Raw genomic sequence first — 70,646 nt, 5'->3', positions numbered from 1 at the left:
GACGGCAATAACGACAAGAGCCAGCTTGTGCACTGCGGGAGAGCAGAAGCAGTGAGACAGCTGGTGCCGATTGCAGTTTTAAAGAAGCGGCGGGCGGAGTTGAGAGCTCTGCCCACCCGGGGTAAGTCTTTGACTTATCCCTTTTTATAAAGTAAAACTGTCGAAAGGAATAGTGACTGCCGCTCCCTCTCTTCCTTCAGTGCACCGGGACGTGGAATGCGGGGAGGAAGGCGAGGACTCCACTGGGTTTCCCTCTTTTACTACTACGCTGGATTTCTTAGTTTTTTGTGACTTTTATGCCGTGGTGGATCCCACTGGACTTTTAATGTTGTGTTTTATTGATTTTTATTGTGTTATCCCTTGGCCAAGGTTGTTTTAATTCATTTTACATTTTTAACTATTTAAATATAATAAATTATATTTTTAATCTTACAGTTTAAATTATGTGCTTTCCCTTGGCGGCTCCACTGCTCTGCCCGTTTTGAGAAAGGTTTCCTTCCTTTTAAAAACACAAAACATCTTGGAAATAAAATCAGCCTTTCCGCTCCGTTACAAACACATTTGCCTTTTCCTTTTCAAACAATTTTACATGAGTTACACATTATGTCTCTTCAAAGAGAGTCAGAACAGCATGGAGACCCTTAACCTCGTGTACCTTACAATCAAATTCTTCTCTGCATTTAAAACCATGATCTGCAGTTAGCAGCCACACTGCTCCACACATCCAACATCAGCATCCGACTAGAGACTTGCAACATGTGGAAAACTGGGCTTCTCCATAAGAGCTAGAAGGTTGAAAAAATAAAAGAAGAAGAAAAATATATTAGTTACTTCAACTGTAAACTAAGAAATTTAACTAAAGACAAACTTTTGAACTTGCTGTAACATTTGCAAATGAGGCAGATGAAGGCATCCTTTACAGAATGTGTGTGCGGTCTTTGCAGTTTCAGATTTACGGTCAAAGTGATGTCTTGGAGGTAGGGCTGGGCGATATGGCCTAAAATCCATATCATGGTATACTTTGAAGCATGTGCGGTAACAATATATATCGCGATATATTATTTTCTTCACTGCAGCATTACCGAGAGTTGAAAAACTGTCTAAATTCTTTCATCTGTAATAAAATGATCAGTGTGGTTGCTCTACCAGATGTAACAATTACATTTAATATCCAGGCATCCATGAAAACAGAATTTACGAAATTTAACAGAGTTAGAAGTTAGCAGCAAGTAAGCTCGCTAGTTTCCACCTAAACATAATATAGCATGTTCTGACTGAGGGATTTCTGAAACAAATTAAGACGTACAGCTTTGCTATTACTTCCCAAATAAATGAAGACAGGAAAGTAAACAGCAGTGAAGTTTGTAGGGTTACTGAAGTTTGGCTAGCTGGTATATAATGACGCGCTACGCGACACAGCTATGTTAGCATAATATAAACAGTGAAGCTGGAGGACAAAGTCGCTAGATGACGTCATTGCCTAATTTGCATAATTGGTCATGTAATTATAAAGGACCCTGTAGGAGAGAGAAATAACATCGTGAAAGAGACATAAAGTCAATAGAAACACCCTGAAAGCATTTAGTATATATTTAGAACCACAAATTTGATTTCTTTTAGCAATTATTGTTTTTGTTAATGTCACAATCCCAACCCTCCTCCTTTATCCGGACTTGTGACCTGGAAAACTGACCCGAAATAGGCACTCTGGCAGAGTTACTTTTTTGTTTATGTGTCTGTGTGTGTCTTTTACAGAGTTTTAAACCTTGGGATCCACAAAAAAGCAAGAGTAAAAGACGAACATTTTTATCCATAATGTTGTTAACAAACTACATTAATCAAAAATGGACATAGCAAGCATCACCAGACAGCTTCAGTCGAAATTGGATGTAGAAGATAGAGTTAAGGCTCTGCAAGGACATCTGATTTCTAAGTTAGCAATGTTTGGAATGGTGTATTTTAGTGCATTGATTTATTTTAAACAAAGAACAATATACTTCTACCGCTTCTCCCGACCTGCGTTATAGTCAGAGCGGGAGCAGCGGTTTCGCTCATGCGCAATTCATTTGCAGTTTGGACCCGTAGGTGTAAAAAGCTCCTGCTCTGACAGCAGCTGGGGGCAACTGCTCCATTAGGACGGCCGCCTGTGAGTGCTTTGGCTTCGGCAAGCGCGTACGCTAAATTGGATACGATACAGAGAAGATTAGCATGGCCCCTGCGCAAGGATGACACGCAAATTTGTGAGTGCTTTGGCACGGGCGAGGTGCCCACGGCAGCTCCCGCTGCTTGTAAGAGCGATACGTGCTTCCACGTCAAAAACTCGTAATAACACCAGAAAAAAGTCACCAGATTTGTCGCTAGTCGCTTTTTAGAAAAAAAAAAAAGTCAATTAAGGCGTCTGAAAACTCGCTAGATATAGCGACAAAATCACTGCCGTTAAGTCCTCCGTTATTTATTTAGCTAAACAAGTCAATTAACACTGGCTTACAGCACCATAGAAATATATACAAAAATACAAGCCTCCGTTATTTATTTAGCTAATATGCTAGTAGCCAATGTGCTTTAAGCTAACTCGGCTTCCCACAATCTTACATTTCTGAATAAAAACACTAAGAAGTTACCTTTAATACCTCCGACCAGTATAATTTCATTCCACGTTAACAGAGCTTTCTACGTGAGAGCAAGCCGTAAAACTTGAACACAAAAAGTAAATAATTAAAAAAGGGGAGTGTGTTGTTTGTTAATCGACGGTGAGACAGCGGGGGCGTAATCCCAAGGGCGGAAGCACCCCGGGTTTTTTCCTGTCTGGGTTGCCATTCCTCGAGAACAGCAGGTTAATATTAAGGTTAGCTTAATGGTTAATACTAACGTTCAGGGAGGTGAAGGTTCAAGACGTTTTGTGACCGAATGAATTTCAAAGAGTAAGCCCTTTTGTAGCGGCGGATGTGTAAAGCTGGCCCACATTCACGTAATGTAACGTTTGTGCTTTTATTCTGGTAACTTCCTGTGTGACCGGAAGTGAATGATGTAACGGTAAAAATTGGATGTACAAAAAAGACGGAAGAAAACGGAAAACTAATACTAACGGAGAAAAGGGAGAGAAGATTATGGTTAAATTGTACGAAGACAAATGGTTCTAGCTACAGTCGACAGGGGAACAAGGTTTGTAATGTATAAGATTTAATTTGAGCAATCTGAAATGTATAATATGTATTATATAGTTTAATAGATAACGGTTAGACCAGCGTAATGAGCGGTTAAGATGCTGTACATGAATAATATGGTAATTGTTTCATTTGTTTGTCTAGCTCTTACGTTGGTTCGTTGTCTGATTCACGGCAAGGAATAATAAAGGTCATTCAACAACCATCAGTTCTGGCCTTCTCAGTTCGACTGGATGCTACAGTAAGAGCTTGACCGCCGCCATTTTGCTACACCACGAGGGCTCAAGGTTTAACGGCAATTCCCACAACGTCCAGCAGATGGCAGAAGCAGGTCAGAGAATAAAACGGTGAAAGGCTTAAGGAAAATAAAGTTAAAATGGAGGATTTAGAAGAAGACATTAATGAACAGTTTGCAAACAAAGAACAAATATTAAATGAGCCACAAGATAAAGCTCAAAGTGACTCCGCGATTCCAAGACGTTCAGAAAGAGCCAAGGTGCCAACCGAAAAAATGCTAACTTATCAGAAAGAAGAGAGAAGTAAAAAAGAAAAAAGACTATTAACTCTTTATGAACAATGGAAAATACGAGTGCGAGAAACAAGAGAAAGATTAAAGTTGGACATTTCAGAGAAAGAAATGGCAGATCTTGCAGATGATGTAGAGCAAAGAAAAGATGAACTGCTAAAGCTGTACACTGAAATGAGAAGTCACATTGCACCTTCATCGGACATACGAAGAAAAACCGATGCATGTGAAGCAGTTACTCATGACATCGTGAAAGTCATCCTGGAAAGAATAAGCGGTGTAGATGGAGATTTTGATGGAGAATATGAAAGAAAACGTCTACGCAGACTATTAGAACATGATTATGCCCAATCCATCTATGGTTCAACTGCAGCATCGAAACGTAGCCAACTGTCTTCAGCCTCACATCTTGCTTCAAAACGAGCAGAGGCAGCAGCAGAACTAGCAGCAAAGGAGGCAGAGTACAAGATTGTACAAGAGGAACAAAGACAGAAGGAAAAGATAAAGGCTCTAGAAGAGGAGCATAAGAAACAAATGGCAGTTCAAACATCAGAGTTGGAACGCCTGAAAGCCGAAAGGGAGGTGGAAGCCGCTCGCGCCAGGTTGGACGCCTACAACAGAGAGTTGTCGCAACTTGATGATGCATATTCAGTTAAGATGGAAAAGGTGAACCCAGAGCACACACCCAAACACACTGTACCATCATACTCCATACCGGCGCCAACAACCCCTCCTAGTGTCAGCCAGCTTGCACAGGCGGTACAAGACAGCATAAGAATAAATAGACTCCCCACGCCAGAACCAACGATGTTTAGTGGTGAGCCAATAAAATTTATTGAATGGAAATCCACTTTCATGTCACTTATTGAACAAACTGGCATGTCAGCAGCAGATAAACTGTACTATCTGAAAAGGTATGTAACTGGCTCAGCTCGCAAGTGCCTTGAAGGGACTTTCTTCAGAAATGATGAAGAAGCGTATAACGATGCTTGGGCAAAGTTAAACCAAAGGTATGGCCAGCCTTTCGTGCTACAAAGGGCATTTAGAGAGAAGTTATCTAGTTGGCCTAAAATACAGTCGAGAGATGCTGATGGGCTAAGGAACTTTGCTGATTTTGTGAATGCATGCACACTTGCTATGCCTCACGTGAAAGGACTGCAAATACTCAATGACTGTGAAGAAAATCAGAAACTGTTGCATAAATTGCCAGACTGGATAAACACAAGATGGAACAGGCATGTAACAAAGACACTCATGGACGGTGGTGAATTCCCCAGCGTCAGTGAATTTGCCTCCTTTCTCTCACTTGAAGCAGAAGTAGCATGCAACCCAGTCACTTCCATACATGCACTTCGCTCCACGGAAATAAATGATGACAAAAGAAACACAAGAGAAGTCAAAAGAAACAAGGCAAGTGTATTCAACATTAACACAACTGAACGAGATGCAAAGACTAAAATATACAACAGTTCTTCATGCACACTGTGCCAAGAGTCGCATCCACTTATAAAGTGCCCAAACTTTCTGCAAATGACCCTGGAAATGAAAAAGAAACATGTAAAGGACAATAAACATTGTTATGGTTGTTTAAAGCAAGGTCATAGTGCTAAGGACTGCAAACGGCGCCTCACTTGTGAAACCTGCTCTAAGAGACACCCGACCTGTCTTCACGATGAGAACTACAGCATTAGTCTGCAAAGAGAAAAGCAAGCTCAAGTGAGTATAGACATCGCAACACAAGGGAACTCACCTGAAAGTGCAACAGCCATGGCGTTAAATGTCGCTAGAGCAGAACACACAGTCAGCACCTCCATGATAGTCCCAGTATGGGTCTCAACGGCTGCTAATCCACAAAGGGAAAAACTAGTCTATGCGCTATTAGACACGCAGAGCGACACTGTTTTTATAGATCAGGATGTAACACAGAAACTGCAAGCAAATGTGTGCCCTGTGAAACTCAGACTTACCACAATGATGGGTAAAAATGCAGTAGTAAGCAGCGGAAAGGTGTGTGATCTTCTAGTGAGAGGTTACAATTCAGCAACTGTGCTAAGGCTCCCAACTGCTTACACAAAGGACTACATACCTGCAAATAGAGAACACATACCAACATGTGACACGGCAAAACTGTGGAGTCATTTGTCGTCCATTGTAGATGAGATCCCACCGCTCCTCAGTTGTGAGGTGAGTCTCCTGATAGGTTATACTTGTCCCCAAGCTCTGGCGCCTAGACAAGTACTCTTAGGTAAAGACAATGAGCCATATGCCATCCAAACTGATTTAGGATGGAGCATAGTTGGCAACTCAGTGCCATGCAGTGCATCAGAGACAACAAGGAGTCTCTGTCACAGAATAACTGTTAAAGAAATGCCTCCATGTACTCCCGCAGATGCAATACGTGCACTAGAAAGGGACTTTAAAGAAAACGAAATAAACGAAAAGACGGTGTCTCAAGACGACCTTAGGTTTCTTGAGAAACTTGAACAAGGCATAACACAAGCAGAAAAGGGACATTATGAAATGCCATTGCCATTTAAAGAAAGGCTACAAATGCCAGATAACAGACAACTCGCCGAGAGCAGACTCAATCAGCTCACATGTAAACCAATGCGTGATGAAAAATACAAAAGAGACTATGTCACATACATGAATGACATTATACAAAGGGGTGATGCCAAAGAGATTGATGATAATGGACCTGAAGGCGAGACACAAAACAATACTACACCACAGCAATGGTTCTATGTACCGACGAGTGAAAACCCCGCTGACATAACATCAAGGAGCACATCAGTAGCGGAACTGCTATCATCAAACTGGCTCACAGGCCCTCAGTTCTTATGGGAAAAGAAGTTAAACCTTCCAACTAAAGAGTCTATTGAACTTTTGGTGGGAGATCCAGAGGTGAGAAACGTGCAAACACTCAACAGCCAAACTACAGAACACAGAAGTCTCTGTGACCGTCTCACAAGGTTCTCATCCTGGTCACGCTGTCAGTGCCATAGCACGTCTCAAACGTTTCCTACTCAGAGACAAATCAAAGTCACTCAGCACTGTAACTGAAAGACAAAACGCTGAAATGGTGATTATCAAAAACCTACAAGGACTAACATTTTCAGATGAGATAAAGACATTAAGCAAAGGAAAGGCACTACATGAGAGCAACAAAATTTACAAGTTGGATCCTTTCTTGGACGAAGACAATGTGCTCAAGGTGGGAGGAAGGCTACAACACTCATCGCTTCCTAACACATTCAAACATCCAACTGTCATTCCAAGAGACCATCATACTACAAAACTCATAATCGCTCACTGTCACGAAAGAATAAATCATCAAGGAAAGAGCTTCACAATGAACGAAATACGGTCCAGCGGTTATTGGATTCCCAAGCTAAGTCAAACAGTATCAGACTACATCCGTCAGTGTGTGACATGTCGGAGACTAAGGAGAGCTGTGGAAGGACAAAAAATGAAAGATCTCCCCACAGAAAGAGTCGAGCATTCTCCGCCTTTCACATACTGTGGTATGGATGTTTTCGGCCCGTTCCTAACCAAACAAGCAAGAAAAGAAAACAAAAGGTACGCTCTCCTTTTCACTTGTTTCTATTTACGAGCAGTACACGTAGAAATGTTAGAAGACCTGACTACGGACGCTTTCATTAATGGACTAAGGTGCTTTATAGCTCTGAGAGGCTCTGTCAGACAAATAAAATGTGATCGAGGTACTAACTTTGTAGGTGCCAAAAATGAACTGTGTGCAGCACTGAATGAAATAGACACTGAAAAACTGACAATCTTTCTATCTGAGAAACAATGTGAATTCGTGTTTAACACACCCCATGCTAGCCACGCAGGTGGAGTATGGGAACGACAAATTCGGACTGTGAGAAACGTCCTCAACGCCACACTCGCTCTCGCAAAGAGACGACTCACCGATTCATCGCTCAGAACCTTTCTCTATGAAGCAGCTGCAATAGTAAACAGCCGCCCATTGACGACAGACAATCTCAATGATCCAAACAGTTTGAAACCAATAACTCCAAATCATCTCCTAACTATGAAGACCACAACAGCCTTGCCTCCTCCAGGACAGTTTGTTAAAGAGGATCTGTACGCCCGGAAGCAATGGCGTCAGGTGCAATACCTAACGGAGCAATTTTGGAGCAGATGGAAGGGAGAATATCTGCACAACATCAGGGTCCGGCAGAGATGGCATGTTGTTAAAAGGAATATGCAAGTAGGTGACATAGTGATGGACAAGGAAGAAATACTGCCACGATCCCAATGGAGACTTGGTAGGGTTGTGGACACCATAACAGACGAAGATGGACTTGTGAGAAAGGTCAAAGTAACCTTTGCAGACAGAAACCTTAGTAAAAAGGGTGAACGTTTGCATAAGATGTCTACAGTGGAACGCCCAGTTCATAAGTTGGTTCTACTGCTGGAAAGTTGTGAAAAACAAGATGCACTAAGCAGTTAAAATGCGATGAGAATTTGTTGTTGCATATACAAAGGTATTATCATTGTTAAGTTACCTGTTTAGAAATTATTTGTGTTTTATTTGTTTGTGACAGCAAATAATTTGGTGGGAGTGTAGCGGCGGATGTGTAAAGCTGGCCCACATTCACGTAATGTAACGTTTGTGCTTTTATTCTGGTAACTTCCTGTGTGACCGGAAGTGAATGATGTAACGGTAAAAATTGGATGTACAAAAAAGACGGAAGAAAACGGAAAACTAATACTAACGGAGAAAAGGGAGAGAAGATTATGGTTAAATTGTACGAAGACAAATGGTTCTAGCTACAGTCGACAGGGGAACAAGGTTTGTAATGTATAAGATTTAATTTGAGCAATCTGAAATGTATAATATGTATTATATAGTTTAATAGATAACGGTTAGACCAGCGTAATGAGCGGTTAAGATGCTGTACATGAATAATATGGTAATTGTTTCATTTGTTTGTCTAGCTCTTACGTTGGTTCGTTGTCTGATACACGGCAAGGAATAATAAAGGTCATTCAACAACCATCAGTTCTGGCCTTCTCAGTTCGACTGGATGCTACACCTTTGGAGGTGGGGTGCCCCCGGCCTCTCGGCCTGGGGCTCGGTCACTCAGGCACAGCTGGGGGCCGGCGGAGCTCACGGGCGCGTCACTGCAACCCCCCCTGACTTCTGCTCCGCGGCTGCTGGGCGAGCCCTCATCTGGGACTCTCCTCAGCTCCTACTGGAACAGTGGCGCGGCTGCCCCTCTGTTGGTCTTCCATGGTCTCTTGTGTTCTGGGGGCCTCTGGATGTCTGGAGTTTTGATCTCCTCCATACCCGCTTCACACCCTGGAGGACGGGGCTGTGGCCCCCCCACACTCCCTAGCAGATCATTACATGGAGAAACCTTTGGAATGCAAGCATGCTGATCCACACAGGTATGCACACATGGGTATTCACAGACGCGGACTAAAGCTTTCTTGGCTGCTGCCTCAAAGCACACTGTGCGCTGTCTATCTTGCGTGCTGCACAATATCGTTTATTATTTAGTAAATATTGATATCTATGACTAGCTAGTTTATTGTGATGGTGCTTTGTTTTCTCTATTATTATGTTACTCTTTGTTGTTTGCTGTCTCCTCTGTTTGTTTTTTTTGTTTGTTTGTTTTTTTTTTCTCCATACAGGTGACCCAGGAGTTCTTTTTTTTTTTTTCTCTCTCTCTTCCCCCCCTTCTCACTGTCTCTTCTCCCCTTTGGTTTTCTTTCTTTCTCTCCCCCTCTTTCTCTCATTCATTCCCCCTGTGCTATTTATTAAAAAAAAAAAAAAAAATGACAAAGGATGAACTGAAGCTCTGCCATCACGTAATGTCGCATACTGCTGTTTCTGATGTCATTTAGAAAAAAAAAAAAAAAAAAAAGAGTAAGCGTACTGTGACGTCACGGCACGTGTGCCTTAACGTCACACTGCTGTGAGGCTATAAATATGAGCTCGCGCCTTAGAACGCGAGCTCATATTTACCCCCAAGGTAAGGCACTCTACTACACCTAGTGTTGAAAACACATTTTAACAAAATTAACGCTGATTCTATAGTCTTCTAGCAATCGTCTAAAGGTTAGAGCATATAGTTTATCTCTACTGAACCCTATCTCCTCTGTTTACAAATATGTGGCGCTCAGTGTTCAGTCGTACAAATTCTTCAGATACTGACGGCTTTGAGGTGCTTGACGAATGTTATTTGGACCCTGATGGGTTCTTACTGATACCTAATTCCAGAGATGAAAATGCACACACCTCTGAAACATCTGAGATTCCTACAACTAGTGTTTCTGTAAACACTGATGAAAATGCACACACCTCTGAAACAGATCAGGCTCCTACAACCAGTCTTTCTACAAACAACTATGAACCTGAAGAGTCTCCCACCACTGAAAGTTACAACAGCACTGACTTATTCAGTGCCGTCCTTCCTGATCCTTCAGATAACGGACCTGAAGATAATGAACAAAATGTTGTCCCAGGCAGTCTTCAAACAGAGGAAGAAGAAACTATTTCTTTTGGAGTTCAAACAAATGTTCCAAATCTTTATTCCTCTTGTAGAGTTCCAGATGTGCCTGTGGGCCTTAGAGAAGCTTTTATCACCAGGCACCTCCTTAATATTGGTCGAGCACCATTTGCCCCATTTCCTTCACCCACTAGAGAAACTGAATGTTTACCCACCTTTAAAACAGATGAGACTCCTACAACCAGTGTTTATATGAACAACACTGAAGATGACGAGTTTCCAGCTAGTGATAGTTATAGCACTAACTTATTCAATGGTGACATTCCTGAATCTTCCGATATTAATGGATCTGAAGATGTTGTACCAGACAGTGTCCAAAGAGAGCAAGAAGAAGCTAGTTTTTCCCAACTTCAAACATCTCTTTCAGCTCTTTTTTCTGTTATTACAGCTCCAGTTGACTCTGTGGGCCAAGCAACATTTTATGTCACCAGGCAACTCGTTAATTTTGGTCAAGCAATATTTGCCTTAATCACTAGTGAAACTGAACGTTCACCCACTTTTGAAACAACTGAGGTTGCTACAACGAATGTTTCTCTAATTAATTTTGAACGTGACGAGTCTTTGAGTAATGAGATTTACAGCATTACTCCAGCTGTGTCTGTGGGCTGAAGAATACATTTTGTCAGCAGGCACGTCCTTAATAATGGTCCAGTGCCTTTTACCTTACCCACCTCTGAAATAACTGAGGTTCCTACAACAAGTGTTTCCATAAACAACTGTGGACATGAAGTGTCTCCCAACAATGAAAGTTACAGCATTGATGTATTCAATGTTGGCCTTCCTGACTCTTCAGATAGCAGATCTGAAGACAATGAACAAAATGTTGCCCAAGGAACTCTTCAAGGACAGGACGAAGAAACTATTGTTTCCAGAGTTTACACAAACCTTTCAGGTTTTTATTCCTTCATTAGAATGCCAATTGTGTCTGTGGCCCGAAGAATATTTTTTGTGAACAGGCACATCTTTAATATTTTTCGAGTGCCTTTTACCTCACCCACCAATGTTGGCCTTCCTGACTCTTCAGATAACAGATCTGAAGAGAATGAACAAAATATTGTCCAAAGAAGTCGTCAAAGAGAGGATGAAGAAACTGTTCTTTCCAGAGTTCACAGAAATCTTTCAGCCTTTTATCCCTTTATTAGAGCTCTAGTTGTGTCTGTGGGCCAAGGAGCAATTTTTCCCATCAGGCACATCCTTAATATTTGTCTAGCACCATTTACCTTATTGAACAATCTGTTAACAGCAATTGTTCAATATGTGTTTTCCCTTGCCCAGACAGGAATTTCAGCCCTGAATCAAACAATCAGAAGACTTTTAAGTCCAATTTGTATAATAGGTACAGTAATATGTGTGATTTTTGTAATTGTAATTTTTACTTTTATACCATTTTTCATACACTACATCGTAAATCACTAACTTAACAAACAAACAGCACATGCTGTTGCATCATTTTTCTCTTAAAATTCAGTTTCCTTAGCATAAAATTACATCACAATTATGCCCCCAGCCAGTCACAGCAGAAGGCTGCCCCTCCCTGAGTCTGGTTCTGCTGAAGGTTTCTTCCTCTTAAAAGGGAGTTTTTCCTTCCCACCGTCGCCTTAGTGCTTGCTCATAGGGGATCGTTTGATTGCTGGGGTTTTCTCTCTAATACTGTGGGGTTTTAAGCTTACAGTACAAAGAGCTTTAAAGTGCCTGTTCTAACACAGCATTATTAAATAGACTTTAAATGGCTTCAACTGAAAAAACATTACTTAATAAAAAAAATAAATCAATAAATAATGGTGTGTGTTTGTTTCATTTTCTATACCAGGGTAACTGCTAAAACTTAGTGGGTTATAATTTATGTAGCTTTTAACAGATTATTGTTGTTTCAAATGTGACTGTGCTGAGTGGCCGTGGCACTGTGCGCACTTAAGTAATATTGGTGATTGGAAGCCAGTGTTTTAGTCTTCTCCTTTTTTTCCTGATTAGTTTATTTTATACTTTATTTTTAAGTCTTGGATCTATTTTTATGGGTCGCTCTGGTTTTAAAAACAAATTTAAAGCTCTTACTGGTCATTAACACAAATGCAGCGTTTACCTGTACAGGGATTGACCACTAGAGGTCCTTTTACTCAAGGTTTACATTCATCAGCAACTTCCTTGACAAATGCTAAATGCTGATCAGATTAAATAGGATTATCAAGGGACAATACATTTTGTTCTTAATATATTATATTATTTCATCTCTCATGTGTTTTCTATGATTCATATTTTATTGATGAGACCGTCGAAAGCGAGGTAGCAAATACTCAAAGATTAACTAGTCAGGACATGTGATTTCTACATTTCTACAGTTTTTTTTACAGGGTGATCTTTGGCATGTTATCTTATTTTTGGTGAATAAAACAAAACCACCAGTGAAATTTTTTTTAGATTTAGTAAATTGTAAGTAAATTTTAACTCATGCAGTTGTAACCCCTTTAAACAATCGTTCGTGTCCTGCAGGAAATGGAATACCAAATGAACTGACTAAAGGGGGTGCATGTAAAAATTCCTAAGGTTCTTCTGCCCACTGGTGCTGCTGCAGCTGATTTCTATCAACAAGAGGTGGGATCACCTGCAAAGAGACTGCAATTTTTGGTTTGGGGCCTTTACCCTCTGAAATAGCCAAACAGTGGACTGAAACTGTTTGGGTCTCATTTTGATTTGTGGTCACTGTACCAAAAATGTGGTTCATCATAATTATGGAACATTTAAAGATGCAGTTATATTTCTTATTGACATCACCAGAAATTGTGTGTGACTTCTTATGGTGGTGTTCAATAAAGAAGTATAATTATTTTTAAGAATAACAAAAAGCCATTTACTATAGAGTAAAGGGTGAAAGCTGCTTCTATTTAGAACAGTTACAATATTTTGTTTGATTTGATTTCTTGCAATAAACAGAGACAATTTGCAATTCTCTAATTCTTTGTAACAGGTCCTTTGTAAAGAATTCAGCTTTTGTGTAAACACCCAAGTTCACCAGATATCTGGGAAACAATGCAACAATTTATTTTAATAATTCTATAATGAAGTGTTAAATTGCAGTTAGAAGCTACTGCTCCAAACCTCGTAATAAACATCAAACAGGATTAAAACCTCAGGACAACAAAGAAAACAAGATGACATAGAAGTGACCCCCATTCTATACGATGTGCCATAAAACTAAACACTGTGTTTGTATGTTTGTGTGCGTGCGAGCACGCGAGTGCCTGCGTACCTGTGTGTAAGTGCATGTGTATATATGTTTATGTACCTGTGTGTACGTGACTTCCTGTGGGTCATAAAAGTCCATCTCCCTTTCAAGCCAAAGTTATCCAGTTACAAACATTTAGGTCCCCACCCAGGTATCCCCTGGGGAATTTCCACTCAGCTTTAGCTTCTCTTTGTCCTGTTTTCACAGCTCAAGGTGGGGAGGGTCTCTTACAAGTTTACTCCTAAGTTTATGTCACGTTTAGGCCTATATTACATCCAGGGCAGTGTCAGTGTCTCTACTATACTTCTACATCCTATCTAGCACATTTCTAAAACCTAAAATAAGCTACAAATATCTTCAAGTTCCTCTTTCTCTGTAGGATAACCAAATCAATTAAACCAAGTGCTGTGGTGGTGATATGAAATTCAACCTTTGCAGCCTCTGTAGCTTTCTAGTAACATGTCACGGGGTGGAAAGGGACAAGTTATCTAAGTTTTTCTACTATGCATGTTTTAGTTACCGTCAAATTGTCCTGGAGAGACTCCGCCCTTTCCCCCGTCTTTACTAATTGGACACACCTGAGAGGGAAGGCAAGGTAATTTACAGAGTGCTCAATGACACATAAGAGGGTTGGAGTTGGCGTTCGAGAGGGGACATGACCAGCGACTGGGGACGCGCCACCACGAGCGACTAGGGACGCGCAGCGAGCAGTCAGACGGCAATAACGACAAGAGCCAGCTTGTGCACTGCGGGAGAGCAGAAGCAGTGAGACAGCTGGTGCCGATTGCAGTTTTAAAGAAGCGGCGGGCGGAGTTGAGAGCTCTGCCCACCCGGGGTAAGTCTTTGACTTATCCCTTTTTATAAAGTAAAACTGTCGAAAGGAATAGTGACTGCCGCTCCCTCTCTTCCTTCAGTGCACCGGGACGTGGAATGCGGGGAGGAAGGCGAGGACTCCACTGGGTTTCCCTCTTTTACTACTACGCTGGATTTCTTAGTTTTTTGTGACTTTTATGCCGTGGTGGATCCCACTGGACTTTTAATGTTGTGTTTTATTGATTTTTATTGTGTTATCCCTTGGCCAAGGTTGTTTTAATTCATTTTACATTTTTAACTATTTAAATATAATAAATTATATTTTTAATCTTACAGTTTAAATTATGTGCTTTCCCTTGGCGGCTCCACTGCTCTGCCCGTTTTGAGAAAGGTTTCCTTCCTTTTAAAAACACAAAACATCTTGGAAATAAAATCAGCCTTTCCGCTCCGTTACAAACACATTTGCCTTTTCCTTTTCAAACAATTTTACATGAGTTACACATTATGTCTCTTCAAAGAGAGTCAGAACAGCATGGAGACCCTTAACCTCGTGTACCTTACAATCAAATTCTTCTCTGCATTTAAAACCATGATCTGCAGTTAGCAGCCACACTGCTCCACACATCCAACATCAGCATCCGACTAGAGACTTGCAACATGTGGAAAACTGGGCTTCTCCATAAGAGCTAGAAGGTTGAAAAAATAAAAGAAGAAGAAAAATATATTAGTTACTTCAACTGTAAACTAAGAAATTTAACTAAAGACAAACTTTTGAACTTGCTGTAACATTTGCAAATGAGGCAGATGAAGGCATCCTTTACAGAATGTGTGTGCGGTCTTTGCAGTTTCAGATTTACGGTCAAAGTGATGTCTTGGAGGTAGGGCTGGGCGATATGGCCTAAAATCCATATCATGGTATACTTTGAAGCATGTGCGGTAACAATATATATCGCGATATATTATTTTCTTCACTGCAGCATTACCGAGAGTTGAAAAACTGTCTAAATTCTTTCATCTGTAATAAAATGATCAGTGTGGTTGCTCTACCAGATGTGACAATTACATTTAATATCCAGGCATCCATGAAAACAGAATTTACGAAATTTAACAGATTTAGAAGTTAGCAGCAAGTAAGCTCGCTAGTTTCCACCTAAACATAATATAGCATGTTCTGACTGAGGGATTTCTGAAACAAATTAAGACGTACAGCTTTGCTATTACTTCCCAAATAAATGAAGACAGGAAAGTAAACAGCAGTGAAGTTTGTAGGGTTACTGAAGTTTGGCTAGCTGGTATATAATGACGCGCTACGCGACACAGCTATGTTAGCATAATATAAACAGTGAAGCTGGAGGACAAAGTCGCTAGATGACGTCATTGCCTAATTTGCATAATTGGTCATGTAATTATAAAGGACCCTGTAGGAGAGAGAAATAACATCGTGAAAGAGACATAAAGTCAATAGAAACACCCTGAAAGCATTTAGTATATATTTAGAACCACAAATTTGATTTCTTTTAGCAATTATTGTTTTTGTTAATGTCACAATCCCAACCCTCCTCCTTTATCCGGACTTGTGACCTGGAAAACTGACCCGAAATAGGCACTCTGGCAGAGTTACTTTTTTGTTTATGTGTCTGTGTGTGTCTTTTACAGAGTTTTAAACCTTGGGATCCACAAAAAAGCAAGAGTAAAAGACGAACATTTTTATCCATAATGTTGTTAACAAACTACATTAATCAAAAATGGACATAGCAAGCATCACCAGACAGCTTCAGTCGAAATTGGATGTAGAAGATAGAGTTAAGGCTCTGCAAGGACATCTGATTTCTAAGTTAGCAATGTTTGGAATGGTGTATTTTAGTGCATTGATTTATTTTAAACAAAGAACAATATACTTCTACCGCTTCTCCCGACCTGCGTTATAGTCAGAGCGGGAGCAGCGGTTTCGCTCATGCGCAATTCTTTTGCAGTTTGGACCCGTAGGTGTAAAAAGCTCCTGCTCTGACAGCAGCTGGGGGCAACTGCTGCATTAGGACGGCCGCCTGTGAGTGCTTTGGCACGGGCGAGGTGCCCACGGCAGCTCCCGCTGCTTGTAAGAGCGATACGTGCTTCCACGTCAAAAACTCGTAATAACACCAGAAAAAAGTCACCAGATTTGTCGCTAGTCGCTTTTTAGAAAAAAAAAAAAAGTCAATTAAGGCGTCTGAAAACTCGCTAGATATAGCGACAAAATCACTGTCGTTAAGTCCTCCGTTATTTATTTAGCTAAACAAGTCAATTAACACTGGCTTACAGCACCATAGAAATATATACAAAAATACAAGCCTCCGTTATTTATTTAGCTAATATGCTAGTAGCCAATGTGCTTTAAGCTAACTCGGCTTCCCACAATCTTACATTTCTGAATAAAAACACTAAGAAGTTACCTTTAATACCTCCGACCAGTATAATTTCATTCCACGTTAACAGAGCTTTCTACGTGAGAGCAAGCCGTAAAACTTGAACACAAAAAGTAAATAATTAAAAAAGGGGAGTGTGTTGTTTGTTAATCGACGGTGAGACAGCGGGGGCGTAATCCCAAGGGCGGAAGCACCCCGGGTTTTTTCCTTTCTGGGTTGCCATTCCTCGAGAACAGCAGGTTAATATTAAGGTTAGCTTAATGGTTAATACTAACGTTCAGGGAGGTGAAGGTTCAAGACGTTTTGTGACCGAATGAATTTCAAAGAGTAAGCGTACTGTGACGTCACGGCACGTGTGCCTTGACGTCACACTGCCGTGAGGCTATAAATATGAGCTCGCGCCTTAGAACGCGAGCTCATATTTACCCCCAAGGTAAGGCACTCTACTACACCTAGTGTTGAAAACACATTTTAACAAAATTAACGCTGATTCTATAGTCTTCTAACAATCGTCTAAAGGTTAGAGCATATAGTTTATCTCTACTGAACCCTATCTCCTCTGTTTACAAATATGTGGCGCTCAGTGTTCAGTCGTACAAATTCTTCAGATACTGACGGCTTTGAGGTGCTTGACAGATATTATTTAGAGCCTGATGGGTTCTTCTTACCGATATCTATTTCTAGAGATGAACAGTCTGAGGTTCCTAAAACCAGTGTTTCTGTAAACGCCTATGAAAATGAACAGGCAACCACCTCTGAAATAGATGAGGCTCCTAAAACCAGTATAAACAACTTTGAACATGAAGAGTCTCCCACCAGTGAGAATTACAGCACTGATTTATTCAATGGCGTCCTCCCCAAACCTTCAGATATGAACAAATCTGAAGAGAATGAACAAAATGCTGACCAAGGAAGTTTTCAAAGACAGGACAAAGAAACGTTTTTTTCCAGAGTTCAAACAAATCTTTCAGCTCTGTCTTCCATTATTACAGCTCCAGTTGAGTCGGTTGGGCGAGGAGTCATTTTTGTCACCAGGCACATTTTTAATATTGGTCGAGCACCATTTACCTCACCCACTAGTGAAACGGAAAAGTCACCCACCTCTGAAACAACTGAGGTTCCTTCACCGAGTGTTTCTGTAAACAACTTTGAATACGAACAGTCACCCTCCAGTGAAACAACTAAGATTCCTACAACCAGTGTTAATATGAACAACGCTGAAGATGAAAAGTCTTCAGCCAGCGAGAGTTACAACACTGATTTATTAAATGCCATTCTTCCTGAACCTTCAGATAAAGGACCCGAAGATAATGAACAAACAGGCAGTCTTCAAACAAAGGAAGAAGAAACTATTTCTTCCAGACTTCAAACAAATGCTCCAAATCTCGATTCCTCTTGTAGAGTTCCAGATGTGCCTGTGGGCCTTAGAGAAGATTTCATCACCAGGCACCTCCTTAATATTGGTCGAAGACCATTTACCTCAATTATTCCAAATCTCTATTCCTCTTGTAGAGTTCCAGTTGTGCCTGTGGGCCTTAGGGAAGATTTTATCTCTAGGCACCTCCTTAATATTGGTCGAGCACCATTTACCTCAATTATTCCAAATCTCTATTCCTCTTGTAGAGTTCCAGATGTGTCTGTGGGCCTTAGAGAAGCTTTTATCTCTAGGCACCTGCTTAATATTGGTCGAGCACCATTTACCTCAGTTACCACACCCACTAGTGAGACCTCTGAAACAGCTAAGGTTCCTAAAACCACTGTTTCTATAAATAACTTTGGACATGAAGATTCTCCCACCAGTGAGAGTTACAGCATTGATTTATTCAATGTTGGTCTCCCTGCAGCTTCAGATAACAGATCTAAAGAGAATGAACCAAATATTGTCCAAGGAACTCTTCAAAGAGAGGACGGAGACTCTGCTGTTTCCAGACTTCACAGAAATCTTCCAGGTTTTAATTCCCTTATTACAGCTCCAGTTATGCTTGCGGGCCAAGGAGTCATTTTTGTCACCAGGCACATCCTTAATATTTGTGGAGCACCATTTACCTCATTGTTCAATCATTTTTCAGGAATTATTCAGCGTAGGTTTCCCCATAGAGCTAATTCAGGCCTGATTCCTACAATCAGAAGATGGTTAGATATAATTTCTTGGATGACTTCAGTAATTGGTGCACTTGCACTTTTAGTTTTACTTATAATAGTCATCATGTTAATTCACTAATTCTAACAAATAAACATGAAATTCAGTTTCCTTAGCATAAAATTACATCACAATTATGCCCCCAGCCAGTCACAGCAGAAGGCTGCCCCTCCCTGAGTCTGGTTCTGCTGAAGGTTTCTTCCTATTAAAAGGGAGTTTTTCCTTCCCACCGTCGCCTTAGTGCTTGCTCATAGGGGATCGTTTGATTGCTGGGGTTTTCTCTCTAATACTGTGGGGTTTTAACCTTACAGTACAAAGAGCTTTAAAGTGCCTGTTCTAACACAGCATTATTAAATAGACTTTAAATGGCTTCAACTGAAAAAACATTACTTAATAAAGAAAAAAATCAATAAATAATGGTGTGTGTTTGTTTCATTTTCTATACCAGGGTAACTGCTAAAACTTAGTGGGTTATAATTTATGTAGCTTTTAACAGATTATTGTTGTTTCAAATGTGACTGTGCTGAGTGGCCGTGGCACTGTGTGCACAGGATAAAACCTGTTGATTTTAAGATTGCACTTAAGTAACATTGGGGATTAGAAACCAGGATTTTAGTTTTTCCTTTTTTTTCCTGGTAAGTTTATTTTATAGTTTATTTTTAAGTCTTTGATCTATTTTTATGGGTTGCTCTGATTTTAAAAACAAATTTAAAGCTCTTACTAGTCATTAACAGAAATGCAGCGTTTATCTGTACAGGGATTGACCACTAGAGGTCCTTTTGCTCAAGGTTTATATTCATCAGCAACTTTCTTGACAAATGCTAAATGCTGATCAGATTAAATAGGATTATTATGGGACAATACATTTTGTTCTTAATATCAAAGGAGGCTTCTCTCCGTCTGATAGCTTGTGTTCTGAGACCTGACACCTTAGACCTGACCTCTTTGAGACCTGACTTTTTTGAGACCTCACACCTGAATTTCTGAGACCTGAGACCTGATGACTTTTTGTCTGAGACCTGAGGATGTCCTAAAAATGTACACTGTACTGCAGAGACAGTGCATGACGTGGGGTTTTATTTCATTTTCCGGGGCAGTGAATGTAATGTACTAATAACATAAATTATGACAACTTCTTGCAGAGAAAGTTCATCAGCTTACACTATGTTAAAAACACACAAAAACCAAACAATGTATTTTAACTGTGATTTATAGAGAGAGTGAGAGGAGGTGCTAAAGAGATAAAAACATGACAACATAAATGTGTAAAAATGATTTTTTTTCTGTACAGATATGTGGTGCTTATCCCTGCTGAAGAGCAGATTGGTGTTGCTTCAGAGGAATTCTTTAGTGCTGTTATGTAGTGGTCTTACACTTAAGGTTTTAATAACATTATTTTATGTATTAGTGAAGATTTGCATACATTATCTTACATTCTGTAAATTAAGTTTTCTGGAAAGGTCAACTTAACTGATGTAACTACGTATTAATGAAAGACCTTGATGTGTATATGACTATAATAGATATTGTTTATCTATTATAGTCATATACGGCAACTCCTGTGGTTGCAAAGAAGCTTTGGGTGATAAAGAGGTCAGGGCAACTGTGGAACTGCTCAGCTTAAGATTTCTAAATAGAATTGAACTAATGGATGACATCAGTCTCTTTTTATATACAGTTAATGATTATAAGCCACTTCTAGCTTGATCAGTTGAGTATATTTTTGTTTTTCCTCTGGAAACTTTTGGAATTCAGGGCTGTCATTCGGTGTGGCCAGTGACATTGCTCTAGTTGTAAAAAACAAAACAAAATATAGATGTATATGAAAATCTAAAATGTATTCAAAGGCAAAATGGGATGCATAGCTAATAAATAGTATTATGAGAAAAAAAAAAAACAACTTTGTGTGAATGTAACCTTGTGAAATTTGAAAGTCCTAGTGGCAACACAATGATCATAGCTGCCATCATGCCTAACAAGCATCATCATATCATTTGGAAATGCAATCTGGGTCCCAGCTGAAACTGAGCAAGGCAGCAATGAAATGCTGCCCCTCTGTGCTCAAACAAACGTTCGCGGCTTGAAAGCGAGCGTATTTCTAAACCAATAAAAAGAAATCTGCTGATTCAGGACTAGCACGTTTTTTTGAAACTTGACAGAAAAACCCAGTGCCTAGTGTGTGACAGAACCAACGACAACAGTGTTGCCACCTGCTCTCTGGAGCGGTGGCCCAGTTGTTTAGATAGGTTAAGATGCGGATGCCACTCTCTCTAACGCTGCCTCAGTACATTTCACAAAGGTGCGAGGAGCAAGAGCAGCACTAGTCTTCGTGGCTACACCCTCGAATGCAAACCTCAGAAACTGCAACAATTCTCAGCACCCATGGAGAGGGGGCAAAAGCATGCCAATGAGCAAGGTGAGTAGCCAGCCGGCTGACCGTTGTCGCCCCCCAATGTGTCTGCGGGGAAATGCATCATCTGCCTGACCTGGCTCTTTTTGCCTGCGGGCTGAGCAGTGGTGCTCCTAACCTGTTTGGCGCCCTGGGCGAACACTCACTCTGGCGCCCCCCCACACACACACACACACACACACACACATAAAACATATTACCGTAAGGATTGTACATTAACATAAAACTGTTGTCGAAATTCCCCAGAGAAACACACACACACACAAAGAGAGGGAGTATGCATTGTATGCAAACGGCTACCACTGTCACGGTCCCCGTGTCTCTCTGGTTGGCCCACGCTGGCTACAGGTTTTGTTGTTGTTAGTTTTAGTTTTTTGTCTCTCCTCCTCCTCTCTGCCTGGGTGGAGCTCATTACGGGCTCTCACTCTTGGCCCACGCACCCCTGTGGATGGTGTCCACCTGCGGCTGATCTGGCTGATTTCCCCAGCTGCTATTTAAGGCAGTGGCACAGAGCAGCTCACCGCTGGAACGTCGAACCACCTGAGTTCGTGCTCGCGGCATATTCAAAGAAGAATCGCTTACACGTGTTTTATGTTGTGGAACTAACCTTTGACCTTCTGTCTGTAGATTCTGGACCGAATCACCGGACCTGTCCAAGTGGGGCAGTGTGTGGAGTGTTGGAGCGAGTGCGGCTGAAGAGGAGTGCGTGTGTGCGGAGGAGCGGTGGCGGTGACTGAGTGGAAGAGGAAGTGTGTGTGTGGATTCCCCCCCCCTTCTCTCCCTGGAGCCCTGGACCCCCTCCCAACTCACTGTACATATATTTTGCACTAAGGTGATCCCTATTGTAAATAAATCCCCTTTTGTTTCCTTGAAAGAACAGTCTGCGCGTGGGTCCGTTCAGTAGCCATGACAGAACGTTCCAGCCTGAATATGGACCCAGCAGACCTTGACCCAGTCCAGCGAGCCCTTGCGTCACAGAAGACGGTGCTGGTCCGCCACGAGGCGATGTTCTCACACCTGCTTGGCCAGATTGCGTCCCTCACCCAGGCAGTGGCTCGGCTTACACCGCTGGAAGGAACGCCCTCGGCGGCTCACCCCGCCCCGCAAGGCGCCGAAGCCCAAGCTGTGGAGCCGGCAGCAGCTGAAGTAACAGCCCCCTCTGCTCTGGAGCCAGGCACCGCAGGACTCCGTCTACCTGCCCCTGAGCCCTTCTCTGGTGAGCTGTCAAAGTGTGCAGGATTTTTGACGCAGTGCTCTTTGGTTTTCCGCCAACAGAGACGTTTGTTTGAAGATGATGGAGCAAGAATCGCATTCTTTGTACAGCTGTTACGTGACCGCGCGCTGCTGTGGGCACAGGCAGCGCTTAAAGCCAATCCAGACATAACCTATGCTATTTTTTCTCTCGAAATTTAAAAATGTTTTTGAGAAGGGATCCGGCGCCGAAGCAGCAGCTCATCGGTTGCTGAACCTGAAGCAGGGGAAGCGGAGTATGGCAGACTACTCCATTGACTTCCAGATTCTGGCTGAGGAGACCGGCTGGGGTGAGGATGCATTATGTTGTACCCTGCTAAATAACCTTTGTGAGGAGTTAAAAGATGAATTAGCCATGCGGGAATTGCCCTCCTCGCTAGATGTTTTAATGAGTTTGTGTGTGAAAGTAGACGGCCGCCTGCGTGCACGACGGAGTTCCCGGCTCCACCCCTTTCATGAGCCTTCGGGGCGGCCCAAGACGGTGCCCGGAGGAGCCCAGGCAGAGCTCCGTGAGCGAAGGGAGGAGTTGGACCAGGAGGAACCCATGCAGTTGGGGCACTCCCGGGTTAGCGCCACTGAGCGCCATCGCCGTTTGGTTTCGGGTGAGTGCTTGTTTTGTGGCAAGACAGGCCATTTCGTGGCAACCTGCCCGTTGCGATCAAAAGGGCGCGCCCGCCAGTAAAGGCAGGAATACTGGTGGGCGGGCTCTCTCAAGATTCTCCTCCACGTCTTCTGCTGCCAGCCAAGATAACTAAGCAAACCATGACACACTCTCTCTCCGCTTTAATAGACTCTGGCGCCGAACAAAACTTCATTGACTCACACCTCGCCAAACGCTTAAACTTGGTCTCCGACCCGTTGCCACACCCCCTTCGTGTTTCTGCTTTGTCGGGGCAGCGCCTACCAGACATCACTCATGTTACGGAGCCGGTTACCCTCATGTTATCTGGCAATCATTCTGAGACAATCAGCCTTTTTGTGTTTCAGGCTCCGCACGCCCCCCTGGTTTTGGGCCACCCCTGGTTGCAGCAACACAATCCGCGCATAAATTGGAAGAGGGGGTGCGTGTCTGGGTGGGGGGAGGAGTGTCATATGAACTGTCTTAGATCAGCCCCTCCCCTCGCCTCTACTGTCGAACCGCCCCCGGCTTTGGAACCACCGGACCTCTCCTCTGTGCCGCCAGTTTATCACGACTTGGCCGAGGTGTTTTGCAAAGACAGGGCGAGGTCGTTACCCCCCCACCGGCCGTACGACTGCGCCATTGAATTGCTTCCTGGGGCTCCGTTACCTACGAGCCGCTTGTACAGCATCTCGCGGCCTGAGCGGGAAGCAATGGAGACTTACATCTCAGAATCCTTGGCGCTGGCATAATACGCCCTTCCTCGTCCCCGGTAGGGGCTGGTTTTTTCTTTGTTGAGAAGAAGGACAAATCGCTACGTCCTTGCATTGATTACCGGGGGCTGAACAAAATTACAGTCAGGAATAAATATCCTCTCCCGCTTCTCTCATCTGCATTCGAACTCCTTCACGGGGCCACCATGTTCAGCAAACTGGACCTCCGAAATGCATATCACCTGGTCAGACTCCGAGACGGCGATGAGTGGAAAACCGCTTTTAACACACACCTCGGTCATTTCGAGTACCTGGTGATGCCTTTCGGGCTAACCAACGCCCCAGCCATCTTCCAAGCGTTGGTTAACGACGTGCTCCGTGATTTCCTAGATCAGTTCGTTTTCGTCTATCTGGACGACATCCTGATTTTCTCTAAGACTGAAACCGAACATGTAACCCATGTAAAACAGGTCCTGCAGCGGCTGCTGGAGAACAGACTCTTTGTAAAGGGGGAGAAATGTGAATTCCACGTTCAAACAGTGGCATTCCTGGGTTACATAATTGACCAGGGTAACCTCAAACCGGATCCGGCCAAGATCAAAGCTGTTGTGGAATGGCCGGAACCAACTGATCGCCGTCAGCTTCAGCAGTTCCTCGGCTTTGCCAACTTTTATCGCCGGTTCATTAGGGACTTCAGTAAAATCGCTCTGCCTTTGACCCGCTTAACCTCTCCTAAGTTCTCTTTTCAGTGGGATCAGGCGGCCCAAAAGGCCTTCACACAGCTCAAGGACCGATTCACCACCGCACCCATCCTGGCTCAGCCTGACTTGCGACTCCAATTCATTGTGGAGGTGGATGCCTCCGACTCGGGGGTCGGCGCGGTGCTCTCACAACAGCGAGAGGGTAAGCTACGGCCCTGTGCCTTCTTCTCTCGCCGCCTCTCCCCAGCCGAACGCAACTATGACGTGGGAGACCGGGAGCTCTTGGCTATAAAACTGGCCTTGGAGGAATGGAGGCACTGGTTGGAGGGCACGGCTCAGCCATTCATTGTATGGACGGACCACAAAAACCTGGCTTACCTGCAAACAGCAAAACGTCTCAACGCTCGACAGGCCAGGTGGGCTCTTTTTTCACCCGTTTCAACTTTTCAATCTCTTACAGACCGGGCTCGCGGAATGTGAAGCCGGATGCCCTATCACGGCAGTTCTCGGTGCCTGAGGAGAGGCAGGACCCTGAGCCCATCCTGCCAGCGACTTGTGCCGTTGGTACAATAACATGGGAAATCGAGTCGGCCATTCGTGAGGCTCAGCGGGCTGAACCAGATCCAGGAGGAGGACCAGCGGGGCGGCTCTTTGTTCCATCGGCCACTCGGTCTCAGGTACTGCATTGGGCTCACACTGCCCGCTTCACATGTCACCCAGGAGTACACAGAATGATCACCTTCCTTCAGCGCTACTTCTGGTGGCCCACATTATCACGAGACGTTCGGGAGTACGTCTCTGCCTGTTCAACCTGCGCCTGCAACAAGCTGGGACATCAACCTCCGGCCGGCTTGCTGCTACCTTTACCCACACCGTCTCGGCCGTGGTCCCATATCGCGGTGGATTTTGTTACCGGCCTCCCACAGTCAGCAGGTAACACCACTATAATGACTATTGTTGACCGCTTTTCAAAGGCTGCGCATTTTGTTGCACTCCCCAAGCTCCCGACGGCCCTGGAGACGGCTCGGCATCTCACGCATCATGTGTTCCGCCTCCATGGCATCCCGGAGGACGTGGTCTCGGATCGTGGGCCGCAATTCACCTCTCGTGTGTGGAAGGAGTTCTGCTCGGCGCTAGGAGCCAAGGTCAGTCTCTCCTCTGGTTACCACCCACAGAGCAACGGACAAACTGAGCGCACTAACCAGGAGCTGGAGACCGCTCTGCGCTGCATAGTTGCTTCCAACCAAACCATCTGGAGCGACCAACTGCCCTGGGTGGAATATGCCCACAACAGCCTGACGTCTTCAGCTACAGGGCAATCTCCGTTTGAGGCCTCCCTGGGGTATCAGCCTCCTCTGTTCCCTGCTCTGGAAGGTGAGCACTTTGTCCCTTCGGTCCAGTTTCACCTTCGTAGGTGTCGCCGGGTTTGGAGGGCCACCCGTGCGGCCTTGCTGCGCACGAAAGAACGCTACAAACGTCTGGCTGACCGGCGCCGCACTCACGCTCCTGAGTACACCATCGGTCAAAAGGTTTGGTTGTCCACACGCTTCGTTCCTGTTCATGCCGAATCGAAGAAGCTCACCTCAACCTTCATCGGGCCTTTTGAAATTGCTGCTTTGATAAACCCTGTTTCTGTTCGCCTTAAGTTGCCGCGCAACATGAAGATACACAATGTCTTCCATGTGTCTCAGATTAAGCCGTGTCTCTCCAGTCCATTGTGCCCTCCTTCCAGGCCCCCTCCGCCCGCTCGGGTCATTGGTGGCCTCCCTGCCTACACGATCTCCCGCATCATGGACTCTCGCCGTCGCGGGAGGGGTCTTCACTATCTGGTGGACTGGGAGGGTTATGGCCTTGAGGAACGTTGCTGGGTTCCCCGCTCCGCTGTGTTGGATCCCGGGATGGTTGCCGACTTTCATCGCCTTCATCCGGATAAGCCTGGTGGGTCGCCGGGAGGCTCCCGTTAAGGGGGGGGGGTACTGTCACGGTCCCCGTGTCTCTCTGGTTGGCCCACGCTGGCTACAGGTTTTGTTGTTGTTAGTTTTAGTTTTTTGTCTCTCCTCCTCCTCTCTGCCTGGGTGGAGCTCATTACGGGCTCTCACTCTTGGCCCACGCACCCCTGTGGATGGTGTCCACCTGCGGCTGATCTGGCTGATTTCCCCAGCTGCTATTTAAGGCAGTGGCACAGAGCAGCTCACCGCTGGAACGTCGAACCACCTGAGTTCGTGCTCGCGGCATATTCAAAGAAGAATCGCTTACACGTGTTTTATGTTGTGGAACTAACCTTTGACCTTCTGTCTGTAGATTCTGGACCGAATCACCGGACCTGTCCAAGTGGGGCAGTGTGTGGAGTGTTGGAGCGAGTGCGGCTGAAGAGGAGTGCGTGTGTGCGGAGGAGCGGTGGCGGTGACTGAGTGGAAGAGGAAGCGTGTGTGTGGATTTCCCCCCCCCTTCTCTCCCTGGAGCCCTGGACCCCCTCCCAACTCACTGTACATATATTTTGCACTAAGGTGATCCCTATTGTAAATAAATCCCCTTTTGTTTCCTTGAAAGAACAGTCTGCGCGTGGGTCCGTTCAGTAGCCATGACAACCACACAGCCATCATAATTCGTCATACAATGAGAACAGGACAAATCAACAATTGACACTGACTAATTAATATTAAAATCTGTAACATAATGTTTGAAGTTTGTTTGTCTGTTACTGTTACTATTTTTACCATTTCTTTTTGGAGCAACTGTAATCCACATTATTTCCTTAGGGATTAATAAAGTATTCTGATTCTGATTGTTTCAGGATACATGACCTGCCATTATCCAATGACACATCTGCTTACCTGTATCTTTTGCTCGTTTCTCCTCCTCTTCTTCTCTATTTTTTCTAAACTGAGCACCTGATGGCTTTGAACCTTACTTGTCCATCTTCCATTGGTTTTAATTTTGCACTCCAGTATGAACACAAATCCCCCAACTCGAGGATCACCACAACATAACCTAATAGACCTACACCTTAGTTCACATGTTTGTTGTTTTGTTTTTATTTTTTTTATTTTACGGGTTGGTTATTAGATGCCGCTCCAGACAGCTAGAGAATCCCCCGCCGTCCCGCCCTCTCCTCCCTGTGCAACAAGCAACAGGCGCACTTCACAAGTGGAGGGCGCCCTTACTCCCAGCAAAAGGGCGATAGAAAACCAGTCAGTGCCTATGCCATTCTCATTATGCGCTGGCTGATGTCGGGGCAGCATGAGTACGAGCAATTTTTTTATTTATTTTTTGCCGATACCCGTGATGCCGCCCCCCACCACGATGCCTCCCCGGGCAACTGCCCGTGTCGCCCGTATCAAAAACCGCTACTGAGGCTGAGGATTTGCAATTATTTGAGAATAAGCATTCTTTATTGGTTGTGCAACCCAGTGAGTTTACATGACTCAGTAATGCACAACAACATTGTTATTGTTAATTGTGATTCATCGTTACTCTGTTAATCACTGAGTTGAGGTAAAGTAGATCAAAAATAAAAGGTAAATAATATCAATATAAGAATAAAACCCCAAAGAGTATATTTAACACCCCTACTGGTTAGGAGGGAACAAGCCCCGCCTTCCCCTGCTCTGTACCGTCACATGTAGTGATGGTAAATTCAATTCTTTTTACTGAATCGAGTTTCAATGAGTCACTCACCAAAGTGAATCGGGTCTTATGAGTGATTTGAGTCACTGAGTCAGTTGCCCAGAGAGTGCAAAGGATGTACATTTTCACTCAAACTTAATATATTTCTTTTTTCATGTATATCCTACTGCTAAGATGAGTGATTGAAAAAGAAAAACAACTATTTTTATGGAGCAAAATAGAGCAAAAAAAAGATTTCTAAAGGGAACATTTATTTATTTTTATTTTATTTTATGTATCAAATATATATTTTTATGTATATTTAAACGTCCACTGAGCTGTGAGCCAGGGGGCGGTAATGCAAATTAACATTGGTTGCCAACTCACCCCTGTAGCTGTGTCCCAAAACGTCGGCTGCATCCTTCGGAGGCCGCATTTGAAAGCCAAATAAGTCACAGCCAGGCAACAAAGGCTGTCCCAATTCGTCGACTCCTTCAAATGCAGCCGGCATTCGTTCATGCTACAATTCAGCACAGCAAGAAACGGAGAGGGTGAGTGAGTGATCTGCTTAGGATGTCAGGATGGCCAAGTGGTCTAAGGCGCTGTGTTCAGATCGCAGTCTATCCCAGAGGCGTGGGTTCAAATCCCACTCCTGACATCCCTTGCTTATTAAAAGTAAGACTGAAATGTCATGTTATGTGATGTCATCCTTCGATAAAGGAGTTGCCACCAAATGGTCACATTCATTTATCAGATAGTTGAAGAAAAGTCTCATCAAAGTGACTTCTTGAATCTCAGCTGAATATGTGTTGGTAAAGCAGAGGTGTAATAGTCTGCCAATCTGATCAGTTGTAAAGGTGTCTTGATCTGCTAGCCTGTCATGTGGATTCTGTATCAACAAGCACAAATGTCTTACTTGCTTAAGACTGAAATGTTATGTGATGTCTTCCTTCAATAAAGGAGTTGCCACCAAATGGCAACTGCTTTGATAAGTTATGAACTTGAAATCTGATTCAGTTAGTGTTGGGGGTTCCATAGTGGAGGTCACCTACCAGGTTGGTGATGGGATGCTTTAATCTACATGCCAAATATCCTTGTGCAAGATACAAGGATATTGCCCACCGAGATTTGAACTCGGATTACTGGATTCAAAGTCCAGAGTGCTAGCCATTACACCATGGGACCCACGAAGCAAAGGGTTTACAGACAGATTTTGGAAGATTTGGACAAAACCTTTTCTTTATCGAAGATAAAATCCAACTGTCAGGAGTTGGATTTGAACTCCAACTTTAACACAGTGCCTTAGAACACTTGGCCATCCTAACTAAACAAAAAAAAAAAGCATTCGAATGAGCTTACGCCAAAGACTGAACAATTCACAAAACAGCTTAAGTCGAGAAGGTAACAGCCAACAGCTAGTGAAGATGTTACCTTTGTTCCATATATTGTAGAGGAAACTGTTTTATTTTATGACAGTAAGTGTTTGAATGACATGTAATACTCATACTCATGCTAAAATACCTCTATACAACTGCTGTCAGTGAATACTAGCTCAGGACTAGAATACAACTGTCATTGGACGTTTTATGGTAATAACAAGTGGATCCTCTCACCACCTAAATGAATCAACTGCCACTGAACATGTAGCAGGTGATGTGAAGAAGGAAAGGAAAGTTAATAAATAACATGCATGAGGTCCCACAGAGATTTGAACTCAGATCACTCGATTCAAAGTCCAGAGTGCTAATCATTACACCATGAAACCCACACCACAGAGGGTTTACACACAGATTTTGGAAGCCACACAATGTGATCTCATCAAATGAAATTCTGCATAACACTGTAAGATGCTTTGGATGAAAGCAAACTAAAACACTCTAGTTTTAATAAGTGATTAAAATACATTTTAATGGTAAAATGCTGATATAGTATTTTTGTTGTCTTTTTTTCTTTTTTTCAATGTAGCAATCAGAAATATTGTCAGAAGGCAAAACAAAAGGCCCAACAGATTTGCCGAGTGGACCATTACGGCTTTTGTTATAGTGGTCCACTTTATAGTCATATTTTATTAGAATTTGATTAGGATTTTTTTTTATTTTGAGTTAGTAGACTCAGATCAGACAAGATGGAGGGAACAGGGGAGAAGAAAGAAAGAGGGGAGTGGAGTTGAGGAGAAAGTTAACAGAAGAAGAGGGAGATAAAAATAGAAAAGAAGAGAGAGAAAAAACACTGAGCAGCACACAGTATTAATGATACATGTTTAGAGGCAGCAGCCGACCAAGATAGTGTGTCTGTGGGTACCTGTTTGTACACTTGTGTGTGTGAGCACACTTGTGTTCGTGAGCACACTTGTGTTCATTAGGTTACTCAATTTAACTATTTAACAGGTAGGTGTGGGGAGCCACAGCCTGCTCCCAAAGACATGAAGCAGGCATGGAGGAGACCTGGGCCCCAAATATCCAGAGGCCCCCCAGAGCATGAGAGCCCCTTTGAACAGAGAGCCAAGGAGAACCCTAGACAGGATTCACACAGCAGCTAATGTGCAGAGCTGTCAACACTGACAGTGAAGCAATCTTCTGAGTGCTTAGTATTAGGGTTTTATCATTGTGTTTTTGAAGGAGATTAGTCCTCGGCACTGTACTTCCATGTGTCCTACACAGTGCATTGCTCTCCGATTTTGCTACCAACCTTCTCATATTGTACACAGATCTTTACTTTATTTTCAGAAAAGCTCATTTATATATGTTTGGTTTAACGCAACAACAGGAGTGTGCCTTGAACCCACACCTCCAGGGGAGAGTGCACCCTTAACACAGCATCTTAGACCTCTCACATGATGGCATGGACTCTGATTGTTTGGAAATACTGCCACACTGTGGAAGCCTGACAACATAATTTCACCTGAATCATAAAACAGAACAATTTTTTAATGGTAACATTAATAATGGCAAATGAACAGAAGTCAGCACTGATTGTAATAGCACTGTTCAAAGAATGACAAAAATGTCCCAAGTGTTGTATTTATTATGTTATTGATATTTTAATACGTTTAGTTTGTAAATATGTATTAAAACACTATTATACCTCTTTCGATTTCTGAAGTGTAATTACTGCAACTTTAGGCTGTATAGTTTAAAGCAAGTTATAACTACTCAGGTCACTATATGGCTTCTGTTTTAGCACATTTAATGAGGTTTCCTCTAAGCAAACAAAATATAACGCTCAGCTGTATCCTTTCAGCATTTTAGCTCCATAACAACAAACTCCAACAGGTGTCTCCTTGTCTTGAGATGAAGAACGGGTGATGAATCCCTGCATCCTCTGAATCTCAATTAGTCCACAGATATCCCTTCATCCGTTTTTTTCCACAGAACCTGAAGATCACAGAGAAAGATGTTGGCTTTGATGCAGGATCGTGCTGGAAATGTTCAAACAGACAGACCTGCAGTTTGCTCACCTGTTTCATTTCCATGGTGACAGCTGATAAAAGAGGACACAATATCACATGCTACACAGAACTAACACATGATTCAACTGTTATTTTAGAATGGTCTTAGTGGTTTTTGGACTAACCTGCCCAGCAAAAAGAGGGTAACATCAAAGGAGCGTCAACAGACACACCACGGAGCAGCTCAGCCAGCCAGGACACCTCAGCTGGATCATCAACAAACAACTCCTCTGATTCGTCCAACCACAGCTCAGACCCTGGCATCAGTATAAACAAACAACTGATTTTGAGTTCAAGGCAAAAGTACAACAGGTAAGTTAAGAAAGTAGTTCTGCATTCATTTGCCTAATGAGCTTTTAAACTTTCCCTCTTGGTCACTTCAGCAACATCAGCTGTTTTCTTCCTTAATTAGGTCTGCAGACCTACTGCTGTAAACCATTGCTGGGTAGAATTAAACGTGTTTTTACCAGTTTCCAAACATAAATGCACAATTTGTTTGAGAGGCAAATGTTGCACCATCTACACAATCATTTCCTCCCAATAGCAGACCTGTTGTAGAGCCTCCGTCCTCTTCCTTTTCCTCTTTAAACCAGGCAGTAGCTGTTTCCAGAGCATCACTGCAGTCGGACATTGAAGATGTGAGGTTGCTGCACTGGAGACTCTTTCTTAGGCACGCTGTGTCGCAGATGTAGGCTTCTTTGGCTGAAGATAGACAGAAAAGAGAACACCTTTGGAGTGTAACTGTGTAAGAGACTGTGATCTCAAATCTTTTAAAATCACTTAAAAGACTTATTGTTATTATTATTACATGATATTGGTTTCAGACCAAGACAACTGACTCAGTCGTGTCTTAGATAGGTTGTGGTAAAGTAAAGCCTTACGTACTACCCATGTTTTCCAGCTGTTGGATGGAACTGACTGCATCTCTGATGTTCATGTGGAGTTGGTGACTGTCACGGAGGTGCCTCAGGATGTGTTTAGAGTGGAAAGCTGATTTAGTGTAATAAACCAGTTTAGGAAGGCACAAAGAGCCCACAGCAGTGATTTCAAACCTGTTGCCCTGAAAAGTAAGAGCCATACATAAAGAGGATGATCTCGTGTGTTACGGTTAAAGCTACACGCAGGTCAATGTGACCTGTATTGTATGTATATTTTGATTATAGTCCAGTCTTTAGAACCTAACCTGAAAGGTAAAGCGATCAATACCTGTCCAGGAGAAATCGTACAACAAAGATTGTTTCCCTTCCACCTCCTTAAAAACACAAATTCAGATCAAGAATCTATATGTACATGTGAAAATAAGTTCATAAACTTTATTTAAAATTATTTGTGAGACTGTCATTGAAAACGACTCACCTGGCAAATATGGACTCCTTTCACTGTCACACCGAGGAGGATTAAACTCCTCGGCTGTTTGTCCTCCTGTGTGTAAAATAATAGTTGATAAAGCAGTTTTTTTGTTGTTGTTTTTTAAAGCCATGGGCTCACATAACAAACATGACTCAAAAAGAGTTCTCTAAAATGACCAAGGGAGACAAATAATGCAAGAGCATGCCAAAGAATTATTACTGGGGCTTTTTACGAGATCTGTAACAGTTTTCACACCCTGTAGGATATTTTTCTGAAGATTTTCTGAAATGTATGCGTTTATGGAGTGTCTGATATATGTGACCTCTTTTCCTTTTCCTTTTAACTGCCTGGTAGCTCCATATTCAACATCTCAGGACAGAAGTTTCTTAGTTAGTCTCTCTTAAACTAATTAAGAAACAGACATCCTCACACAGAGTTCGCCCTTGTTTAACTGTAACACTGTCTGACCTCTCTCATCCTGTAGAATGTGACAGGTCCATCCTGCAGCTCGTTGGCTTCCTTTATAAAGTGCAGGATGGCTTGCCTGCGGGACACCCCCCTCAGCTCACCATGCAGCACTGGGCTGTGCTGAAGTAAGTACTCTCTCCCTCTGCGCTTTATGAGCTGAGAAGATGAACACACAGATATATATATAAGAGTATTTCTGTCAAGGTTAGACTACACTTCTTTTTCTTTCTTTTTTTTTACCCATGAGGGGAAGTAATCTTCAGGGAGAAAGTAGCATCTGTGTTTTTTCTCCTGCTTCTTCTCTTCTCCGTCCTCCTCAGTCTCCTCTCCCTGTGCCAGATCGCCAACGTCAGCTTGGAGGGCAGAGGCTGCCAGCTGGAAGAACAAAGCCTCCTGATGGTGGCTCTGTGAACGCAGCACCTTCTGCCTCAGCTCAGTGTAGTAGAGCTGCTGCACTGTGGTGCTCCTGCAAGAAACAGGGAGGTTTTCTTTTCCTGTTATGAAGTCTGTCAGGTGTCTACTTTTCCACAAACATTTTCATAAACTTCAACAACACTTATAGTGGAAATTATTAATCTTGGAAAAAGAAGGTAATGGAAAACAAACTTACAAAATTAGCAGCCCACTTTCTACATAATACTGGACTCTTAGAAATAAGATAAACGGGACCTGGAAAGGTGGGATGAGTAAAGAGAGTACTCAGTTTATCGTTTCTGCTATCACACAGTCTAGTTAATATTTGACCAATATGATAAATCATTAAAAAAAGAAAAAGAAAACGTGGACATAAAAGAACTTTTAAAATAAGTCAGATCTTTCTAACATGTTTGACATGTTAGTCGTCCATTGGTGGACTTTATCTGGATACAGTGTTTTCACTGGGAGAAACATCTTAGTACTCATACAAGCAACGCCTTCAGTCTTATCTGTTGCAGGTTTCCCCAGTCTTGTAAACAGCAAAGTTGCACAACTACTGAAATCAGCACCAGTGCATAACAATGAGCCACAAGATCTACTTGAGATCATTGATATGCAAATCATCATGACTGCCAGGAAAACATGAAATTTTAAGTGAGATCACTAAATTCAGCTTTTAGAGTGTTCCCATTACAGCATGGGGCTGTTTGTAGATCTGGTGATTTCTGTTTCAACAGTGCAAACACTACATCAAAAAAAGAAATGGAAAACTAACCATTAAAGATCCTTTGTTCCATCGTTTCCCAAAGTACTTGCTCAGCTTTTGGTCCAAATCAAGAAACAGGTAATCATTATCTTTAAAAAAGGAGAAAAAAAAGCACACATTCAATCAGAGATGTCAGGCTCAGTTTAGGGTCTACATACAGCTCAGTTTCAGACCATGTGGCCCAGAAAAGTAAAAGTATTGACTAACAACCTAGCAGTACAAAGGCCTTTTATTTCCATTGCGTTTGCTCTGAAGAAGAACAAATACATTTTTAAAACATTCACACTTATGGGATCACAAACTAGCTGGTGTGTCTTAGATAGTGAGCGCAATTTGAACAACATGTCTCAGTTTTTCCACATTCAATAAATCTGCTGTCATTAAAAAGAACTGCAACTGTCTTAATCAAAGAACCACATCTATGAACAGCCATGAAACTGAGCATATTTCACACTTCTCGGTAGGGCGGCAAAATTAACAGTTGAGGTAGGTTAGCTCCTGACACAACACTTCATGCTGCACAGGAAAGAGTGGAAAAATAGGAAGAAAAAATTCGACATAACTTGCACGCTCAAGTAAAGTAACTCAGTTTTGGCCATATTTGTCCTGCAAACCATATGTCTGACAGCGCTGCATGAAATCAACACAATGAGTCCATTTAACACGTGTTATCCCTCAGTTATGTTGTTTACGGCTGATAGGAGATGGCTTTCCATTTATCATATCTTACAGCAGGTTCACTCACTATCAGCAGCCTCCCAGAATCTCAGCGTTCCACAGTTAATGAATAAAAAACATTTGCTCCTGAACTCCCGCGCAGAAACTAACTGACCTTTCATAACAGCTAGACCAAACACTTGGAGATCACTGACACCAAGATGCTTCAACACACTGTTCAACACCTCACGGCCTCTGGCTTTTACCTATAAACACACAGGAAGAAGAAAGAAAACATAAAACATACTGAGAGTCCATGCTTTCAGTGTTTTGGCTTTCTTGCAAATATGTTTTTTTCTAATAAAATACAGTTTTAGCTCTTCCACTGTTTTAAAAATAAATATACCCTACTGACAGATCAATGCAATCTTAACATGAATGTAATTTAGGTTTCTGTGTGCCCATGTGACGTGTCACAGTAAAATACCAAACAAGAAAATATGCTACAGAAAGGCCCTGTGGTCACTCACCGTGACAGCACAATCCAGGTGCTGCTTGTTCGGTAGAAGAACGCACACCTGTCGCCTCTGTTTGGTCCTCATTGCCACTAAGGCTTCGCATGGTCTCGATCCACTATATATCCTCCTCACAGCCTCCCATGGGCCTAACAAAGCAAGCCTCCCTCCTTCCTCAGCCTGACACATAATGATGTCTGTACAAACAGACAGATGCATCAAAAGTTGCCACATTACCAGATCTGCAACCAGAGAATTTAATGTATTTATTTATTTAGCAGTTTGATCTCTTTAGAAATAAATAAACAAAATTAGCTCTAATGTGCTAATAATGTGTTTGCATCATTTGATCACCTTTTACTTCTTTTGGACATACTGGGAGTTATTTTCACTCCAAATACTACAGAAAACTGAAAGATATTAATGTTTTGCAGAGAGAAATTGTCATGTCAGAAGCTACTGTTAGAAGCACTGTGTCTGCTTGTTTATCTTTGGGTTTATGTTCCCGTATGTACTGAATATAGTCAGCTTTTTAAAATCTGTCCTGGTAATAACAGTTTGTTCTACAAGCTACTGAGTGATGGGATGTACTTAGTGTTTCATGCACAGTGTAATAATTCACGCTGTTGTTCATCTGAGGTTGTATTTAAATAATTGACCTGTTGAACTTTGAAACTGAAATATGGTGTATTCTCTCTTTAACATGACTATAGTTTATTCTTATTTAATTTTTCATTGCAGTTACCATTCCTAACTCACTTTTATTTAAGCATTAGTTAACTATAATAACCTTTTACCCCTTTCACACACCAGAAAAATAATCACAAAATGCTTTTTAGATATAATAGAAGAAATAAAAAGGCAACACCATCACTAATCTATCATTAATTTATTTAAAAACAAAATCTAACAATGCCAATTGTGCTTTGCTTTGATAAAGCAAAAAGAAAAGTGACATATTTTTAGTAGCTGGTGATCCTAACATGTTCTCTCAACTTGTGAATTTTTTTTTCCAAGTTACCATCTACAGTGTTCTTTTGGATTCCCAAAATTATTAACATGCACAAAAACAAACAAACAAGAAAAACAAACAAGAAAAGAATACTACAGTGCATTAAAAAGGCACCTGCTTCCCAGATACAGGCATTTATCCTACGTTATACAGAGTAGTGGGATGTGGTTAATGCAGCTTCAGTATCCCACAAGCAGTTCATTAAAAACTATAAATCTGTACCACGTCCATCGAGTATTCGACAATACCACAATGACCTTTTTAGATAACATTCAAGAGGTAACACAATTAATCTTCTACACATACAGCTCGCTTTCATCAACACAACTTACACGACATACACAGCGGTAAGGCTGTAAAAGACCATTATTATCAGGTTGAGCAGAGTTCACATTGAAGTGCCGATGATTAAAGGCGACCAGAGGAAACATGCAGTACAGTACGTATCATGGCAGATGGGTCCCCTGGTGAGGAGACTTGTACAGACCGAGGGCTCAGAAATGCTAGAAAGCTCGTGACACTCTCAGAGCACATTCTTGTTGCAGTAACATACTCTTCTGTTCTTCCACATGCTTTAGGTGTCTTTCACCAATATGTAACTTTTTTTCATTTACAAGTTTAGAAAAATATGAAAAATAAACATTACAATGACCTGTAACAAGAAGTGTTGAACTATCACACGTATTTCCCAATAGAAATATTTATTTAAAGGACCCAATTCTTGTATTGCCCTGACGCATCAACAATGTCCTCACGATCATTCAATAATGATGGCAATTCATTACGCTTCCTTTCAAACTTGCTGCTTCCTCTTTTTCTTGCCATCAAGAAGAGGAGCGGTGTACGTTTATATTCATGTTCACTGCAAACTGAAACTGAAAGACACACTAAATATTGACTTGATCGACTTTGTGTTATCAAGTTACTTTACAACATAATTAGAAACTCACAGCCAAATGCACAATGCTGTGTTGTTTCACCATCGTACTTTAACTTCAGCCACTCTGCTTTTTGTTCATGTTTTTAAAATTTCACAGTCAGGCATAATCTGACTTTTTGATTCCAACACTGAAACACTTAAATGTGTAAATGCAACTATAACAATAATAATAATAATAAGAAGAAGAATAGGTAATATCTAGTTACTAGAGTAAACTCTATCATAATTTAAGTCAGTGTAAGATTGATTTTATTAAAGAATGTAACTAATGATGGAATTTAAAATTCCATTGCTATATCTAACATGAAAGAAGAAGAATTTAACCCGGAGGTTTTGGATGACTGCATTTTTTTCTGTTTCCTGTTTGTTTTTGACCTTACAGAGGTCTGTAAAGAGAACACTATACTGCACTCATAATTAGCCAACTGTTCAAAAGAACTGCACTATTTTACCACACTATGCAGCAATTTCAACTCACAAATGCCCAACTATTGCTCTTTCAGCAGCAATGCTATAAAGGCTATACAGCGTGTTTATGATAGAAGAAGAAGAAAAAAAAGAGGTGGTAATCCCAAATATCTGCTTTCCCTGAAAGGCATGTCACAGAGTGTCTGAGCGTGTTGTTATTAGAATAAAAGTGGGTGTGATGGCTGGTATTCATTACTTTAAGTGCTGTGCTGTGTAACATTCATCGAAAAGTGAGGTGTTCTGCAAAAAGAAAAGAGATCAAAGTCACTTTTCATATGAAAAGTTTAAGTGAATGCACTTAGATATTAGTGGTTTGAATGCACTTAACTGTAGGTGGACATTGTTTTAGGCCTTGACTACGCCAGACTTTCAACAGGTACATATTGCATTCGCTAAGTAAATATTGTTCATGGGCCAAACTGCACACTGATTGTTTTTATCTAAAAAAAAAAAAAAAACAGCAACTAGAAATAACTGACCTTCACCGTATGGAGATTTAAATTCATACATTTTGCCACTGAAACCTTGGATATGTACACAATTTGCAGGTGCACTGTATCTCTCTGAGTACAGCGAACTCTTCTCTTTAATTACACCAGAGTGTAATAATTTCAGTGCACTATAAATGAAGTTGTTCTACGTTCTATGTACAGGCAACACATTTTAAACTGTAAGATATTAGAGTGCACTGGAGAGAATACGGCAACTTTATAAACAAGCACAAAGAGTTAACATAAAAATGCCTCTGTTGTTGGTTATGTTTACAGTTATTTTATATGCATATTTTACTTGTTCACTTGTATAGACAAAAGGCAGCTTTGCTTTGTTCAGACTGCACGGTTAAATTTTTTTTTCCCATATTAAAACCTTTTGACTTCTCCTGCAAACGAACGATTCCTAGAGGGACCCCTTCAATACACATGTTAAATCAACTGCGCGGTTCTAACACAGGAAGTCAGAGACTGAAACAAAAAGAAAAAAAAAAAAAGAAGAAGAAAGGGAAGACTGGCTTCAAGTCTCTTCCGACTACAGCTGATAGTTAGCTGCTTTTACGTGAAGGCACTTCCTGGTAAAGCTTTCCACAGAGTAGCACCTGGGACTGTTTAGAAGTAACCAGTAGAAGCCCTTTATTGGAAGGAGCCTGGGGTCCGAGCTGGGTGACGCACGTCGCGGTCACAGCAGAGTGAAACCTAAGATGTACTGCAGGAGTTTGTTCCGATTTTCCTGAGGTAGAAAGGTGCTGCTTAGCTCCAGAGTTGTCACCTTGTTTTCTCTCCTCTCCTTTAGGACCTGGAGAATAAACAGAAAACAGGAGGTTTAGCTGGAGGACTGTGCACATCACCCAAATACACACATAAAAATGCACACATGCTTACCCCGAGCTCCTTGAAAGTCCTCACGGTGTTCTTAACCAGATAATGAGTTGCACTTTCACCTGAATGAAAAGAGAAGTGCTTGAAATACATAAAACAGAGACAGGATCTTCCTTTTAAAATTTTTCACTAGCTAAATCCTTCTTTAATCTGATAGTAATTTCTTATTTTTCATGTGAATACTACTTATACTTTTGGACTTTATTCCCAGCACCTAAAAAAAATCATGACTGGAAAAACCATTTTCTCATTTTTAGCAATTTTCTCAATTCCAAGTGCGATGTAACACTAGAGAAGTTTTAAATTATTTTTTAAATACATTGTGCAGTATGTGGGCGATATTAGGATATTACCATAACCAGCCACTCCTCTTTCTGTGCGTGTGAGCAGGTATCTGAAGAGCCTCTGGGTGTAGTCGGACTCGACCATGGGCTGGCTCAGACTGTGGACGAAGATCGCAGCCCCGCTGTAGGCCTCCAGAACCGGGCTGAGCAGCCGCTGAAGGAAGACAAAGAACTCCTGGTGCTCTGCAGAAACACTCACCTGAAAGACAACACAAACAGACCAAAAGTCAAATAAAGTCATTTTTGATGGTGAACAGTGGATGTTTGGATGTGAATGCTGTGGCGATTGTGTTGGCTGCAAAATTCCAAATGGTCTAAGTATACCTTAAGGTAGCGATCTCTCTGCTCCTCTCCAAAATCGCTGTCCTCATCCTCTTCGTCACTCCTCCAGGAAAGGGGCTCAGCAAACTTTTTGGGCCACGGCTCATCTGTGGGGCTTGGGCTCAGTTCCTCCTGGTCCTCCTGACGCACAAAAACAGATCAGAGGATCTGAAAGTTTCATTACCCAATAGCAACTATCGCTAAGAGTCCTTCCTAAAACATTCAACTTCTGACATTAACCGCCATGATCTGTTATTTTTGTCCAGCGGCTGACGGCCTGTAAACTCACCTCTGCCACATAAAGAACTCCATACTGGATCAGCCTGGTTACTGTGTCATGGAAAACCTGGTAAATAGTCTGGCAAGGCTGTGGGACAGACAGGAGAGATGTAGACACGCTAAAACATGAAACCACATAGGAGTTGAAAATGTAATTTTATAAACAACTACTTGTCAACAAACTTGTTCCATCATTACTAGTGTAAACTAATATGCAAACATTGTAAATAATCTTCATTTAGAGCCTAGGTTAGAGTTACTAATTACGGTGACAGGAATGTCTTATATTCAGATGATCAATGAGACTATAACCACACAGAGATGAAGTCAAGATTAATTATCTTGTCACAATTGCGCAAAACAATGTCTGGCATATATAAAAGGACTCTGATTGTAAACATGTCCACTGCTGAAGAAATGAGGCAGTGGACACGAGGTGGATGACAGCAGTAGTCATAATATCATAGACGCGTATGTAAAATGTGCGCAGACATTTGGAGTGATAAAGATGGAATATGCAGGACTTACTGGTGCTACAGCCACCTCATTGATAAGGAAGTGGGAGAGACCAGCGGCCTTGCGGATGAGTCTCTCTTGACTTAGAAGATGACTACTGGGATTGCCAGGCTGGCGAGCAGACTCTGATTCCATGACCAGCTCTCGCTGCAGCGACAGGACACTACAGGCTGGAGAGGTACAGGAAAACCTGCGTGTTTAGGACTGCTGAACTTAGATCTACTGTCACTTGTTTACCTTCAAACAGCAATTTAAACCAACTATTTAAAAAAATGTATTATTCAAGCTAACATGTTCAGTATATTTTTCTTAAATAATAACCACAATGATGAACCAAAACAGCACATAATACTGTTGGCATAACTTACCAATGATTGCATCAGAAATGAATACATGGAAAAGGCCGTTGCTGTAGAAGTTGAGCTCAAAAAGCGCAGGTACAGTTTGACTAGGTGCGATGGTAAACTCTCCATTGCGATTAGAACTGCTGGTCACATTGAGGCAGTTCCCCAGGAGGTGGAGAGCACGCATGACCACGTCCTCTGAGTTCCCCGAAAAGCCCAAGTCAAAGTCTCGTGACAGGATCTCCTCCTTCATGTTGAAGAAGTCTTCCACTAGCTTGGACAACACCACCCCCTGACACAAAATGAGCAGGAAAAAACAACAACAACAACATCAGAAACTTAAAAAAAAAAAAAAAAGTATATTGGTGAATTTTAATAAGCCCACTTCAAAATAATAAAAGTCAAGAAACAAAGAAAAAAACTACAAAAGGGCTTTTGGGGTTGTATGCAGCACTGAGCAGTTGTCATGACATTAGTGTGTCTGTAGAGGTCAGAGTCTCACAATTAATGCAAGAGGCGATGAAAGAGAATGCAGGAAGAAATACGATTTTCTAACAGAGTTATCTATTCCTATATTTATGACTTAAGTGTCATGCCCAGGAAGGTGCATACCTGCTAAACGGAAGAGGAACAAGGGGAAAAAAAACAAACATACCAGACGGGGTAATAATAGCAGGATTTTAAAAAATGTGAGCTGGTGTATCTGGCAGTGACAGAACACGAGGAGAGAGGAGGCAACAGCTACACATACCTGTCTGTGTCTATACAGCAGTAGACAGGCCACAATGTGGGTCGACATGATTGCTGACGATTTATTGGCCGCTATGAGGAGGAGATACAAAAGGGTATAATAAGCAACACACAACAGAAAGAGAACAAAAAAAGCAGAAGTAGCAGAAGTACTTGTAATTCATTGAGACACCCTTAAAGCAAGACTACAGTGCTGTAAGCCCCAAACTAAGCTGTGTTCAGTTCCTTTTTATATGTGTATATATGTATAGCATCCAATCATAGCAGATATCAAGTCAGGAAAGTTTACAGAGTATTACAGAGACGATTCAACCTTGAGCGTGATTAAGTGTGGACACACAAAAAAAAAAAAAAGGAAAAGTCTTAACATAAAGAAGCCTCAGACAGAACCCAACTCAAGGTGGGTGGCTGTCTGATTTAATAGGCTGGGGAGAAAGGATGTAAAAAAGCTATATGCCTGTGTTTTGTTATATATAATTTTAATTAATTCATCAGAGTTTGACTTACTACAAATAAAATATTAAATAGGCCTAAAAGAGCTGATTATATTGATAGCACTCAAAGGCAGAAAGAAAGAGTATGTGAGGGAGTGTGTAAAGACAAGGGTTACTACAGATCACCTAAAGTAGTAATCAAGCATAGAGGTGCAGGACATTTATGAACAGCTAAGCTGGTACTGCATTCTTCCCCCTCCCCTGTGCTTCCATCCTCCCCTTCACCTTATTGGCTAAAAACAACATGCCATCCAGCTGGTGGTTCTGTGATAGGCTGTTGGTTTAAAAAAAAAAAAAAAAAAAGCTAGTGTAGGAGAATGCAGCTGAATGAGCTGGGGAGAACCGGTTTCTGGAGTGCTATCCCAGGGCAAAACACCCCGAGTGATGTAAAGCGGATGGACTGATGCTGTGCTGTATTTCATGAGTGCTGCCTTTGTGAGCAGGTGCACCTTTAGCACAGGATGAAAAGGAGACTTATGTGCTTATTTAAGGGACCGGTGCTTACTGAAGACTTTAAATTATGATTCCTAGTCATCGTGCATGTAGTAAACCCACCATCTGCGGGTTGTGATTTTCTTACTAAAGAGAACGTGCTTGGCCAGGTTGTTGATAAGCTGTCGTCTAGAGATGTCCTCGGGCAGCTCTCTGTTCACCTGCTCTTCCTCCTGTCCATCAAACAGCTGAGCATCAGGCCTGGAAGGATAATAACAACAAGCCAATGTGTTTTTTACTGTGTCACACACAGTATGTATAATTTAAGATGGCAGTTGTCATGTCCAAACACACACCAGCTCATCTTTCACTCCTATTTTTGGGAGCTTGCAGTGTAACCCCCAATAATGTTAGAATATAATAATATTGGGTACTGTAAAATGTAATACACATTAGAATATACAACCACTACACGGGGATACAGTATTTAAAACCTAAATAAACATAGACGAATAAATAGACAAAAGAGGAACAAAGTGGCATGAGAGTGCCCTGTGTCTGACTTCTCTACAAACAATCTGCCCCTGCCGTTAAAAAGTACTCAAGTTCAAGATCTCAAGTTAATAGCTTACCAATTATTTGTCATCATTTATCTAACGTGATCTCAGGGTGGTTATCTTACTCGTTTACTTCCTGGCTTTTGCCAAAGTCATTGCATGTCTCATCCATCCGTGCCATTAGCAAAACGTGATATGCCACTATTTCACGCGAGTGTTGAAAAGAGTCTTCCATAATATTTGTCTCCAAAGAGTTGAGAAGGTTGTTAATCACCACTGTTGGCACAAGTTTTGAAACTGACTGTAGACCAGCTGGGGCAGACTGCAGTCATCCCAGCGACAGTGCTTTATCGCTCGTTTTTACTATGAAGAGACAGCTTTGAACTGATCTGACCCCTGCCAGGGCTAACTAACGACCCGTTCTCAAATGTCACAGAGCCTGCCATGAAGTAGCAGGAGGGAGGTATAGAGCTTGGACATGAAGATTGTCCAGGAAGGTCATGACATGTGAGACTATGGAGTGAGCGTGTGTGTATATTTGTACTAACTCTGCAGAAATAATGGTGGGCATCAAAGCATGTTCCAGAGATACAGGTGGTGGACTATGACGGCTTCTCTGGGTGTCCAAGTACTCCTATAATTGACATAAATGTGACATACGTATTCATAAATACATATTCAATATAAAAAACAAACATGGAAGGTTTTCAGCTCTTTTTAGTGTGATTAATCACCTTCAGGGAGAAGGGCTGGTTGAAATCAACACGGACACAACCGTAGTTCTTCCTCAACATCCTGAACACACCACATGCTATTCCCCACCAGCTTTCATTCTTCTTCGGCTTGCCCTAGAACAAGACAGATTTGAAAGTTACCAAAAATATAGCTATAAGGACACAGCTGAAGCAGTTTGTGTCAAAACATGCTTGGCTCTACCACCAGAAATACATACATTTTCTTCAGTCACAAATTCAAAATCCAACTAATTTATTTTTCTGTGTATTTTTCTTTTTCTGTGCATGATTAAAAAACAAAAACACCTTTGTTGCCACCGACGTCATCCAGACACTCACCAGCTGCTCACTATTGTAGTTTCCCTCAATAATGCGGTCATAGGAGATGCCAACTGGCACCACCAGCACGTCTCCGATGGCCCCCGTGCACATTGTGTCAACCACGATAGACAGCATGCCTGCACGTGCTGGAGATGGCTTACCACTGCGCGACCGAGTCCCCTCCAGAAAGACCTCCAAAAACTGCTGCTGCCGCAACAATTCCTCTGTGTACTACGACAATGACGAAACAGGGAAATGATCAGGTGAATACAGAAAAGGTGTGTGTCAGACAAATGAGAAAATAATACATGTAAAGGTCGCAGTATTTTTGGTGAAAATGTAATTTGCTGACGTCCCGAAGCAGGAAATTCACTTAATTACAAGCTGACAGTCAAGTAAAGTCAAGGCCATGCCAGTGCTGTAGTATGCAGGTTAAACATGAGACTCAAAGTGTAGGAAATCGGGTGCATGCTGAGGTAGCTTTGCTGTATAATGATATCCTCCTGAGTACAGTGTGTACACAGCTGTCTTAGCTATGCAGACACTTTTGAGAATAGAAGCTTTGTCCTGAAATAAACTCCAGGCCGTGGCATTCAAAGTAAGCCGGGACGTCTAGGTTCAGTTTTCATGGGAGCAACTGGAGTTAGAGCAGCATGTGACCTTTTTCTACAGCTTGCCTGTGAAAGCTAATTCCATTCTGGCAAGTGACACATGCGTGCCAGATTAAAATCTCACTTTTTAGCAAATTAAATTACTTTGACCACTTTCAATCATTACAGCTGCAACTTGTGCACTCTTTGACATGTGCAATAACACTAAGTGCAATACTCTTTTCTGGCGTCGTTGTATTTTTACTCAGTTGTATACAGCATTTGTATTTTATTTTTATTCTATTGTATATTTTATTCTATTTTATTCTACTGTATATAGTATTTTATTGTGTTCTATTCTGTACAGTTGTGTACTGTATTTATTCTTATTGTATTCTAATTTTTGCTTCATAACTTTTGCACTGTCCACTTCCTGCTGTGACAAAACAAATTTCCCACGTGTGGGACTAATAAAAGTTATCTTATCTCATCTTAAGAAAAAGAGGTAAAATATGGTTTGTATAACAGGATTGAATTTCAGCTCATCATTTCTACTAGCTGCTCATGTCTTGGGCTGATAATTCTTATCTTAAGGACACAATACGAACCTATCTTACAAGCACAATACACTGTTACTTATTGCCAACCCCTTCTGAAGATACAAAGAAAATCTGCCACTCAGATCAACCCATGCAATTAAATAAACCACCTAAGTTTCCACGCTACTTTGTAGAAAACACACTGAAAATCTTCCAAGTAGTTTATGATGGCGAAACACTAACAAAAACCTATGAATCTGCAACACAAGCCTGAACATCTACTCGTCATGTGATACAGAAAAACCTATAATGACCAATACTGGGTTACAACTGGTAAATAAAAGGTTAGATGACGTATAAGCCGACCCAATATGTTTAGAGAGCAAAACTGTTGACACATGGGTCACTACAATAAAGGAAAGGAGCATATCTACCCAAACATTTAGTTTGGGCTTACAAATGACAGGACTGTAGCAGAGTCAAAATAAGTTCTTTGGAAGATATAATGCTAATTACAAAGTAAAACTGGAAACAAAGACATGGCTTAAATAACAAAAACATTTCACTCTCTCATTATTCAATAGAAAAGAACACACAGAGCAGAAAACATGAAGAAAACCCGCTCTGCAGACTTACTGCGTGCAAAAGAGATCGGTACAAAATGTCTTTCTTTCCATCTGCAGACTCTTCCATTCTTCGTCGTATGAAGAAACCTCCAAGTTTACGGATCAGGGTGCTGAAAACAAAGAAGTTTTATAAAGTAGTTTCCAAGCTTTTCAATGGGCAGCAACAGCGAGCACAAACTCCACAGCTGTCAGCAAATACAGTTTTAATCAGTGATTTCCTCAAGGTACTAATTTGGATTAAGGTGTGACTATGATGAAAAAGGAGGACAGTTTGATACCGAAGCACTTAAAATATAAAGATGACTCATCCTGACACTTCAGGGACCCATGTTGTAAATACCCATGTAGTACAAAAGGATCAGTGCTGAACCAAATGCTAGTTGAAGCAGGATAAAAAAAAAGATTTAACTATCGAACATATTTCCAGGGAATTCTTTATTGTTTGAGTTAAACATACACCTTATTTCCAGATCAATCTTCACACAAGGCCTTATGTTTACCTGAGGATGGGGATGCTTAAGTTGTTTCCAGCAGCGATGTGCGGGGCTTTGATGTTATGACAGAACAGAATCAACGTGATGAGCAGGTAGTCGATGTGGGATTTGTGAACTGGGAGGAAGACCATCGGCACATTTTGCTGCAAAGAAAAGAGAAATAAGCAATTTCTCCTAACACGTTTTTAAGAACTCTGTATGTGATCAATGTTGAGAACTTTTATTATCTACGAGAAATGTACAATGACAGAAAACACCTTGTAAATATTACAAGCAAGAAAATAAACACTCAGCTAAACAGCCAGTTTATTAGGTACACTTGTTCAACTGCTTGTTAACTCACAAGTCTAATCAGCCAATCCCAATAACTGCCCAGGAACTGAATGCATTTAGGTGTGTAAACACAGCCATGATGAACTGCTGAGGTTTAAACCGAGCATCAGAATGGGGAAGAAAGGTCATTTAAGTGATTTTGAACGTGGCTTGAGTGTTGGTGCCAGATGAGCTGATCTAAGTATTTCAGACACTGCTGATCTACTGGGATTTTCCTGTAAAGGAGAAAACATCCAGCAGTTCTTTGAGTAAGAATACCTTGGTGAAGTCAGAGGCCAGAGAAAAATGAGCAGACTGCTTTGAGTTGAACTGAACACTTGATTACTGCTGCAAGATTTGGATGGTAAGGTCAAAATCAGACATAAACAACATAAGGTAGGGATCCATCCTGCATTGTTCGGGCTAATGGTGGTGGTGGGGCAATTTTTCGTAGCAAACTTAAGATCCCATAGTAGAAAATGAGCATCATTTAAACACTAGAACCTAGCTCCGAGTATTGCTACTCATCATACCCATCCCTTTATTGCCGCACTGTACCCATCTTCCAGTGTGAATATCATGCCATGTAACAAAGCTTAAATGATCTCAAACTGGTTTCCTGAACATGACAGCAAGTTCACTATACTCAAATGGCCTCAACAGTCACCAGATCTCAATCAAATGAAGCACCTTTGCAGAGTCGTGGAACGACAGATTTGTATCTCAGATGTGCAGCCAAAAAATCTGCAGCATGATGTTATCATGTCAACACTGTTCAAAATCTGAATCTGTGCCACAGAGAATTAAAGCAGTACTGAAGTCAAAAGGGGGTCCAACCTGGTACTAGCATGGTGTACCTAATAAAGTGGAGTGTATATTTAGTGCTAGTTTATGTATATTTACAACTATCAATCATTTACATTCATAAAGCCTCTTCAGTGGTCAGAAATAAAGGCTGCTTCGCTAGTTAATCAAGACACAGCAATCAGTGAAGAAGACTATGTACATGAAATACTACATCAGCTTTATCGGTTTAGCCGTTACCGTTTTCAGCAATCAGAAACAAGTTTTCAATATTAATGGAAAAAACAGTCTTACTCATTTTGGGTAGCAGATTGTGCTGAGACAGTTTATCATGTGTGTCTTTGCCCCTCACCTCTGTAGCAGCTTTCTTCACCATTTCCAGCTGTCCTTTGTGGATCTGGATGCTCCAGAAGAAGCCATTAAACAGCCTCAAAAGCACCCAACCAGTTAGCCTAATCCAAAAGAAAAATTAAGATGTAGAACAGAACACAACATAGCAGGTTTGCTTAAGGCATTACAATATTGTCATAAACTAAAAAGTATAAATACCTAATAAAGGCTGGGGAAATGTTAGCAACCATCTCTTGGAGGAAGGCCCTGGCTTTCTGCTTTACTTTGCTGACAGCTTTGTGCTCCTGACCAGGCTGGCTGGCTGCAGCATCCAAGTCTGTTGCTACTGTCACAATAGCATCCTCCACCCTGCAATCAACAAAAGAAGAACACAAACATAAAGCTGCCTCTTCTAACATTCAACGCATTGTCTCCATTTCTCTAATAAAATGGTTTCTTTATGTCCACCATATCACAAATTTATCTATGATTGGAAAATAAAGTTTGATGTGGGCTGAATTTCCTGTATCCTGACTTTTACCTGCTGTTGTTGAGTACGTTATCCACCACGTTCCTGGTGAACATGTCCTTGTGGACATCTCTCTCCACAACGAAAAGCACATAACTCAGTCTGCGTGCCAGCCAGCCCCGCTGTCTAGATGAGCACACACAGAAAAACGCTTGCATAAAACCACATAAATGATACATATTTACATACGAGAAGAGATTCTCAAATATACTCAGATATATGCTGAAAGCTGTGTTATAAACATGAGCCTTGCTTTTCGCACAAAAACACATAAGTTAAATATATGAATCAACATCCAGATAAGGGACAGTCAGGAATACTTGCACGACTTTTCATGGTAATATCACATTTCCAGGAACTGCAGAACAATGCATAACCTGCATAACCCAAACACACAGCTTCATCATCAACAGCTGTGTTACAGGTCAGGTTTGCTATACCTTGATGAGCTTTCAAGTAACATAATACTGACTGTGTCAGGACAAAGCAAACGATGCTAACCCAACCATGCTGAGTACGGTACATCACCATCTCTGTTTCCATGCTAATAGAACTAGATATTAACTTATTTCTGTTTTTGCCCATTCGGTTTGGAGCATGGTGGCATATATCTTACTGAGTATTGTCAACAAAAGCCAGCCACTGGGTGCATGTGTCTGGTGTCCACTGACAAACACTGTAAATTATTCATCTGTCGACCTTTCCACAATTTCAGAGAGTCATCCTCTTGACTTAAATCCAGTTATTTTACACTGGTTGTTAAGAATTTCACCCTAAATCTGAACTGCATTCAATGGGACTGATTGGAGATCAGAGGACTGACAAGGCAAGTAGAGACTTTCCTGTTCTGCCAAAGCACGACGTGAAGTTTCAGTTGAAGAATGTTCCTAAAGTGGAAGGGAAGTGAAAAGCTCCGTTTACCTAGTGTGGGTCTCGTTTATGTAGATGACGTTTCGCAGACCCAGAGATGGAATACTGGGATTGAACAGTCTCTCCTGTAAGGAACAAAAAAGATAAAAAATGAGAAAGTAACTCGAATCAGTTTAGTTTCGCGTTACTTTACAGCTTGTTATGCTTTAATTCTCGTTAAGAAAATAAATTTAACTAGAATTGAACCTTTTAACAGCTAATTTTTTATATTACTGCACTAAACTCAATAATGAGGTGTTTTAAGAATTGCTTTATGTCTAAAAAAAACATTCCTTGAAAATGCCTTGCAACCACTTTTCAGATTTTCACCTTTATCATATAAACACAGGAAGACAACCTGAGATCCACATATCATTTAATTAGCAAATTAAATAATCAAATTAGATCTGAATAGATTATATGAATAATAATGACTTATCTAAAATTATTTTTAATTATGATTTTTTTAAGAGGACTGCTTGTTTTTCCGAACAGCCAGGATAGATCGAGTTAGCTAACGAGGAACTATTCGATTCCATGCTGGCCAATTTCTTTACAAAAGACCAGAAATCAGCAAATGAACTCAAGCCACAGTTAATTAGCCGTGATGTAATTTTACCCAGCTCTGTGGTGTACAGGAGTGACAGCAGCGCCCCACAAAGGGCCTCTTTCTGTTCAGCAGACCCTCCTTCCACGTGCTGGCGACATTACGCAGGACTGAAGGGCTGGTGCTGCGGTCCTTGAAATGCATAAAAAAAAGATTGATCAGGAAGAAGCAAAAGCATCACATGAAAGGACCGTGTGTGCTGATATGAGATTTATCGCCTTTGATCTTGGGGGGGATGCATGGCGCTGTTCTGAATGTACAATGAAAATTACAACAACAACAAAAAGAAAACAAATTAATTGTGGCTTACCGAGTCTTCATTGGGATGTTTCCAGCGGTTACACCACTGCTCTCCATTGCTGACCTGCAGCAGCAAGCCATCTGACAGCTCCATGCTCTCTGCTGTCTCCTTCCTCTCCCTCCTGGTCACACACCACTAGCTGGCAAGCTGACAGCACACACAAATACAATACAGTTATATTTTTTTAATTTAAGTGATCAATGAATATTAGTGAGTAGCACAAAGAAAATGCACAGCGTTTAAATCTAGCTGGTGGAAAAATACAACACTCACTGCAGCAATGTATTAAGCTACAGTGGGCGACATAGCTTATATCGCCTTCACGAGCAGCCTCTGCTCAGCATTTTGACTGCATGAGCAATGATGGTGAACAACCAGATGTTAACAGCTTCCTTTCAACTTTAAAGCCAAAAGTCAGCACCTCCCACATGAGGCATCGCTGTGCTATTCAGATTCAGTCAACGCTGGCATGCTCCGGTTAGACCTGATTTTCTAAGAAAAGTCGGAAGTCATACTGGAAAAACCAACAAGATGCAGCAGATAATAATGTATATTAATCACCCCAACATCTCAGACTGAATGCAGTCTGGTGGGACTAGTTAACAGAGAAGTCAAAGTTTTACTTCTTTAACTGATATGCGAGTAAGCCATTTTAAATAGCAGTGTGACCACAGATAGGGCAAAGACTTCCTCATTTTAGAAAACACAAACATTTTCAAACACCAAACAATGCACTTCTTAAAGATGTTAATTAAGATCATCATCTGCCCTCAAGACACAGCTGTCGTACTCAACTCCAGCTGACAAGAACCTTAAATTAAATGCACAAACTCAGATATATGCAGCCAAACTACGCTGCTCTTTTTTTGGTTTAGCTTAATGCACACATTAAATATTTGACAATGGAAAAAAACAAATAACAGAACCAAATAAAGCCTTTACTTTGGGAAGCAGCATGTTTATGGCACAGAAAAATTATCATTTTATCAAAAGGCCCGCAGTTAGATTGAGTAACAACATCAACTACTATGTACGCACTGATTTACTGGCTGAACAGTGCTATCTGACAAGTCACCAGTTCGCCATGATTTCTGACAGAGGCCCATTGGCAAACAACAACAAAACAAAAGTAAAACGCCAGTATTGCCCAAGCTGACATTTTAACATGAGTATCAGCTCACGGTTACACAGCTGGAGCGTCCCTATCAGTCACTATGTAGAAATGGTCACTACACAAAATAGCAATCTAAAAATAACATAATGGGAAGCTTTTGTTTGGCATTTTAAACATAATTTGTCTAATGTGCCTCAAATGACACTTTGCTTTTGTTACACACCAGTTGTCCTGCATAACACTGGTAAGCGTCCTGAAACAAAGTCAAAATTTACACTAAACACACAATGCTGGAGGATTTTACAATGAACCAAACATAGCATAACCACTGAACCTTCCTGAAGAAACAAGGTAAGGGGATAGCTAGACATCAGTAAGGAAAGAGAGACGATGTGAAGAGAACCCACAAAGGTAATTAAGAGAATGTCTTTGATTAGCCTGGAAATGAGTCAATTTATGAATGAATGCTTACACAGACTGTACAGTATGTGTGTCAGTTAAGGACACTGTCGGTCCATCTTTCTCTGACTAATACGTCTGACTGTCAGCAGACTGGCCTCTTCACAAAAATGTTCCTGCCTAACAAGCTTCAATGAATGAATGAACATTGTGACATTGTCCTCCTGTGGTGTTGTGGTTGTAGTGGGTGATGTGCACACAGATGAGGGAAGCAGAGATTTCAAAGGGGTCAACGGCCGAGAGTACTCCAGAAAAACAAAGACCTCCAAGAATGAGGAGCTTAGGGGAATTAGATAACAAGTGAAGGTAGCCCTTACACTGCATTAAAGTTTAATGAGTACACGGATAATAACATTCAACGTATGCAAATCCTATAAACTAATTTGAATAATTTTCATGGGATATATCTACATTAGTTTGTAGCAACTTCCACTATCTGTTATAACGTTGTTAAATATTTGATTCAATCAGTAATTTCAAAATGAAGTATCATCAAGAAATTATTAAAAAACAACACGCTGAGGCGCTACTATCGAATTACACTGGCAAAGTATGGCCTGGGCCATCTGCCACATAATCACGTTTTATTTACCTTTAGCAAAATCATGCCTGTTCATGCACACTGAAAACCACTGGGTTAATCCGGCAGACAGGCTCAGACCTGCCTTGCAATAAGCAGGTCAAACAGGAGAGGTCTCTTTGTGACAGATGGTCAGTTCAGATAACTAGCTGATCAGACAACAATAGCACCAACCAGACATGCCCATGTCTAGCTTGGCCGCGGAAACGCGGTACTGTTCAGTTACAGCCGACACCTCCTAGAAAGACATTATTAAAAAGTCTCCAGTTTGTGCATTTGGATGGTGTTGCGTAAAGTTATTAAAACGTGATGTGAGCAGCTTCCGTGACCGTCTGTGGCACGCTGCATGGCATGCTTCCGAGCTTCATGAGGCACATCTCATCTTACAGCTAACGCCGGTACTCACGATGGTCTCCAAGACAGGGGTGACTTTAACCTGTTCTCCACTCGATGTCTTAATCTAGTCTGAATCTTAAATGATTAGCATTAGCCCGGTTTACCTCAGTGCGGATGAGACATGGAAAAATGTCAAATCCCACATTGCCGGGGGTCGTCTCGAACTCAATGTCAGTGTAAAGTTGACCGACTATGTCGTGTTTTACTGTGAAAAACGGCTCTAAATGATAAGTAATTATCTCTCACAACCGTGTCAACAAGTCCATATTAACGACACAGTTACTGTTTCTATGACAGGACAGGAACGGCGTTAGTAACAGTTACTAATAATGCAACGATGTAGCTGTTAGCATTAGCTCTCCAGCCACGCTCGCGAGAATGGACTCTCACTTACCTTGACAACAGTGTTACGCTGAGTCATATCTAAAATGTAAGCTTATCGACAAACAGCCGGCCGCTGAGTATTTCGGTACGCTTCTTTTGTAACACACTAGCTCCACTGTCCTTGGTACACCGGACAACACAGCTCTGACACTCGGGGATGTGTGACAGGAGGGAGGACCACTTGCGGTGGTTTTGTTTTGGTACAAGCAGCGGCGCCATTCTGCCACCAGCCAGAAGAGGGCAGCACGACGCCACTTTGACCACTTTGCGTTGCAATTTGACAACATTAAACACTTAATATAAAGGTGCGTTAGTATTTCTATTTTTTTTGTCCATTTTTTTATTTGATGTGGAAATGTGTCATCTTGACAAAGCTTTTTTTTTTTTTTTAAAGCTGTTTTTAAAATGCAGTCTTTGAAACATTGGGTTAACGCGCCCTCCAGTGGGCGGATTGATACAAGCATTTTATCGGACCGTACCACTGTGCTACATCAATAGGGTTACTGTGGCTTATTTTAAGACGCAGTAAACCAAAGCCAAAAGATTAAGATTATTAATTATTTTGTATTAATTATTAGTTAATTATTTAACTATTCTGTCACTTCATAAACATTGGCTGTATTTACATTTCTATATATTACAGCCACAGTTGTCTCACCCATGGCAATGGCTATAATGGTAGTGTCACAAACATTCTATTTCCTTCGTTTCTATCAAGCTAGCAGCAGCCATGAGGTAAGCTGTATATTTGAAATTTAATTAAGCTTTTCATTTCCAAGCAGAGTGCAGGAAGTGTTAGAGATTCTTTTTATTTAAAACAGCGGGGAGAACTGTCTAGATGACTTTGAGTGAATTCGCTCATTTCTACCAGAATGCGTTGATGGCCTTTGTTGGTAAGCAAACCGTGCTAATATAGTGAGACATGTCACAACATGTTAGAAGACAGCCCGTCTACTGAGCCAGGCATCAGCTGTAAAGACTGCAGTGTTTTGACTTTTTTTCAACAAGCTGACGAATGGATTGAGTGAAATAAAACAGATTTAATAATGAAAGTCAATTATCTCGGCAAGGTAGAGGTGTTACTTGTTGTCATGTGTTTTGGTACTTGGGCTACAGTCTTCTTCTCCCAAGTGGAAAACCAACCAGTAAACAAACAAGTTTACTGCACATCTAAAAGTCAGCAAATGACGTTTCAATCTTTTACAGCCTTTCATCAAAAAACACTCAAATGGGAGTTCAGTAGCTGATTTGTCCATTTATGTAACAGTTAGTTTATGACACTCGAAGAAAATAATTTAAATGATATATTGGCGTTAGGCGCTCAACTGGTCAAGGTCACACCTTCTTGTATAGGCATAAAAAATTAGGTATGAAGTAAAAATGGCTTATGAACACAATCGAGAGTGCTTTTTAATTGAATGGTGATGGGTAGGCAAAGTTTATTCCATCCTAACAAATAAGATTGTACTACAGAAACGTAGAATGTGACATATTTTTTTCATGTATGTTTTCTGTAACTGCCAGGGTGAATTAGTAATAGAATTATAATTTCTATTACTAAATTATATCCTCACTGGACTAAACTAGATTAAACTAAATCAAATGATACGCTTCTTCTTGCTGTAATATTGGGGTTTTTGTTTGTTTGTTTTTAATTTAGTTTAATAAAAACTATTTCCAACAGTGCTTATATAATGATTTTGCTCTCCCAGCATGCTCAGGCTCCAGAAGCGCTTGGCCTCCAGTGTCTTGCGCTGTGGTAAAAAGAAAGTGTGGCTGGACCCCAACGAGACCAACGAGATTGCCAACGCAAACTCTCGTGAGTTGTTTCCTTTGTGGATTTATGTAGTAGGCTCTGGGCTCCTTAAATTTACGCTTTTATTTAAATGAATTTTATTTGGGCTACAGGCCAGCAGATACGAAAACTGGTAAAGGATGGACTGATCATCAGAAAACCTGTGACTGTTCATTCCCGTGCACGCTGCCGCAAGAACACACTGGCACGCCGCAAGGGACGTCACACGGGTTATGGTGAGTAGTTAGGTTATTGTTATCTTTCCCCAAATTTGCTTTCACTAATAATGTGGCTAATAATTGCGTATTTGGGAAAATAAAATCAAGCGGTGTGTACATGTTAAGGACTGCTTATAGAAACTGCAAGTAGTGGTGGTTTCAGTATGAACTTGGAGTAAGATAAGAGTTTTATTTCAGTAATATAATTTTCTTTCCAGGTAAGAGAAAGGGCACGGCCAATGCTCGTATGCCGGAGAAGTTGTCATGGATGCGGCGCATGAGAATTCTGCGACGTCTTCTTCGTCGCTACAGGGAGTCCAAAAAAATTGACAGGCACATGTAAGAGTGAATGTCATCACTGATGTACTCACTGATCATGAATAAGGTTTTATGTCAGTTTCATTGATAGATGAGTAATGTTTTGTGTCTTCTAGGTACCACAGTCTCTACCTAAGAGCGAAGGGTAATGTCTTCAAAAACAAACGCATCCTTATGGAGCACATCCACAAATTAAAGGCTGACAAGGCTCGCAAGAAGCTCCTGGCGTACGTTTCCACTTCTTCTTTTCTTGTATTATTTCACTCCAAGCGCAGCAACATTTATACACTGAAATTAATTTGTTTCTGTCCTGCAGTGACCAAGCCGAGGCCCGGCGCACAAAGACAAGAGAAGCCCGCAAACGCAGAGAAGAGCGTCTCCAGGCCAAGAAAGAAGAGATCATCAAGAACTTATCAAAGGAGGAGGAAACTACAAAAAAGTGAATCTAAAATGTATTCAAATCTTGTGAGGATCAGCTTTTGGTTGTGAATAAATGTGGATAAGAGAAAATATCATCAGTAATGTTCTTGCCTTGATATTAAAAATGATTTGACATGAAGAGTACTTTGGAAAATATTTCATTTTGATTATGATTTATATATACCTGAATAAACAGAGGTGAGAGAAGCCCTTTTCTTCTTTTAACATGGCCATATATATATTGTAATATGGCTATGAAAAGACAGCAAACTATGCTTCTGAGGTAATGCTCTGAACACTACAAAAGGTGGCAGCAGAGTGCCAAATACATCTAAGTCTACTCATTTTAGCCAGAGGAAATTAAACTAGAAAGAGAACTGGAAAAAAAAAAAGTCATTTTCAATCAGCAACTTGATCACACAGCACAGTATTCCTCAAAGGTATTATTAAAAATGGTAGATAAGCAACTTGGTAACAACAAACAAAGATCTTCCACTTTTTCCACATATAGCTTACAGTTGAATTTGTGTTCATTCAGCAAAAGCACTGCAAGCATTTGTGCATTTTTAGGAAGGTAGAGGTAGCAACAATTTAGCTGCTGTTAAATTACATATTTTATAAGGGAACATTTATAAATAGTAACTTCCTTGCTGAGGCAAATGTTCTCAAGTCATATTCATCCTTAGAGTATGGGCATCTGAAGCTTGGGTTGGATGCCATGCAGACTCTGCTGATAGTGAGGAGCAGTGTTACGTAACAGGAAGCTCTCACCATACTGGATTTTTCTGAAGATGGCCTGTAAGGAATGTGTTCACATTAACTGGCTGTAATTCTATAACAAAATCTATTAACTTTGTAAAGCAACTCATGCATTATTAAATGCTCAATGGTCTGCTCCGTAAAAGCTTCTTATTTTAAATTATTTTCCTGCTTCGTTTTTCCTGAAAGCAGGCACCAAAGTAGCAGAAGCTCAGACAACCACCGTTAGCCCCATTAAACCTGTGCTACTGACACTCCAGACATCCACTTATTTCTTGCTTGAGCCTTGAAGGATTTCATTTTTCATGCATGCAGAAGAAGGTGTGACTGAAGTGTACAGATGCATCCTGTGGTAACTGGGACAGACAGGCTGCTGCTGTGCTGTGCAAGTGTGTGTGCATGAGAGAAAGGGGAGTTTTTACTATCCAAAGCACACTCAGCATTTCAGATCATTTTAAATACAGCAATCTGGAAAACAAAAAATAATCCCTGTACACTTTATTGGAATGTAAACTTGTCACTTACAATTTTCTGCCACCTCCTCCTTATTCTTAAGCTGCTATGTCTGTGACTGACAGTCATGCATAAACAATGGGACACTCAAGCTTTTGAAGCTGGCAGTGAAGAGCCCTCACATCTACAGTCTGGGTTTCAAAGGCCTTGAGTAGCTGGAATTAAGGTTTTTATACAGCATAACTCACTTGCTTACCTTGATATCCTGGTTTAATTTTCTCACAAAGCAGTGTTATGCACAACACTTTCGCTTAAAATGCACTTCAGCTGTATGCGGTCATTACCAAATTGCTCCGCACAGTCAAAACGATCTTTATAAATAAACGGGAGCTCTGCAGGAATATGTCGCAGGGATTACTGAAGGAGAAAACCGCCTTTGTACAGCCATTTTGCAGCTCCGTTAATGTATTTCTTCATTACCAGGAGGCACTCCTATTTCCTGAAGCGTGAGCCTTAATGGGATTAGATAAGGAGAGGAATATGAGCTGAAACCAAGCAGCACTCTTTATTACAGTTGGCCTTCAACCCAGGCAAAACAAATGGAGCACACTCAAGAGTTCAGGAGGGCTTTCATAACAAATGAAGTGAGGAGATGAAAGTGATTAAAGTAAGATTATTTTAAAATATAAAAACAGTTATCTAACGACTAAACGAATTACTTTGCTTTCGCCTGTTTGATTACCCTCTTTCCACCGTCTGTGGGACTGGTTCTCTTCTTTGCTGCATACTAAACTGTCGGTCAGCCTCTGTATCACAAAGACAATGACTGTTAGTCCACACATTAACACTGTCACATATAAAATGTTCGAGTCATCGTCTTTTTAATCCTTTTCAACATTATTTTTTATTTTCTCTTCCCACATGTTCAGTGGACTCTATTACCTAATCACTCTGGTTTATAGACTGACAGAGACACAAAGCACGAGGGAAGAATTCAGGAGCTCTAATTCTCTCATTCTCGTTCGCTGACTGATAGGAGGGATTACTGTAACAGTGCTCACTGATATAAATCAATCAGACAGGCAGTCGCTCTGATCTTATACAGATACGCCTCAGGCCTGTCTTCTTAACACCAGGGGTTGCTCTTTTACGCTTTCACACTGCCGCACACTCATTTAGTGACATCCAGACAAAGCTCAATGTCAAAATGCACCAGGAATCAAAGAAATTGCAATATAATATGACGAGAGTGATTGTGCTGATGATCTACTGGGATCCTGTGTGCACAAATTAGCAGTACTACTAGAAAGCAGTCAAATGCTGCTCCTGAAAAGAGCAGGTTGAAAAGTTTGCCTTGAATTTTTTGGTGCGTGCCAGCCGGCATCATCACAAGTGTTCTGTTGTTTCGTTTACACCAGATATATGACAGCTTATGTCTCCTCAAAATTATTTCTGTGTGAAGACTCCAATCCATGACCGCTCTAATCAAACACTTCCAAATGTCTTAGGCGCAATCAGACCAAGGGCAGACCTGCAAACAACGGAGAGATCATGATTCATTTTCTTCAGTTTTCAGAAACAGGAACGCCAGCATGCTTATCTTTAAAAATAGTGGCTGTATTTAATTTGTGTGCAAGAAAAGTTTTACTAAAACTTTTATATAATTTTACTGCTCTGACATCTGACTCACCTTGAACACTGTAGTTGTTTTAACCTGAGAATGTCCTCTATTTGCCTTCTAACTAATCTATTGGTTTTCTTGCTCTGTGAAGCACAGTGTGGGATTACATACGGAGACTGGGTTCTCAGGTGTCCAGTTAGAGGTCAGGGTACATCATATCAAGCAGACTGTAGGCTGCAGTCTGTAATTTGATAAGAAATTAGATTCAAATATGAGAGAGAAATCTCAGTGGTGTTAACTGACACCACTGCTGTTGTGACAAAACTATTAGCTGCCCTTTTCTTAGTTCTTTGTGCCACACTTACACTCTTCTTCTCTGTTTTTATTCCTTGTATGTTTCTTATCTTGTGGAAAACCTGGATTAAAGTAAAATGCTAGTCTACAAGAAAAACATATACATTATGTTATACACTCACCGGCCATGTTTTTAGGTACAGCTGTTCAAATGCTTGTTGATGCAAATATCTAATCGGCTAATCTTTTTGAAGCACAACCTGCTGAAGTTCAAACCAAGGATCAGGATGTTATTTCAGAAACTGCTTTTCTGCTGGGATTTCCCCCAAATAACCATATCTAGGGTTTACAGTGAATGGTCCAAGAATGAGAAAATATCCAGTGAGCTGCACTTCTTTGGGGAGAAAAGCCTTGTTGAGGAGAATTAAGGCTAGACTGCATTAAACTGATAGGAAGGTGACAGTAAGTTAAATAAGCAGTGGTTATAACTATGACTTTGAAGCTGATGGGCTACAGCAGCAGAGGATTGCACCGGTTGTCACTCTTGTTAGCTAAGAACAGGAAACTGAGGCTACAAGATCGGACAGCAGAAGAATGGAAAAATGTTTCCTGTCCTACGTGAAAGCATGGCTCCATCCTGCCTTATATCAACAGGTCAGGCTACTGTTGGTATAATGGTGCGAGGGATATTTTGTTATTGCTATCAATTCAACATGAACCAAAGTCTCTAAGGAATATTTGTAGTACCTTGTTGAATCTATTCCTTTGAGATTTAAGGCAATTCTGATGACAAAAATGGGTCCAACCTTAGACTAGCATAACAAAGTATACCTAATAAAGTGGTCACTGAGTGTATGCTTGTATGTCATTTCCCTGCAGCTCCTCACTAGCCCTTAGGAGTCAGTCTCTTCTTAGGACTCAATCAGGCACAAATATAATTGTCAATTATAATCTGGAAAAAACATGGAAAGGTTAAGTGAAAACAGAGCTTAATAGCAAAACTGAGGAAAATGAATCTGAGCTGCAGTAAACTCAAAGCTTCATTTGATGATAAATGAGTCAGATAAAGTCATTTATCAATAACTGATTAAAATGCAAAATGGAACTGTTTTCTGCTGAGTGTTCAGATGATTCATCTTCTCACATTTGGAAAAGAAATCTGTGCAATTTAATGAATTCGCTGTTTAGTTAAAAACACAAAACTGTTAACAGGGATTTGTTGCTGCCCTAAACCCATTTAGCAATATGTACCTGGAGCCCCCAGAGGAGATACAGTATCTACAGAAGAAACATATGTTACGTGTTCCACTTTAGAAATAAACGCAATTGAGGATGGGAAGAAAAGAAGTCTTTGAAGTGGGAACTGGTTAAAATCATGAGGTGAACAACAGGCCAGCGACAACACTGGCTCAGATGAGCGAATAAGGTTTGCTGCAGAAAAGGTCAAATGATGAGATTCACACACAGAAAAAACCTAAGGCATCAAAATAATTTTTGAGCAAGTTTTTCCAAGTATGAAAATCGTTTGTGTTCATGAGCTGGAGGGCCAGATGGACTCATTAGAAAAAGAAGAAGAAAAAACATAAGAACGCAAAACAAGCTGACTCAGAAAACACCAGCCGGGGAATATTAGTAAAGTAAATTTTATAAATCTGAATGCTGGAGAAAATCGGTTTCAGTCATTAGAGAACATGTCAACTGATGGAAGTGAGCACAGCTTAGTCATTCATTTGAAAGTGATGACTGCAGTTCAGGAAAGAGTTTGTTTGGAAGTGATGACTGATGAAAGTCAGAGAGTTCTGAGTCTTTTATGTTTTGAATCTAGTTAGCTTTTCCCCCGGCATTCCTGCTTTGCCCTCTCACTAGATCCTTATTTGTCATTCCTGTCCTCTTGTTTCTTAGAAGCTTTCCAAACACATACCAGGTAAGGCTAGCCCTATCTCCAGCTCTTTCCCCGTATAGCTGATTCTTCAGCCTGCTGAATAGCTTCTCCTTTTTCGTCTTTCTGTTTGTCATAACAGAGTTTTTGACTTGGATAAGGAGAGGGATAAAGCTGCAACAGATAGCAAGCAAAGCATCATTAACAAAACAGAGCAGTCCCACTTATCCTCTCATCCCTGCTCTGTGACGCTACACACCCCAAAGTCTGTGACACACATTAAACTGAATGGAATCAATTTTTCTATCCTATTTGTAGCAGGACCGAACATTTTACAGCATCTTTTGTGGGAATAGCAATAAACTGAGGGTTTGACTGTAATAAGCCTGTTGTAACGTAAACAATAGATGTTTGTGTGACGTTTTTCTGGGTCTATATTTTCAGATGAAAGTATAGATCCAGACAAACGTTACAGAATGCTATATATATATATAGGCACAGGAAAGCGCTGAGACGGAGTAGATAAAAAATTTATATTTTCAGATGCACAAATGCACTGTGTGTGAGAGCATGGAGAGAGAAAGCACAAAGAAAACTCGTCCTGTGGATTTCAAATCCTTTTCTCAGTGACTTAATGGATTTTGAAGTATGCTTTTAAGATTTCAGAGCATGCTGGATTAGGAAAACATTTAAAGGCAGAGAGGGCTGAGGTTAGGACTTGAGGTATAAAGAGGACCTGTGGCAACGCACTCATGTTTGGCTGAGAGAAACATTACAGCTGTCCAGCTGAGATGACAAGACTGCAGGAAACATCTTAGATCAAAAGGCTCTTAAGTCTTAGTGCTGCAAGCAAAGCACAGCAACTGGTTAAAACCAAACTCTGACATGTTTTATCACATAAAAGATTCATATGCCTTGGAAACCTTTAATAGCTACGAACAACATATAAAATTACAGAGCAACAGTTAATTAATCAAAAACTAAATAAATAAATACATAAAAGAAACAGTTTCTACTCTAATCCAGCCCTTGAAACCCACAACAGACAGCTTAGGCAAAACTGTAAATCAACAATGTCAGTGCTTCACTTTGTGATATAATATAAATTTAGTAGTAGCGAAATATAGACACAGTGAAGAGGAAGAAGTAGCACCTGGTAACCTAATACATCTGTCAACTCTTGACTCCAGTTTAGAGAATTCAAGCAATGTAATCAAATTACATTCAATGTAAAAAAAGAAAAGAAAAAAAAAGGTGTGTGTGGGGGGGGTTGCACCCTGTCTGCATGACTTTTTCAGTCTTTGGCCTTTGGTCTTTCAGTCTTCAGTCTTTTGGCCCACTTTTTGTTACAACATTCCTTCCGGTCATTGAGGTTTGTGTCATGGTCCCTGTGCCCCGCTGGTCGACCCTCTATTAGGCAATATGTTTGTGGTTTGTTTGCTCTCTCTCTCTCTCTCTCTCTCTCGTCGCGGCGACGCTCATTGCGGGCTCCCGCTGCTGGCCCACACACCTGCTCTCATCAGCGCACCGGCCGCTGATCCCAGCTCATTACTGCACTACTTAAGATGGCGAGTCTGCACTAGTCTTCGCTGGATCGTTGAACTATCAGCGTCAGTCAAACTTGTGTATCTGCCAACCTGTATCTTGAAATCCCTTTGTTATTATCCCGCTAACCCGACCTTTTGTGTTTAGATCGTTTTTGGAACCGGATTCTGAGAGGAGTGACTGAGGAGGAGCTTTTGTACAGAAAGTGTGGAGCACCTTTTCCCCTAACCCTGTTTCCCACGGACCCTGGCGACCCGGACCCGTTTCCCCTGCACGTTGTACATAGCCACTTGGTGATTGTGTTCACTGTGAATAAACGCACTGTTCTTCGCTTAAAGGAATACCCTGGCCTGTGCCTGAGTCTCTTTCGGAAACCATATCAGATTGCTGGTGTTCATTTATGGATTTCTGCTGTAGGTTTGATGCTGTGATTGGGATGATTGTCCTGTTGCATGACCCAATTTTGGCCAAACTTTAGTTGTCAGACAGATGGTCTCACATCTGACTCTAGGATATACAGAGGAATTCATGTTCAATTCAGTGACTGCAAGGTGCCCAGGTCTTATGGCTCCAGAACAAACCCAAATCATGACCCCTCCACCACCGTGCTTCACAGTTGGTGAAGGTGTTTGTGCTGATACGCTGCATTTGGTTTACTCCAAACATGGTTCTATGCATTATAGACAAAAATCTCCACTTTTGGAGAAAGTACTTAGCTTTTCATATACTGTTTCAGCCTTTTGGCTCACAATTTGTTAAATAAATAAATGTAGTATGTCACGTCTTGTTGTTTATTGGCAGCTCTATTTACTTAATTTTACTTAATTTTAAGATTATTTTATTTATTATATTTTAAGACATGGTGGTAAAAACTTGAAATTCAACAGAGGATGTCCTTTATTTTTTTTTACCATGTCTTTATGACTGTTTGAATAAATAGTGTAAAATTAAATTAAAATTAAGTTTTTAGTGGTGGATGAAAGTTTGCTGCATAAACATGGAAAAAACAAAAATCCTACTTTAACACAAGTTAGTCTTCAGAAAAAGGGTTGTTGGCTTTACAGAACCATCTCCAGACATTTTTTTTATTTTGTTCTCTAAAAAGTTCGATCTCTGTCAGTTCACAGTCAGACAGACTGAAATGCAGAAATTCAATGCATTGATTCTCCACAGAAGTGGTCGACCAACAAAGAACACGCTAAGAGTGAGCGGTATAACAGTCTGGGATGTCACAAAGGAACACATAGAAACACCTGAGTTTCTTTCTCACATTGGTTAATGTTCATGTTTATGAGTTCACAATCACAGGAACACTAATCAACAACGGTGTTTGTGCAGGACTGTAAGGAGAAAGAACGCCGCTTCCTGTCCAAGTCGTTGTTGTTGAGACCAAAAGAGATGCTTTCAGCATTTACTGCATCTGAGCTGTCATAATTACAGGAACAATTTATTTTAAATTATATCAAGAAATTAAAAATATTTTTTTCCATGATTTTAAAAGTAGGCCATGTTTCTACTAATAACAAAATAAATATGCAAAGAAGAATAAAATCAATGTTTTGAAATATTTTCCCACATAAATGAATGAAAGTATATTTTTTGGTTTAACTGGTTTCCCTTTGTCTATCTATGTTAAAATCTAGTTTTGTTTTAGGTCATACAGTGAGGGGAAATAATGATTTGATTCCCTCCTGAATTTGTGAGTCTCTATTTTCTTATGGTAGTTTCCCTTTAATGGACTATTAAATACTTATTTCACTCAATGACACACAATTCAATTCATAACTTTTATGAAATGCGTTTTTTCTGGATTTGTAGTTGATTTTCTGTATCTATTAAAATGTAAGTGACTAAACAAATTTGGTAGGAGATCAAATAATTATTTCCTCCAATGTAGTTGTGCAGAAATATGTATTTAAAAAGGTTTTTATTTCAAGGCACCACTCTGTTGGTTTAAATGTCAAACTTTCTAAATTTACTGAATAGCCTGCCTTTTTAGATTTGGGATAAATATGATTACACTGAGACACTTTTTGCTTTTTGATAGTTATGTTATACGGCAGAATGTCAATGGTTAAATAAATGCAGAATTTTGTAACTGGATAGAAATAAGTAACTGGGAAAACAGGACACTTAAGTGACAAAAAGTGTGTTTACACAGTGATTATGGAGATGGAAACTCAATTTTAAATGAATGAGTAACTAATGCAGAGCTGCTGCTGTAGTGTTGGAATATAACCTTTTTGATCAAAAGAAATTGATAAATAAAAACACTGTCCTTCCAATCCATGTCCTCATGTCCTGCTTGACCTCCCAAGATTTTCCTTTTCCATACAAGTCATGAAGCCATCAGTCATATCAAAGCTACATTACAGCCTGAAGGCTAAACACAGAGAGGTAAGAGAGGGAGAGAAAAAAAGAGATTGTGATCACTGATTAAAGAGTGCATTGGGTGAAGTGCTGTGGAGTTTAATCCTCTTACACCATGCAGCTGTGGAGTGACAGTGTGGAGCAAGAGCCTGAGAGCAGGTGTGGAGGTGGGGTGGATCTGCAAGAGTGGAACACAGTGTTGTGTTTTCATTTGGTGTCATGGGCTTAATTCAGAGAAACATCTGTCATAGGCAAAGAAACAGCCATCTGGAACACAAACCGGCATCCGGCGTAGATATTTACCCCAGCTCACAGGACTGGGGGAGATAGGTAGCCACACCTACAACCAGAAAATACTTTTTCAATAGTAAATTCTTTTAGTTTAAACAGCTTATGCATTCCTTATTATCATTACATTTAAACGATGTAACTATAAATATAATCATTCCTGTAGTCTGGCTGTGAGGGGCTGGTAGGCGGTCATTTCGGGATTATATGCCGTGGACCATTATGGAAACTGTTCACAGTGCGCTGGTTTAATGCTTAATCAATTCCTCATACATAAAACTTGCTTGATCTCCTTTTTATTATGTACTAGAATAACGAGTAAATCACCCAGGGCCTCCCTGAAATAGTTCGTCAATAGAGGCAAAGGGGCATATGTGATTCCTTAAATCTACCATTCCCAGTGTAGCGTGCTTCAAAGACAGCTTTCATGTGTCACCCCCCAGGCCTACGTTGTCTGTCCTGTTCAACCTCTGAGATCTACTCCGAGACTTGCCACTAGACTTAAAGCTCTTGAACTCATTGTGCCATCTTTTACCTCAGGACTTTGCCATGTGATGCTCATTCCTGTCACTAAAAGTGTGTTTGTGCAAGCAGCATCCTGAAAAAGCGGAGGTAGCCTCAGTACCAGGAGATGAGACCATGCATTAAACATGCAGCCTCCGTGTACCTTCTCCATTTTTAATGGTGCAGTTGGCTGTGGGTCTGAATGTAAACACGATTTTAACAATGGGGTGTTGACTGCATATGACAGACAGGAGGAGAGAAACATAACACACACGACAGACATGCTGTTATTACATTTTTAATGATTTGTAAGACTGCTGTACATATTTTTATTTTGTGTACTTCTTTGAGAACAAGAAGTTTTGCTATATGATAAAGGATGAGATTTAAGCACATGCTTAAACCAAGGATAGTTCTCCTTTTATTTAAAATTGCTATATTCTGCAGCCTATTTTGTTATTCACATAACTACAAGCACACTGCTTTTAATGGCAAGCTATCAGAAAACATAAAGATCACCAACTTTGCAGTTGCAGATGTTTAAATGGAAATTTCTCAGAACTTGGTGCACACTGTATTCCTAGCAAAGCCAAATCCAAGAGATACCATCATTTGTAACTAGGGATGGGTATCGTTTAGTTTTATCCGATACCGGTGCCAAATCGGTACTTTTGAAACGGTGCCAGTGCTTAAATGGTGCTCAAACCGGTGCTTAAAGAATGGAGAACACAAAATTGGTCCAAAAACCTCTCATGTTCAGCTGTTTTTTTGTAAAAAGATATCAATGTTAGCCTTTTCTCCAGCTATAGGGCATATATGGTATCACTCTTGGTTGGAAGCAGTGCTTAAACAATGGAAAAAACAAACTTTGTCCAAAAACCTCTCATGTTTAGCTGTTTTCCACTTTTTCTTTGGTCATTTTAGCCTTTTTGGCCAGGGTGAAGGGAGTATCTGCCATCAAACAAGAAGACAGCTGCATGTAGCTATGATGATGTTTACTAGTTCACCTTACATGCATTAATGTAATAACGTGGTGAGCCTACTCAACGTAAATTATACACGAAAGCACTTGTTGCAGGCTGCTGAGTTTGCATCTTTTGCTGTGAAGTACAGCCAGACTTTTGACCGCTTCGCCTTTTTCGTCATTTTTAATCTGTAGCTCTGCTCTAAAAGAACGTACGTACCTGGGCCCGCCTACTATCTTCGGAAACGTAAAATGCTTGGCTAGAATCTAAAGTGTATCACAGCTCAGGAAAAAAACCCCACCGAAATAAAGCACCGAAATGTGCGCTGCTTTTCGGTCTGGTTACTGATGGCACCGGTCCGGTACCCATCCCTGCTTGTAACAACAGTGCATGAGTGAGTATAAATAGTGATCAAATTGTAACGTAAGCCACTGTTTGTGAAGGCGTTTTACACACTAATTTAAAGGTTCATACAGTAAGCTAACTCTTTTTGCTGTCTGTAAACTGTTAAAAAGGTTTATGTGAAGGAGGTTCCAATGTCTTCTAAGAGAATTTTCAATAAACAAATGAATCCTGCATCCTAGTCTAAAGCTGATAACAGTCAAAAACAAGTTACTCCTACTAGTTGCAAACATACATGTTGCGTTTGCTCAGTGGATACTTTGTAAATAGTCTAATGCAAAACTCTGTGCAGTTATATGAAACATTAAGTACACCTTTACTGCTTCCATAGGAATTAAGAGGGTAACAGCCAGACCCTCCTAATCAAATGTCTATGATTAACCGATCATCAGCAAGTGTCTTGCACCCTCTAAAAAAGAATTCCCAACAAATTCATCCCAAGGTCAAAGAGTACAATGCTCAGAAGAAAAAAAAGAGCTACACCTCAGTCTCTACAGGCCTGAGTTAGCATGTTAAATATTAAAGTTCAAGACAGAATTAGAAGAAGACCAAAAAAGTATAGCTCATTTAGAACTGCTGTCAGGAGTAATCCTCTTCTTTCTGAAAAACATGGAAGCATGGATCAAGTTTGCAAAGCTGCATCTTAACAAACAGCAATACCTCAGGAACAACATCCTTTAGACAGACGAGACCAAAGTGGAGATTTCTGGCCACTACTGGCCACTATCAACTGTCAAATACGGTGGTGGAGGGGTGATGATTTGGGTTGGTTTTCTAGCTACGTGACCTGGGCACTTTCCGATCACTGGATTTCCTCTGTATACCAAAGTATTTACAGAATCAAATGCGAAGCCATGTGCTGGACAACTGAAGCAAATTAGGTCACGCAATGGGACAATGATCCTAAGCAAACAAGCAAATCTACAACAGAACCAAGGCAGTGCAATGGCCCAGTCAAAGTCCAGACATTAACCCAACTGAAATGCTGCGGTGCTGTGCATGAACACATCTCCATACATCTCAATGAACTGCAGCAATGCTGCAAAGACGAGCGGGCCAAAATTCCTCTACAGCAAAGTGAGAGACTGATGAAGTCATACAGAAAACAACTACTTTACATTATTGCTGCTAAAGGTGGTTCTACAAGCTACTGAATCATGGATCATGGGGTGTACTTACTTTTTCACAGTTCTGTACATAGAGCTTTCCAGAAACTTTGTTTTTTAAGGGAATATAGGTGTGAGCACTTTGGTCACTTTGTTTTTGTGCTACGCTGCCAGTGATGCTCAGCACTTGATCCCCAGCTCAAGAAACCACTCTGTGTAAGTTTTACATAATATATGTGCACCACTTGAGCTGACTGGCTGAACTACATCCACAAGGTGGGCTGTTAAAATGTGTAATTCGTAAACTGAAGTGATAATTTCATGGTGCAAACCTTCCACAGATTCATATGTTAATATCCTCGCCTGTAGACTTAGTGGAAGTGAGGGATTGGAGATTATTTTTATTTTGTGTATTTGATGCAGGGGTTTGTAAGGTGTCAGCAAGCGCCAGAAAGCTTTATTTTCAACTGACAGTGCATTCCTTTTCTCCTGCCTGCCTTTATTATCAATTGCTATTTTGAGCTTGGATTTTCTTCTAAAATTGGCATTATTGTTATATTCCTTCTTCCCGTCAACGCCCCGTGTGCTGTGTTCATCGCCCCTGCTGTGCATCTGCCCAGCTGCTGCTGCTCATTTTTTAAAGATGCATAGAAGTAAGTGTGAAATCTACAGGATGAGACATGATTGTATAACCTATCACACATTTAATGAGCCATTTCATATCATTTTCTGGGGCTAGGAGCAACCTCTTTTATGTACATGGTGTAGAATTATGGCCGCCCAAACTGAACACTTCAGCATTGATGTTGATGGATGTTGCGTGAAAGCAAAGTGAAAATGATTTGTTAAGGAAGACACGGCCACTAAGCTGTGCATCCTTGGTTTGTTGTTGCTGCTTGAGCCACACAAAGAGAATTTAAAAAAAGGCTTCAACTTCCTCAGCTCATTATAATGAAAGAGAGAGAGAGAGCAGAGTGGTACAGTAAGCGGAGAGCAGTGTCGGAGCACCACAGTCAGCAATTTTTATGAAATGTATGCGCAGCTTGATGTACTGCCAGTCGCACACTTTTCAGTCTCCTTCTCTGCAGAGATGAAAATCACATTTGATCCAGTTTGATAACAGAACTGGGTCATGGTTTGAGAAATGTTCCTGGCTCTACAGCAGGGACACACGCACAACCGTAACACATTCGTAGACACACAACACTCTCTATGCCTGCTTAGTATATAGTTGGCCAGCAGCCCCTCTGTCACCAATTAATTTTATTGGGAGTTAATCACATCATTCATGGTCTTTAAGAACAAGCAGTCGTCACTTTAAATCAAAGCTCTCAATGTACTTCAGTGATGTGGCCATGAATGGAGACATTCTATTTGGGTGAATGGTATCAATTTTATGTGCAAGATTACTCAGTAAATGTAAAGTTATAGCGAATACTTTCAGCTTTAAATAAATATCTCAGCAAGTACTTGTGATCACCAGAGCATGTAAGCTAATCTAATGACTGTTAGGTTGCTTTTTCTAAGTAACACTCTTATATTTTATAGGAGTGTTACTTAGAAAAAGGGATTTACTCCTGCCTTCTTCTCCTAATAGCAGCCAAAATTGGCAGCATTCCCACTGGCTTTAGCTTTGTGTTTTGTAGAAATTAGCTAATGTAGCATGCTAAGGCTATCCATTATAAACACAAGCTTGTTAGCATTTTCTTAAAATCGTTGCTCAAGGCCTCACTAGCAAAGACAATTACAGTTTACTATAAACCTTTAGCTAATATTCATTCGATTATTAATAAATTATTGAACAACACAGTCAGATGAGCTACATTTAAATTCTAGAAATTCAATACAAGGAAGAGGACCAGTCCAACACGCCTGTGATGTTGATGCCTCTTTGCAACAGAGCTGAATCAATTTTTCATGTGCAGTCCATGCTACTTCTTCAGGAAATGACCCAAATCCTTCCTAAAGCACTAGCCCTCTTGTAAAAGTGAACATTTATGAGTTAAAAAAAACAGCTAGATTTAATCTTTATGTCAACATAAGGGTCCCTGATATTTAGTGATAAATGTAAGTGCACTGAGAAGAGTCAACATTTTGGTCAAGAGTTAAAAGCACTAAA

At 41.1% G+C, this 70,646-nt stretch overlaps 5 protein-coding genes and 2 non-coding genes across 14 annotated transcripts in view; 5 read left to right on the top strand and 2 right to left on the bottom strand.

The window, feature by feature from the left end:
• LOC113028405 (uncharacterized) overlaps positions 1-11,807 on the top strand; it is a 17,012-nt gene extending 5,205 nt beyond the window's left edge. Inside the window, exon 2 of the mRNA XM_026178649.1 lies at positions 10,018-11,807. Coding sequence (XP_026034434.1) covers positions 10,018-10,844 — 827 coding nt within the window. The 3' untranslated portion in view covers positions 10,845-11,807. The remainder of the gene's footprint in view (positions 1-10,017) is intronic.
• On the top strand, positions 1,421-8,806 carry LOC113028404 (uncharacterized). Of its 6 annotated transcripts, none has more exons than XR_003273230.1 (4): positions 2,922-3,162; positions 3,309-8,204; positions 8,370-8,512; positions 8,659-8,806. XR_003273230.1 is itself a non-coding variant. In XM_026178647.1 (3 exons), exons 2-3 carry the CDS (start codon positions 3,541-3,543, stop codon positions 8,680-8,682), a joined length of 1,890 nt encoding a protein of 629 aa, XP_026034432.1. In that variant the 5' UTR covers positions 2,922-3,162; positions 3,309-3,540; the 3' UTR covers positions 8,683-8,806. The 6 variants fall into 6 exon arrangements, 1 of the variants encoding a protein (XP_026034432.1); XR_003273233.1 differs by having other exon boundaries at positions 3,309-3,495; positions 8,659-8,796; XR_003273231.1 differs by lacking the exon at positions 2,922-3,162 and adding an exon at positions 1,421-2,240 and having other exon boundaries at positions 3,309-8,512.
• Positions 2,151-2,251, top strand: LOC113028633 (U6 spliceosomal RNA). Its single transcript, XR_003273255.1, has one exon. It is a non-coding gene; the product is annotated as a U6 spliceosomal RNA (small nuclear RNA).
• A 16,878-nt stretch (positions 11,808-28,685) lies between the features above and the next one.
• On the top strand, positions 28,686-28,768 carry trnal-cag (transfer RNA leucine (anticodon CAG)). Its single transcript has one exon. It is a non-coding gene; the product is annotated as a tRNA-Leu (tRNA).
• Positions 28,769-31,104: 2,336 nt separating this feature from the next.
• Positions 31,105-36,548, bottom strand: LOC113028399 (FERM domain-containing protein 6). The gene is made up of 13 exons (XM_026178643.1): positions 35,747-36,548; positions 35,392-35,482; positions 34,569-34,648; positions 33,987-34,045; positions 33,617-33,842; positions 33,377-33,532; positions 32,915-32,980; positions 32,742-32,810; positions 32,444-32,618; positions 32,108-32,260; positions 31,684-31,815; positions 31,568-31,590; positions 31,105-31,484 (listed from the first exon to the last, which is right to left on the bottom strand). Exons 1-13 carry the CDS (start codon positions 35,963-35,965, stop codon positions 31,443-31,445), a joined length of 1,491 nt encoding a protein of 496 aa, XP_026034428.1. The 5' UTR covers positions 35,966-36,548; the 3' UTR covers positions 31,105-31,442.
• Positions 36,549-36,605: 57 nt separating this feature from the next.
• gpam (glycerol-3-phosphate acyltransferase, mitochondrial) lies at positions 36,606-53,893 on the bottom strand. 3 transcript variants are annotated; one of them, XM_026178640.1, is made up of 21 exons: positions 53,601-53,893; positions 50,667-50,804; positions 50,369-50,488; positions 49,762-49,835; positions 48,853-48,966; positions 48,531-48,680; positions 48,334-48,433; positions 46,872-47,008; positions 46,382-46,481; positions 44,635-44,847; positions 44,296-44,409; positions 44,110-44,195; positions 43,153-43,265; positions 42,080-42,150; positions 41,353-41,620; positions 40,997-41,154; positions 40,479-40,556; positions 40,193-40,330; positions 39,878-40,067; positions 39,528-39,586; positions 36,606-39,441 (listed from the first exon to the last, which is right to left on the bottom strand). In XM_026178640.1, exons 2-21 carry the CDS (start codon positions 50,748-50,750, stop codon positions 39,325-39,327), a joined length of 2,484 nt encoding a protein of 827 aa, XP_026034425.1. In that variant the 5' UTR covers positions 50,751-50,804; positions 53,601-53,893; the 3' UTR covers positions 36,606-39,324. The 3 variants fall into 3 exon arrangements, with proteins under 3 accessions (XP_026034425.1, XP_026034426.1, XP_026034427.1); XM_026178641.1 differs by lacking the exon at positions 53,601-53,893 and adding an exon at positions 53,311-53,591; XM_026178642.1 differs by lacking the exon at positions 53,601-53,893 and adding an exon at positions 53,217-53,303.
• Positions 53,894-54,244: 351 nt separating this feature from the next.
• LOC113028400 (60S ribosomal protein L19) lies at positions 54,245-56,480 on the top strand. The gene is made up of 6 exons (XM_026178644.1): positions 54,245-54,325; positions 55,303-55,409; positions 55,499-55,621; positions 55,822-55,942; positions 56,038-56,148; positions 56,238-56,480. The coding sequence occupies exons 1-6, from the start codon at positions 54,321-54,323 to the stop codon at positions 56,362-56,364; spliced, it is 594 nt and encodes a 197-aa protein (XP_026034429.1). The 5' UTR covers positions 54,245-54,320; the 3' UTR covers positions 56,365-56,480.
• The last annotated feature ends 14,166 nt before the right edge of the window (positions 56,481-70,646 follow it).

This window comes from Astatotilapia calliptera, chromosome 8 (assembly GCF_900246225.1).
Source record: "Astatotilapia calliptera chromosome 8, fAstCal1.2, whole genome shotgun sequence".
Lineage (NCBI taxonomy): Eukaryota > Metazoa > Chordata > Actinopteri > Cichliformes > Cichlidae > Astatotilapia > Astatotilapia calliptera.
The sequence above is the reverse complement of the archived record's forward strand: the minus strand, read 5'-3'. Positions and strand labels throughout refer to the sequence as shown.

Excerpts from the sequence above, each read along its gene's own strand:
- LOC113028399 (XM_026178643.1), bottom strand. The coding sequence starts at position 35,965 with ATGTGGCAACTTTTGATGCATCTGTCTGTTTGTACAGACATCATTATG. Across the intron at positions 33,843-33,986 it reads GAAAGTGGGCTGCTAATTTT|GAGCACCACAGTGCAGCAGC; the intron begins GTAAGTTTGTTT and ends TGTTTCTTGCAG. Across the intron at positions 32,811-32,914 it reads AAGGAGTCCATATTTGCCAG|GAGGTGGAAGGGAAACAATC; the intron begins GTGAGTCGTTTT and ends TGTGTTTTTAAG.
- LOC113028400 (XM_026178644.1), top strand. Across the intron at positions 55,622-55,821 it reads GGGACGTCACACGGGTTATG|GTAAGAGAAAGGGCACGGCC; the intron begins GTGAGTAGTTAG and ends TTTTCTTTCCAG. Across the intron at positions 56,149-56,237 it reads GCTCGCAAGAAGCTCCTGGC|TGACCAAGCCGAGGCCCGGC; the intron begins GTACGTTTCCAC and ends TCTGTCCTGCAG.
- gpam (XM_026178640.1), bottom strand. The coding sequence starts at position 50,750 with ATGGAGCTGTCAGATGGCTTGCTGCTGCAGGTCAGCAATGGAGAGCAG. Across the intron at positions 49,836-50,368 it reads CCTGTACACCACAGAGCTGG|GAGAGACTGTTCAATCCCAG; the intron begins GTAAAATTACAT and ends TGTTCCTTACAG. Across the intron at positions 39,587-39,877 it reads AAGAGGAGTGGCTGGTTATG|GTGAAAGTGCAACTCATTAT; the intron begins GTAATATCCTAA and ends CTTTTCATTCAG.
- LOC113028404 (XM_026178647.1), top strand. The coding sequence starts at position 3,541 with ATGGAGGATTTAGAAGAAGACATTAATGAACAGTTTGCAAACAAAGAA. Across the intron at positions 5,407-8,658 it reads AAAGAGAAAAGCAAGCTCAA|CTCTTACGTTGGTTCGTTGT; the intron begins GTGAGTATAGAC and ends TTGTTTGTCTAG.